The 69,964-nt window shown below is 30.9% G+C and overlaps 5 protein-coding genes across 32 annotated transcripts; 2 read left to right on the top strand and 3 right to left on the bottom strand.

The window, feature by feature from the left end:
• The first annotated feature begins 3,290 nt into the window (after positions 1-3,290).
• LOC129308838 (aspartic proteinase CDR1-like) lies at positions 3,291-4,643 on the top strand. The gene has a single exon (XM_054950224.1). The coding sequence runs from the start codon at positions 3,291-3,293 to the stop codon at positions 4,641-4,643; it is 1,353 nt and encodes a 450-aa protein (XP_054806199.1).
• Positions 4,644-9,800: 5,157 nt separating this feature from the next.
• On the bottom strand, positions 9,801-19,665 carry LOC129307764 (pentatricopeptide repeat-containing protein At5g57250, mitochondrial). Of its 25 annotated transcripts, none has more exons than XM_054948651.1 (9): positions 16,511-19,665; positions 16,224-16,304; positions 15,385-15,955; positions 14,969-15,127; positions 13,994-14,284; positions 13,728-13,841; positions 12,187-12,644; positions 11,786-11,896; positions 9,801-10,306 (listed from the first exon to the last, which is right to left on the bottom strand). In XM_054948651.1, exon 1 carries the CDS (start codon positions 19,629-19,631, stop codon positions 16,605-16,607), a length of 3,027 nt encoding a protein of 1,008 aa, XP_054804626.1. In that variant the 5' UTR covers positions 19,632-19,665; the 3' UTR covers positions 9,801-10,306; positions 11,786-11,896; positions 12,187-12,644; positions 13,728-13,841; positions 13,994-14,284; positions 14,969-15,127; positions 15,385-15,955; positions 16,224-16,304; positions 16,511-16,604. The 25 variants fall into 25 exon arrangements, with proteins under 25 accessions (XP_054804626.1, XP_054804622.1, XP_054804628.1 ...); XM_054948647.1 differs by lacking the exon at positions 15,385-15,955 and having other exon boundaries at positions 13,994-14,102; positions 14,196-14,284; XM_054948653.1 differs by lacking the exon at positions 15,385-15,955 and having other exon boundaries at positions 13,994-14,138; positions 14,266-14,284.
• A 6,973-nt stretch (positions 19,666-26,638) lies between these two features.
• LOC129307820 (uncharacterized) lies at positions 26,639-27,601 on the top strand. Its single transcript, XM_054948734.1, has 2 exons — positions 26,639-26,715; positions 26,838-27,601. Exon 2 carries the CDS (start codon positions 26,851-26,853, stop codon positions 27,391-27,393), a length of 543 nt encoding a protein of 180 aa, XP_054804709.1. The 5' UTR covers positions 26,639-26,715; positions 26,838-26,850; the 3' UTR covers positions 27,394-27,601.
• A 1,259-nt stretch (positions 27,602-28,860) lies between these two features.
• On the bottom strand, positions 28,861-34,434 carry LOC129309761 (oxysterol-binding protein-related protein 4C-like). Its single transcript, XM_054951466.1, has 7 exons — positions 34,241-34,434; positions 32,533-32,685; positions 30,861-31,103; positions 30,465-30,561; positions 29,716-30,007; positions 29,465-29,567; positions 28,861-29,220 (listed from the first exon to the last, which is right to left on the bottom strand). Exons 1-7 carry the CDS (start codon positions 34,241-34,243, stop codon positions 28,969-28,971), a joined length of 1,143 nt encoding a protein of 380 aa, XP_054807441.1. The 5' UTR covers positions 34,244-34,434; the 3' UTR covers positions 28,861-28,968.
• Positions 34,435-42,769: 8,335 nt separating this feature from the next.
• Positions 42,770-50,735, bottom strand: LOC129309923 (subtilisin-like protease SBT2.5). Of its 4 annotated transcripts, none has more exons than XM_054951684.1 (11): positions 50,546-50,735; positions 49,379-49,593; positions 48,394-48,538; positions 47,889-48,283; positions 46,949-47,044; positions 46,783-46,855; positions 46,112-46,397; positions 45,253-45,578; positions 44,763-45,030; positions 43,976-44,257; positions 42,770-43,459 (listed from the first exon to the last, which is right to left on the bottom strand). In XM_054951684.1, the coding sequence occupies exons 2-11, from the start codon at positions 49,558-49,560 to the stop codon at positions 43,053-43,055; spliced, it is 2,460 nt and encodes an 819-aa protein (XP_054807659.1). In that variant the 5' UTR covers positions 49,561-49,593; positions 50,546-50,735; the 3' UTR covers positions 42,770-43,052. The 4 variants fall into 4 exon arrangements, with proteins under 4 accessions (XP_054807659.1, XP_054807657.1, XP_054807660.1 ...); XM_054951682.1 differs by lacking the exon at positions 50,546-50,735 and adding an exon at positions 50,265-50,315; XM_054951685.1 differs by lacking the exon at positions 50,546-50,735 and adding an exon at positions 50,163-50,282.
• Between the last annotated feature and the right edge of the window lie 19,229 nt (positions 50,736-69,964).

Below are 69,964 nucleotides of genomic sequence, written 5' to 3'. Positions count from 1 at the left end.
GTTTTCAAAAGCTATGTTTTATTTTTTAAAAACAAAAAAATTAAAAAATCATTTGGATAAATGTTTTGGATTTAGTTATTTTTAAAACTGTTCTCACTTTCTGTTTTTAAAAACAAAAGAATGAAAGCACCTTAAAATTATTTTCATTTTATTTTTCTTATTTTTAAAACACCAAGTTCTATCATAAATCACTACCATTAACCACTGCAATCATCATTATCATCCAATTTTTAATTTTAAAACTGTTTTTACATTAACATAACCAAAAAGTTTTTTATTTTGTTTTGTTTTGAAAAATAATTTTAAAAATTGTACTACAAAAAATTTTTAAAAATAAAAAATGGAAATAAAAACCAAACAAGCTCTTAGTTACTCCATTATTTAAAAATAAAAAATGGAAATAAAAACCAAACAGACTCTTATTTACTCCATTATGTGTCCTTTTCTTTTTTCTTGTTTTGAAAAATGTTTATATTTTGTTTATCTTTACAAGTTTGAGACAATATTAATTACTATTTTAGTAAATTTTAAAGTCTAAAACAACATTAATTACTAAAATAAATTAAGACCATATATTATAAATATAAATAAATTATGAACATTATAATATTTCTATCCATCTTTCTATCATCAATCAATATATAAATTAAACATGTAACTACAAGTCATATCATTCACAAATCATCAATAATATATCACTATCTAGCTTGACGTCATCAAGTAATATCAAATTTTAGGTAATAGTAATACCTACTAAGCTACTACCCTTGGTACACATCAAGTTATGTGACGTAATTATTTAATAATATTATATATGTAAATTTTTGTCAAATGAGCTATATCTAGCGATTAATCTGCATCCTACCTAAACTCAAGTAGAATCATAACCTAGAAGCTCAATGGAATTGCATCATCTTCTCCTACTGGTAGCCTTCTCAAGCTGTTGTTTCTCAAACATTGACACTACTTCTGCTACCACCAATTCCATTCCTAAAGCTCAGAGAATAATCTTTAAGCTCAGCCACCACAAGTTTGTTCTTAATCAACTCAACAATCAGACTGTAAAAGCCTCTCTTGCACGTTTAGCCTACCTAGAGAGAAAGGCCAGAGGTGTTTCTCACTATTATTACACCAATGACTTGAGAGCAGGAATCAAAGCTGAGATACTTGGGGTACAGTTTATGGCCAATTTCTCCATTGGTGACCCACCAGTACCTCAGCTTCTAACCATGGACACAGGAAGCAACCTGTTTTGGATTCAGTGTCTTCCTTGCATTAAGTGCTTCCAACAAACAAGCCCACTATTTGATCCCTCCAAGTCATTCACATACACCAAAATATCCTGTAAATGTCCCTCTTGCTCAGTTTTTAGTGGAGACAAGTGTGATGCCAATGATAACTGCAAGTTCTCACACAGATACCTTGATGGGACTACTGTGGCAGGACTACTTGGTACTGAAGCCCTCACTTTTGGGACATCTGATGAAGGTGTGATCACTGTCTCTGAACTGGTTTTTGGCTGTGCTCATGACAATAATGCTTTTGGTGGTGAGCCTAGTGGCATTATAGGTCTTGGCCCTTCAAACATATCTCTGGTGACCCAACTGGGTTCTAAGTTTTCTTATTGCCTTGGCAGTATAATGGACCCAAAGTATACCCATAACGTGTTGATTCTAGGAGGAGGGGCTCATTTAGAGGGTGACTCAACACCAGTAGAAGTTTTCAACGATCTTTACCATCTAACCTTAGAGAGTATAAGTTTGGGAGAGACACAGCTAGAGATTGATCCCTATGTATTCAAAAGGACCACAGAAGGCAAGGGTGGGGTTGTCATTGATTCTGGGACAACTCTAACTTTTCTGATGCCAGAAGGGTATGAACCAGTTGCTTCTGAAGTGAAGAGATTGTTAGATGGCAAGCTTGAGCGTTCATATGATCCATATATTCCAAATCTGTGTTACAAAGGGGTTATTAATAGAGACCTTACAGGGTTTCCTGTTGTGACATTTCACTTTGCAGGAGGAGCTGAATTGGCTTTAGACGTAAATAGTCTCTTTCAAGGGAATGGTAAGGAGGAGTTTTGCCTAGCCTTGCAAGAGTCTCAAGAAATGAATATCATTGGGATAATGGCTCAGCAGAATTACAATGTAGGTTTTGACATTGCTGGAAAGAATGTTTTCTTCCAAAGGATAGATTGTCAGCTTCTTCATTGAGTTAATCATAATGCATCTTAGGTAAATTTAGGGTAAGTGAATTGCATCAAAAGAGAATGAAAGGTTTTAAAGTGTGTTGGAGGACATTGACCAGAGTACATAAGCCAGAGACTCGATCCAAATTTCATCAAAGGGGAGAAGGTAGATAGAAAAGGATAATTTCTCGCAGTTAAAATTTTGTTTCTTTGAACTTTCTTGTGTTCTAATTAGTAAAATAGAGTGGTGATACATTCTAGTATCTACTGCATATAGTATTTCAGCTTCTTGAATGAATTTCATACACTGTCAACAAAATAATTTCCAGGTAATCCATCTTTCAATTCTAGTTCATTACCTATGTAAATGTGAGAAACCTATTAATTACGTCAATCTACAGCAAGTGAGAGAGCCAACGGATAATCTACACCGCCTATTTGTCTGCTACTGCAACCTCATGTTTGCAGATTGTTTCTTTCTTCCATTGTGCTGTATAAAATATGAGACTGGTTTTGTATGGTCATGGACAATATTTTGGCAATGCATAAATTAATTACTAAAGTGCAGTTTCACATTTTCTGTATGTAGCTACTTCTGGGTCACAACAAAGTCACCGAACCTTAAGAAATTCCCGACATACTCTTTTAACTTCATCTAAAACAATTCTAAAGCTAACATTTCACTTAGCAGATTAGAATTTTAATACTAGCTAATTTCTACACCCATGAAAGAAAGAAAAGATTACTTGGTTTATCATACGATTTAAGTGACTAGTTTTACTAAAATCCAAAAACTATTACCAAATAGTTTCACCTTTCTAGCACATTTTCTTCTGGTCCAGATGCAGAATAAAAAGGATACAAATTATGGGAGGAGAAGAAAATCCTCCATTTCTAATTCATTCATAGGCTAAACTACAGCACCATTTGCTTATTATCCTTTCCTCCTCTCAAATTTTCAAGTGTTTGCAGCCTTTCAACAGGCATTTGTTTAAACCACACGTACAACTCCTTAAGCTATTCTGCACAGTAGGCATATTTGCAGCCTCACTAAAGTACAGATAGCAAATCCAGTAGCATAGAAGTTTGAAGACCAAAGTCGATGGCATTGGATTTGTTTTTAGCCTTCTCAATGTGCTGTTTATCCACGTTTGTTATGATTAATACAAACGCCAATCCCCAGGTTAGCTCACTATCTGTATCAACTGCTAAACCTCACAGATTTGTCTCTAAATTGATTCACCCTCACTCTGTTCACCATCCATTTTATGACCCGAATGAAACAAAAGAAGACCGGATAGAACATGACATCAAGCGTTCACTTGCACGTGTTGCCTCCTTGCAATCAAGGATTGGGGGTTCTTTAGCTTCACATGATCAACAAGCTAGTCTCTATGCCTCAGCATCACATTCAACCATGCTGGCCAATATCTCAATTGGCCATCCCCCTGTCCCACAACTTCTAGTTATGGACACTGGCAGTCCATTATTGTGGATTATGTGTGTCCCTTGCTCGAATTGTGCCCAATATCCCGGTCAAATTTTTAATCCTTCACTGTCTTCTACCTATTCCCCACTATGCAACTCAGCCCCTTGTCATTATAACAGCTCAAATCAATTTCAATTCAATATCACTTATGCAGACAGGACCTTCACATCAGGAACACTTGCCCTTGAACAGCTAGTATTTGAGACACCTAATGAAGGGATTGAAGTATTCAAAGTAGTGTTTGGGTGTGGCCACAACTTTTGGTCAAACAGAGAGCCAGGATATAATGGAATACTAGGACTGAACAATTATAATCTGGCTCTGGCTTCTCAAACTGGCAAAAAATTCTCTTACTGCATAGACAGTATCACTGGCAGTAATTTTGATCACAGCCACTTGATATTTGGTGAAGGAGCCTATCTTGAAGGCTACTCAACACCTTTTGAAGTGTTCGATGACATGTATTATATCACCATGGAAGGCATAAGTGTGGGAGAAAAGAGCATTAACGTAGCCCCAAAAACTTTTGAGAGAAAACCAGATGGCACAGGTGGAGTCATCATAGACTCGGGTTCTACATTTTCCTTCCTAGTTTATGAAGGGTACAAAGTACTACTCAGAGAAATTAGAAGTCTCTTAGATGGGTCCTTTGGAGGAGTTCGCTATGCAGGAGAGCCATGGCTATTGTGCTATTTGGGGACTGTGAGCAGAGATTTGGTTGGATTTCCAGTGGTCACATTCCATTTTGCTGAAGGTGCAGATTTGGTCTTGGACACAGAAAGCCTCTTTATACAGAGGAAGAATGACACCTTTTGCATGGCTGTGGCTCCTATCAACGTCGTTGATCTCAGGTCTAAGCCTTCTATTATAGGCTTATTAGCTCAGCAGAGTTACAATATCGGATATGACCTCAATGATAAGGATATTTACTTCCAAAGAATTGATTGTGAACTTCTTAGTGGCTGATGGGTAAGTTCCTGGCTCTTTAGAAGTACCCAAAAAAAAATATATATATATATATATCTACAGTGCGCTGGTGTTCTTTACTTGTGGATGAATCTGCAGGTTTGATCATATGATCTAAGTGCTGGCCAAAAAAAAAAAAATCATATGATCTATGTGACAGATTGTACTTAAAAGCATTGCTGCATATTACAATGAACCTCAAAAATGCGATTGGTTGACTTTTACTTCTTTCATGAAAAGGGGCATCATTTCAGTACATGAAACTAGACCAACGAGCCTCAGTCACATTAACAGTCATTTTCAGGAAGAATATAATAGAAAATGAGGGATGCAGTTCTGTAAATGGACAGGATTGATTGCGATAGAAGAAAAGTAATTGAAATATTTCCGGTGTAAACCCCAAGGGAAGTTATAATTATAAATGATTCTAAAATTCCTGAATCTAAAGAGAATGAAACAAAAGATAGGAATTGAAATACATTTTCATGAGATGTGAATCTTTCATAAAAATCTCCATTAACTTCACATCAATTCACGTCCTTCTAAGAGTTACTTCTCAGAATTTTTAGCCTACTAGAGGGTCACTTTCTCAGTTACAGTTGGAGCTGCTTTTCAGAGAGAATCTTCTCCGCAAATGCAACTATCCTTGCCTCCACACCTATGGGGCAGCTGAAATCGCACTAAGGAACCAGTTGAGCTCAAAAACCTTCACATTTTTTCCCACATCAAATGGATCCTGTAAAGCAACAAAGACTTCAAACTATGTAAAATCACTCCAATAAAATCCAAGTTCATCATAATTTAACCCAATTCTAGGCATAAAAGTTGATATTTTACATGTAAAAAATAGGCACATTACGTAGCAAGTGCATTGAGGTAGACAAAGGAAGGGGAAAAAGTTAAATATCATTACTAATTTGCACAAAAAAAAAAAATAATAAAATAAAAATGCGACTTGGAGGGTAAGACAAGGAAGCTTCCAAACAAGAGGAGTGGCTTAGTGTGGTGAAACTGAAAACAAGGAGAGGGTGTGGTGAAGGGGAGAAGGGTCTCTATTTTTTTTTTAATCATCATTTTTCCTCTACTTTCCAACTATGACCATTCATCATATCTATGACTAAAACAAATTCATTTAATGCAATAATATCAATGGTCATGATTGGAAAGTGGAGAGAAAATGATGATAAAAAAAAGAAAAAATTACATTCAGGTCCTACAAAAGGAAGTTTATCACCGAGAAGTCCTATAATACTCTCAAGTTTCAAATCCTGAGCATTGACAATTAGGCAATGGCCATTTATAACTTGTAAAAGATTTGCGATTATGATCTTTTTTTGTAAATGGCTATTGTCCAGTTGTCAATGCCCTTAGTCAAGTTGTCAATATGCAAGATTTAGGATTTAAAATTATTCTGTGAAATTTATGAGACCTCTCGATAATAAGCTTCCTTTTATAGGACCTGAATGTAATCTTTTTTAAAGAATATGAAGAGACCCTCTCTCGTGGTGAAGAGAGAAGGTGGCATGACGCAGAGTGAAAGAGAGCAAGGAGAAAGAGAAAGAAAGAGAGTGGCATGTCAAGGGGGAAGAAAGAGGAGGGAAAAAGTTTATAGTTTAGTGTACTTTGTAGTTTAAGTTTGCAATAAAATTTTATCTTTCATTCAAATTTCTCTTCTCATTTCTTCAAGTATCTATGGTCTTTTTTGCTCATAGATCTTGTAAAAAATAAAGAAAATTTCAATTAAGGATCATGAATGGGAATTACTAGTGGATTCTAAAATAATTGAAATTTTAGTTCAGTTTAGGAAAATCAAAACAAAAATAATTTCAATGGTAAAAAAATCAAATTACCCTTCACTTGTTGTATAAAATCATATTAGTTGTTAATTTTTTTACTTTACTTATTAATTTATCAATATGAGTTGTAAATTATATCCATTTATCAGACAAGCAATAACATCAATTATTAGATTGCTAACTTTATTTATTAATTTACTAACATCAGTTGTAAATTATAATATCTGATAGTAATTTACAATTAATATTAGTAAATTAAGGAGTAAAATTAGTAATTTAATAACTAATATTATTATTTGTGATTGAATAATTGATGTCATGCCTTATATAATTATTGACATGTAAATTCATATAATTTACAATTCATATTAGTAATTAACAAGTGAAGTAAATAAAATTAACAACTAATGATTTTGTATAACAAGTGAAAGGGTAGTTTGATCTTTTCACTATTAAAATTATTTTTACTTTACTTCCCCTGGATTGCATGAAAGTTTCAAATTTTTTTTTTTTGAGATCCACTAATAATTAAGTCTTATCCATAATCCTTAATTGAAATTCTCCTGAAAAATAGTTTTTTTTTATCAACGACGGGGCAAAAACCCATCTCTTATTTATTACATGAAACTAAATTTGGATCATTTAAACCCCTTACATCTCAAAATAACAACTACTTGAGGTCTCTAGAAAGAGCCTTGATGATCCTGCAATCAAGGTTTTGACTAAGACCAGATTTTGCAATCCAATCAGCACACATGTTATTCTCTTTATGGATATGTCTGATCACAATTTGCCAATCCTCATTAAGTTGAGGGCATGCCGAATCTGCGACTGGCTAAAAAAAAAAAAAAAGTTTATTACTTGATGCAAGTTTGTTGCAGAGTGTGGAAATTTGTGGCTGTAGGAGTTTTGAATTGGATACCAAATTATCAAGTAGCTCTCATGCTCTAGTATTGGAGTGATCCAATTATTTCGTTTTTGTCTGGATCCTCTGGAAAGGAAAAATAAGAAGAAATGAAAAGAGAAGCACAATTTTGCAATCTGAATGCCGATAATATGACTCACAGACCACAACAATAATAAAGGAGTGACCATGAAGGACAATAAAAACCAAAATTTTTGTGCTAGTCAGAGGACAAAGCAAGTTACAAGAAAAAAAGACAGTTTTATTATATCCAGAAGATGTAATTCACCATAATCATTGTTGTAGCTTGCTGAAGCCCTTGGTTTGAAAAGTTACGTTGAAATTGAGCCACACTCCAGCATAAACCATGACCTCATTTTACAAATCTTATGACGAATAAATTTCATGGGACCACTAAAGGCTAGCTCAAGTGGCAAGGGTTGAGCAGGGTCGTTAAAGGTTCAAACCCTCCTAATGCAACCCCCCCCCCCCCCAAAAAAAAAAAACAAAACAAAACAGAACAAAGGAATACTTACAGACTGCTGAGTCCATCTGACAATCTGATAGACACATTTCACAAGTAACTGCAGCTAAGATAGAGCATTGTTTAGGCATGATGATTACATATTGGAACCAGAATGAAAAATTAGAGTTTGTTCTGCAAACCAAAAAAAAAAAAATCCCTGTTTTGAATAGTTTTCACATCAGACTTCTACGTTGAAAAGATTATCTGCATCAGTTACTCAACCATGCTATAAGCTAGTGCACCACCGGGGCTCATTGTGATGGGGTGATAACAATCCTGCCAAAAGCACATTCATTTTCCATCCCCAAGACTCCATGTTTCACCCTTCATTGTCTCTTCTCAGATTTAATTTCCTTCCAAGTTCTTGATCCCCCTCGTTGTGTTTCAAAAGTAAGCTAAATATCCTCACCATACTTATACTTTTTCATACATGAACTACACCTGCAAAACATCCCTACATTTAATCAAACTCCAACCGAGTCTCATTATATAAAAGTAAGTCCCTTGCAACATAGTGAACCAAGTTTTATTATAATTGCACCCACAAAGTAGGCCAATTTCTCGCATCGTGACCAAAGTTTGAATCCTCACTGAAAAATATACCCACATTTAGTGCACAATTGTGTTTCAAACAAAATTATCTTTAATAGAAGGATACATATGAACAATAAACAAAATTTCATATTCTTTCCATATTTATTTTCATTGAATAGGTTGTCTCAACTAAAAAAAAAAAAAAACCTTATTAATCATACCCCTAACTAAAGACATTTGTAGAAAACCCCTATATTGATTGCACCTTCGATAACCCAAAATGTTCTACATTTTTAAAAATGCTTCAAAAAAATTATATTATAATATTAAATGGATTGAGTATGAATTAACTTTAAATGTTTTAAAATTTTTTAAAATATTATACAGTTCTAAATTATTTTTATCTTATGACTTTTATATTATAAAAAGTATTTAATAAAATTTTTATTTGAAATATTAAAAAATTACAAAATAATTTATCAAAGTTTAAATTTGGCCCCCAACTCTTCCACTCTTTAGATGATAAAACCATAAATATATATTAAAACTATAAAACTATTACTTGTTGTTATAAGCCTCCAATGGAAATTAAAAAAGCTTACGGTACAATTGATAAAACATTGTGCTTGTTTTCGGTTTCCTTGGACCCAGTTTTATCGTTTTATTATTAAAAAAAAAATTGCATGTAATTTAAATTTCAAGTACGCATGAGATCAAAATTCTAATTAACTCATCCATTAAAAAATATAAGACATTTATAATTAAATCTCACCCTTCAATAACATTATCTTTTCATATTTTACCCTTATTTAATAAAATATGTTTCATTTTAAAATAAATATAAAATAATTTATTTATTATAGATACTTTTGAAAAAATACATAATTGTACATTGAAATACTCAATGCTTTACGTATTTAAAACGGGGGAATAAGTATTTCTTATTAAGTACTCTTAATTCAGACACATCAAATTAAAATACAATAAAATTAGAAATGTGGCTCATGTCTTCTACACATCACAAAAGCACAAAATCTTCAAACTTCATAGCAGCTCCTCTTTAAAACCATCCCAAATTACTTCTGCAGCACAAGAGGTGCCTGCTCCAAAATCCTTCTGCATAATTCCCATCCAACATCACAGAATACAAGCCCTCCTTATAATCTCAAGATTCAACATGCTCTCATTGACCAAGCGTTACCAAAATTTGAGGCCCAAACAGCCCTTGCCGCAAAAGCAAAGTGCGTTAAACAAGACACCTCTGTTCATATTCAACAACACAACTTGGTCTCTCTTCATGAGGGAATATTGAACCTATTAAGATCATGTTCATATCTGAGAACACACGATTCTATTTCTCTTGCATAATGAAGGAAGCGTTTCATAAGCCAAAATCATAAAGGGAAGGACCAACTTGCTATAAATATTGTCAATAAGACTGAAGTTCTTCACTCTACAAAGTAAGAAATAAACTTAAAAAAATGAGACGAATATTGAGAAGCTTGGTAAAGTTAATAATTAGGAATAAAATAACCTTAGAAAACTCATGCTTTCAAAGAAGAAACATAGGATAAATTACAAAGCTCCAGATTTGAACAGAATTTTTCAAATAAAATGACATGGACTTCTCGAGGGAATCAATAAGGCAGGGGCTGACTCTTTATTTAAGAACCTGAAAGTAAACGTATCATTTTCCAAGTCCTATCCAGAATGCTATCTCCAAACAATGATTGCAATACCAGCGTTTCTGAAAACTTCTCTTGGTCAATGATCAAGCAGGAAACTCCCATCCTTAAGACCTCTCGCTGGCTAGGATCATCATCTCCAAGACTCCCAGGCTTTTCTCATTTTTAGCAAAGGCTCCAGTAGCAAGCCAGGCGTTACCTCCTCAAGAAATTTCCTCCTAAAAAAAGACAGCAGACGTAGTGAGCCAATTACAAACGTGGAAAGTCTAATTCTCATTTTATTGAATCAATAGAAGCCATTTCTTCTTGGGTAAAAATCATTCTCTAATTCATTTATGCTGAACCTTTATAGAAGACCATCTTATAATGACCTAAGTTAATGCCAAGTACGTTATTAAGGGAAGTTCTTCGGCTTGTTCTTTAAAATTTTCATATAGCAGCAGATTAAGAACATAGCAAAAACAAAATCGTGAAAGAAACATGACTAAGGAAAATCCACCAACAGAACACAAATTTGAATTAAAGATCATGGTTAAATACTTATAACCAGAAAATAGAAACACCTAAACAAAAAGTTTCTCACATTTTAACAAACACCCATGAGGCAAGGATATAATAAAACATATCGAGCACACAAATCATAAAACATACTATATCTCACAATCATAGGATCTCTCTCTTTTAACTCATCTGCTCTTCACTTCTAGAGGAAAACTTACATGGCTAACGAACATATTAAGTCAATGATTAATTATTGAACAAAATTTATCGTACTAAGTCACAAAAAAAAAATATTGTCTGCAGGTCCCTTCACTTCACTTCTTTACCCGCAGATCCCCAATTATTTGTCTCTCGCCAATTTATCATACTAAGTCACGACAGAAAATTCATCTTACAAAGTTACTTATAGATTTCAGAAATGCAAGTACCCCATGCGTAGCATAAGTAGCATATATACAATACCTATTATAACAAGATTAATGATAGAAGTCCATTATTAGTATATAAAAGACGGAAGAAGGATTTAACTCAAAATACAGCAATGAAATTAGTTGATAAGAGAGTTATTCATGCTGAATAACTACTTCTTATGTGCTGTCAGTATTTTAATATTGCAGTTTATGTATCTTATCTTAAGAATGCTGAGTTGTCAAGTTTTAGGATGTCAGTTTGTGTGTGCTGTCAAGTTACGGTTGTAACTGCCACTTCATGGTGTTATCTAATTGTAAGTTAATTGAGGAATGGATATGGATGATTTCTGACTCTTTATTTGGAGATTCTCCCTCTTGGCTTCATCTAATTTGAACGAGATCCTTGTCCAGATTTAGATAAAGATTAACTTCCCTATTTTGTTATTAAGACTTGACAATTAACAAGTATCTTTTAACTGATGGAGACGAGAAATTCTTAGGTAGACCGGATGCGCCATGTCATTTGTAATTATCCAATTAAAATACTCCAAGTAATTTAAATAAAATCTCACGTGACATTTTTTTTTAATTGATTTTATTTTTATAATAGAATACACATTTGATTTCTTACCTTTTCTCTCTCTAGTATCATTAATATCATAATCAATTTATATTTAATGTCATCTAAATATCATGTTATTATTGGAGAGACCACAAATGATGTGGTACACCCGGTCTACCTAAATACTTCTCTAGAGACAGCCATAAGTGGCATACATACAATACCTATAGTTCCAAGCTTGTTCACTTCTAGGTGCATATAAGAGCACAAGTGCCGAAAGGTAAAGTTCATCCATAAACATTGGGAATTGATTCTTCTTGGCAAGCACATACTTTCTGTAACAAGTGTAGGAAAAAATTGAGAGGTTTGCCACAAAAGTGAAACTGATGACATCTCATATTATTTTACCTTAGTTCTGATCTCAATGTACAATTAAGTTCTAAAATCTATGAAAGGAAAAAAAGTGAAAAGATAACTCAACTGGAAGTTCACATGATAAGATTACCACAAGGGATTTCAAAAAAGCAACAGAAAACAATTCATGTTCTCTTCAAACTTATGGTGTTGACTTACAAATATCAATAAGAAACATGTAACTAAAGCAAACAAATGATTAGAAGAGAACCTGCAATTTCAAGCAGTTATAAAGTCACAGGCTCACAGCTCAGCAGCAGAAGAGACCTGCTGCGTCTAGTAAGTATACTTTCAATATAGTCACAGGATAAAAAGGCATATGAAGAATTGCCAACTTTGTCGGATTGGCTGCTAGATGCCTCGTATGGTTTAAATGCAGACATAAATGCATGTTTAGCAGATCATATAATTGTAGAAGAATTTGGGTTGAAATTCCCAGTTTATGATCCCTTTCCCAAAAATACAAGTTCTCTTTGTTGGAAGTATTAATAAGTGATTCCACCGAGCCTGCTATCCTTTCTGTTGATGGATGCAAAACTTCTTCAGATGAATCATAGGAAATGCCTAATTCATCATTAAGCAAGGAGAATTGGTACGGATGAATATAGCCCAGTTCATCACTAGATCCAGAAGCCAAAGATAAAACTCATTGAAGAGAGGCAACAAATCCTAACAGCATGTTATTTAAGTCAAAGTTGTATCTTCAGATATCATTCTATCATCCAGAGACTTTGTATGGCTAGAGTTCAGTATGTCTAAAATGGTTCCCATTAACCAGTCATGAGGCAAATGTAAAGATAGAACAGAAGACAGATGACTAGGCAACAAAGAGACAGTTAGAAGACACATAAACATTGAGCACAAGCATGTCCACAAATTTGTGCAAAAGGTGACACCAATAAGATTTAAAAATAAAAAGGAATGAACAACAAAAAAAGTGCCTAATGGTGATACCAAGAAGATTTAAAAATGAAAACGATAAAAGCCAAAATAAAAAATGTTATTTGGAAAAATTGAGGCATCATTTTGGCTTTTTAATAATTTTGAATAAGACCAACCATGATAAGCCAACATAGCAGCTTAACCCTTCCTCAACACAACTTCCATAAGTTTAGAGACAGTTCAAGGTCCTCATGGATAAATATACTTTTCCCCCAAAATATCCAGAAGAAAAAGGCAAAAAGAAAAAACCATTTAGAAATGAGTCAAATAATTAAATGTAAGTCATTCCAACGATCTGCAGGTGCAACAACAAAGCATGAATAGCAAGATAAATAAAGCGCAGAATAATTGCCAGCATTTAATTCTAGACAAAACAAACAAGCAGAAAGAAATAGTTTCCCTTTCCTTGTTTCATTTAAACCATAAAGAAGGAATCTTTCAGTTATATAACTATAATAGATAAGAAAAGAATTGAGAATGAGTTAGGATTTAGATAGGATCTAATATTTAATTATATTATTATTATATAAGTAGGATTTGGATAGACTATGTTAAATAAGTGGCAGCAGAGTACCTAATTCCTGACTTCAATTTCCAACCAGAATTGCATATTCATATTTGCGCTCTCCCCCCCCCCCCTCCTTTTCTCTTTCTTTCCAATCTAAATTCTATAACACCTTCCGACTTACTGATTTAGTATTAATGTAGTCATGTCCCATGAAATATCAAAAAATATCTCAAATTTCTAAACCAACTACTAAGTCAACCATCATCTCAATCACATTAGGCAAGTGTTATCGTTAAGCTTACGTTAAGTGGGTCATTTTCAAGTATGTTTTCCAACTGGTGCAAGGGATTCAAGCCTTTTTCTTCAGAACATGATTCTTCACTCGTGTTTGCTGTCCTAGTTGCCAAAGACAGCAACTTTAAACGCCAAAAAAAAAAAAGGGAACCAATTACCAGATCAATTTCATAAATTCAGACATGAAAACGTAAGTCAATGAATATAGCATCTCTTCTCAAGTAAGATAAAAGAGAAAATACCAAACTATCTATAGCCATAAATGCTCACTAACCTTAACATCAATCAAAATGTCCAGGACAGGGCTCTATGAGTATGCTTTAAAGTCCTCTCCCATCTTGACAACACTTCCTAGCTGATAAGTCGACACTTATCCCTCTTTTCTGTGATCCTTGACAGTCTAAGTTAAATACATATACCTAGAAACAGAAATCAATGTAATGTGAGATGTCAAAAGCTTTCAGGAGACAACCGACCCATCCATGAAGGAACTTAGTGCCTCATCTCCCACTTTTGCTATTTTATCTAGCAAAAACTTGGCAGTACCTTTGTCATCAACATTATCCTTTCAGAAAGAAAAAATATTGTGATTAAATATGACAAAGTAAAATAAATAAAGAAGACTTATTATCGAGGAATGTAACCATTCTGTATTTACATCTTTCTACTACCAAATGCAATATAGAAGTTTGACCCATTATTCTTTATTTATTTTCTGCAGGACGGAAGGACAAAAGGCATTCCTTTAAAAGTCTCATCTTTATCCTCTTGATCTAAGGATCGGACCTGAAAATTTTATTGATTAATATTGATTTAAATGACCTCAACTAATAAAAAATACAACTTCAGATATATTTTGTATGATACCTCATGAAAAGGAACTACTTTTAAATTGTGTTTAGGATTTATTAAGCCATAAGCCTACCGTGGTGGAAATTGAGAAGACAATAACTTGCAGGTAAAGATGAGTATTAGAATATTGGGTTTTCTTTATCATAGCACTTGCTGCTAAAAAAGTATTGCTGTCAATAACCAACTTTTCAAAATAAAGAGCTGATGTAATGCAAAGGCAAGAGCTCAAACAGGAAACAACATGGAATCCATGCCATGATTCCTAAAAGTTTCAATAAAGTAAAATGATACTGCATCAAATCAAATTGTATATGACTATCGTGACATAACAAACACAGCCTCAAACTTTGCAACCACATGTAAGAAAACTAACGTTGAAGATAAATGAAATCATTACCATTATCAATTGGAGACTTGTATGGGCTTCTTCCTAAGCTTGCCATTACCAACATGGCACTTGCATTTGCCAACCTTGAATTTCCTCTTAGATTTCTTCCCAACTCCACCAGCAGGCTTAAGGGCAGCCATGCTTTGATTGCCACCAGCCATTCCAGATCTGGAGAATTTATTAGAAAATCCAGATATCAGAATGCGCCACCAGGAAAATAAAAAGTGACACACATTGAACCACCAACTTGAGCTTAAAAGATGCAACAGGAAAGGAAGCCTGGATTTTCCTTTTGCGTTCATGAAATAATCGAACAGATCAAATACAATAGTGACACACAGCCAGTGATGCCAGCCTGTGATCAAAACAAGGGTTGAGGCTTAAAGAAAACTTGGGCTAGGAGTTAAAAGAGATAGAAAGAAGACCTGGTGCGGGTAGAATTGGAATAGGGTGAGCAGCTTTGATCCCTTCAGCTTCTGCAGCTGTGACAGTGACCTACAGGGGACGGAAATATCTCCTCCTGTATGACAGGGAGTGCAACAAGCTTGGAGGCATCAATTTCACCAATGATGATTCAAGAGGTGTGGGAAAAAATGATTTTCATCTTACGAGGGACATATAACCCAGCAAATGAACAGAAATAAATCGTAGCCAAGGACTTAAATTAGATGGGAGAGGATACAATGCAAGGAAGAAGTCCTGAGGGGCAAGAAAAAAATGGCAGGCAGACAAAGGAAAATGGGGGGCAAAATTTGAACCAGCACTTGAAATATGGCCCAAGAAATCTACAGTCCCATGGCATGGGGAGAAGGGAACAGGCACCCGGATGAAAGCAATCCAAAAAGCACGCCACCATCAGGGATCAAATCGGAGGGAATTTATGGTAATTCACTGTGCAAGCCATGTACAAGATGTTCTGACAGGGAAGGAAGCAGGAGGACATTTTGGGGCCAGAAAAATATTGTTCATCAGCACTATTCATCCACTGTAGCTGGTCTACAATGGATAGAAATTGAACTTTTAGATATAAGATTGATGATGATTATTATAAAAATAGGTACATCAAAGACAAAGACAGGCATGACACCTCAAGGAGGTAATATTGGTTAATAAATCTGCCATCTGATTTATCATTGACTATATTCTGACTGAACTGTCAATGTTTCACATTCGGAATAGGAGGATTAGGCATCATTTTTGTGCCCTGTTAATATTTGTTAGTCTACAAGTGTTTAATAGTCTAATCCAAGTTAGATGCCCCTACCTATATCGTGCTGAGCAGTAGATACAGCAGAGCCTCCCCAGGATATTCAAATGAAAGAATGGTGAAATATAGCACCAAAACCTGCAGACATAACATAAACAGTCACAAGTAGGTTTAGCAATGTATCTCATCTCTAATACATTTTAAAATTGTAAAGAACATAGGCCTGTATGGTGCGCCACAGTTGTCTAACAAATAAGTGATATTGGTCTGCTAGGTAACAACTTAAAGCTTCACATTAATTTGACTAGATGTATAGCACAAGTAAGCATAAGGTAAATGATTACCTGCAGGTTTCAACCGCATGAATTCTTTGTTTACAGACCATTGTGGGGATTCCTCGCATCAAAGGAAAATTTACTTCCAACTTCCCCCTTTAATTTAGCTTGTAGACCCTGTCAAGTCAGAAAGCAATTCTTTCGCTAATTGACTAGCTTCCTGCAGCTCCCCATTGGAACAGAGTGCAGCAATCCGAGAATAGTAGAAATCAAAGTCATGCAACTGAGATCTTGTCATACGACTAACTTCAGTTGTAAATGCATTGCTCCCATTTACAGTATCACAAGATCCAACATCCAAATCAATTTTGTGAGACGATGGTACAGACCCTTTAAGATCTGAACCAAAACCCTTCCCTTCATAAACTTTCAGCTGTTTATGGGATAATTGATTAGATGTTGACAACCTCTTAGCAGGAAAAAGTATAGATGCAATTTCATTAAGAACTCTAACAGCTTCTTGAATTCTTCCTTGTTCACACAAGAAAACAAGACAATCCCTTATAGACTCCGTCTCAACCTTGCTTTCTATAATGTTAATCAGCTCAGCTATAGGTTTGATCTGGAACATTTCTCTCAAGATACTCCTGGCTTCTTCCATCCTCCCCTTGGCACACAGACCTCTTATCAAATACAAGAAGCCCAAAAAATCAGGTAATATATCCTTGCTCTTGAATTTATCAAAGAATGCAAGGGCCCCTTCAAGGTCACCCTTCTGGCAATAGCAATTTATTACAGCACTAACAGTAAAATAGTTGGGCTGAATAAGTTTTGTCTCCATATCATCTAAAATATTCAAGGCTTCCTCTAGTCGACCAACCTTAGAAATACCATCAAGCAATGAATTGTAAACTTGTAATTTTGGTTGAAATCCCTTCAGGGCCATTTTCCTGAAAACATAATTGGCATCTAGCAAATATCCTTCTCTACATAGAGCATAAATTAATGTAGCATAAGTTATTTCAGAGGGTGTCAAACCAATTTGCTCTAATGAATCAAATAGACGAAATGCTTCAAGAAGACGTCCATCAATGCACAACCCATTAATAATTGAATTATATGAGACTATGTTCAAAGTAATCCCCTTTTTTTCAGCAAAGATACAAAGATCCAACGCTTTACTTACAAATCCTCCTTTGCATAACCCATCAATCACAGTAGTAAAATCAATAACATCCATGGTTGGTAAATAATCTTGACCCTCCATGATCAGCCTATATGCATCTAAAGCTCTACCCTCCTTTAGAAAAAGCTTTGGTAAGGAAACAGGAAAAGAGGCAGCTGAAGAGTTATCTATTGTTTTTGCGAGAAACCGAAAGGCACAATCAACATCCCTCAGACAAAGATACTGTGCAACAATCTTATGTACCCTTGGTTCACTTAGGCCATATAGTTTTATAAAACTATTCAAGAGAGGCAAACTTTCCTCTGATTTTCCATCACTAATAAGCCTTCTCAATATTGAAAAAAAAGTCTTGCTTCTGATGGAAGAGCCTTTCATCCTCATCATCATGCAAAATTGATATGCATCCTCAATCAACCCTCTTTTGCATAATAAGAAGATAGAATCATTACATATGGTATTATGCATGTCTGGCCCTAAAGCTTCCATTCTGTGAACAAGTTCTAAAGCCTCTTTAGCACCTTTTTCTTTAAAAATAGCTTGCATTAACATCCTATATATACCTGCATCCAACACCAGTCCTTTATCATTAAGCTCAATAAATGTCTCAGTTGCCATTTCCACAATACCCTCCTTGCAGAGGCCACTGATAATACTATTGTAGCATGCATGTGAAGAAATTGAAGTCTTTCTGAATTCATCAAATATCTCTAGTGCCTCATCAATTCTACCCACCTTGCAATAGCAATCAATCATTGTACAAAAAGTAACAGAATTTGCAACCAAACCCATTTCTGGCATCCACTTATAAACTGCGTAAGCATCTTCAAATGCCCCCAACACAAATAGTGCTTTTATAAGCACATTACACATCACAACGTCCATAGAGATTTGAGCTTCTTCTAGTCGCCTCTTCGTTTGCAAAATCCCTGGGATGTTCTCTTCCTCAGCATACCCATGAAGCAGGGTACTATATGTAATGATGTCTGCAGGTACAATTTTTGAGAACTCATCAGCTTCGGACATCCTCCCAAACTTGCATAATCCATTGATTACACAATTATACGTAACGATACTAGCTCTAATCTCCCTCTTCTCCATTTCATCCAACAGACAGAATACATGATCGAAATCCCCTCTCTCGCTGAACCCATTAATTAAAGTTGCAAACATAAACTCATCTGCGTCAATTCCCAAAGCATTGACGTTCTTGAAAACAGTCAAGGCTTCCTCTAATTTTCCCTTCACACAATACGCCGTCATAATTGCGGTATATGTGACCTTATCGGGTTCTCGTCCATCTTTTAACATCTTCGCCAAGAAGCTTGTCGCCTTTTTTACATCTCCTAACTTACCAAGAGCACTTACAAGCGCGGTGTAAGTCACAACGTTGGGTTGCAAAACTCCAGAACTTATGGTGTTCTCAAAAAATCCAAGAGCAAGTTCCGGTTTCCCAATCTTACAAAACCCCGAAATCACTGAACTGCAAATAAAATTATCAAACGGGTACTTGACTTCGGCATCGGCCATCAATTCCAGAACATCAATTACCCTTCCCATGTTACCCTGAGAGCTCAATCTATGAATTATTAAGCCAAAAGTGAAAGAAGAAGGCAAGACATTACGGTTCCTCAAACAATCCTCTAATATAAAAAATGCTCTATCAGGATCTTCTCGTGTGGTAGAAATAATGCCTTGAATAAGAGCGTCCCACATTCGAGTCGACCCTACAATGCGGTTCTTCATTAGCTGCTCTGCTTCATCGAATTTGTGAGATTTAAGAAGAGCCCAAGTAAAGATCGATTGAGTTCGATAGTTGCCTTCAATTCCATTCGAGTTTATTTGGGAAATGAAATGCGCGATTAAGTCGAACTTCTGGAGTCGGAGAAGAAAGAGCAAGAATCGGTTGATTGATTTGAGAGTGGGCGAGAAGCCGCTTTTTAGCAATGCCTGCAAAGAAGAAGTACAAGAGAAGAAAGAGCAACAGCGTCTTCTGTCGAGGAACATGGGATTGCTTGTGAGTTTCAGCACCCCCAAAGGACCAAAAAAACACAACTTTTATCATCCCCACCACCTTCCCACACTCGCGCAACATTTTTGCAGGCTGGGACCAAAAAACCGGGCTGAAAAAAACCAGCCCAACCTATACATATGCGGGCTGGCCAGTTTCCGTTTAATGTTTCTTGGACTTTAATTTAACGATCATCCTCCGGGGCAAGCATCTGGATCTGGTTTAGAGGCGGTATAATTTGAATCTTTTAAAGCTGAACTTACGAGGTTAAAAAATTTCTCTACTCTAAGTTTATTCGAACCATTCAAAAAAAATTGGATCAAGCCTGAATCAAAATGAGCTTGGCCTGAGTAGAACCGGCGATCCGAATTGGTCGAACTTATTTAAATTCAACTCAATTCAAGTTGGGCTTATTCAAATTGAATTTAAAATATCATATTCCTTCTAAAATGTTCATATAGTCAAGTCCAATCCCAACACTTTCGAATTTATTCGGGTTTGCCCAAATACCCTAAACTTTTAAAAAATATTTTTTATTTTTTTAAATTAATTTTAATTTTTAAATAATTTTCTCAAGCATAAAATATTATTTTAAATTTAAAATAATAAAATAAAAAATAATAACTTATTAACTTTGTGCTTAAATATTTCTATTACTATTTTATTATATTATATGTAATTTATTCATAAATGTTTCATTTATTTATAAATTAATGTCTTAACTATTTAAATATTACTCTTATCATAGTCATATATAAATATTTTATATATTTTAATTAAATTTTATTTTTTAATTATGATCAAGTTGATCTCAATTTAACTATAGTTAGACTATTAATTTAAAATTATTATCCCAACTAATTTAAAATTTTTAATAACTTTTAGATAAACTGTACTTTTTATTTTTAAGAACATAAAAAATAATCATCATTATATTATATAAAACAAAATTATTTTTACTTTATTTTTGAATTTTTTTTAAACTTTTATATTATTTAACCTTTATATAAGGAATTTTTACTCTATTTTATTCTTAATTTTTAACCAAATCTAATGTAGAGGATAAATAAATAATTTTTCAAGAATATTCTATTTATTATGTTATTTAGTAATATAGAGTCAGAAATTCGTACATGCTCGAATTTTATTTTTACTTAAAAATTATTTATATTATTTTATAAAAATATAAAATATATTTTTTGGATATGCAAATGATATATAGGAGTCAAAAAATTTAAAAAAAATTAGGTCTTAAAAATATGAAAATTAATATTAAAATATATTTTAAATATTATTTTAAGATATTTTGCTTATTAAAAATAATAAAAATATGAAAATATAAATATTTTTTATTTTTTAAAAAAATAACTATAGTAATGTACTTAAATATATAGTATGTTAATATAAAATGATATAAAACTTAAAAAATTAATTAATATTTATTATATTTTATATATTTTTCAAAAAAATTATTTTTTTATTCAAGCATTCGGGCCAAATCCAAACCCAACCAGGCTTAGTTCAAATTTTTTCAGGCCTATTGAAGCTGCCCAAATAAGCCTGAATATTAAAAAAATAATATTTTATTCAGGCTCAGTCGTAAATTTTTTGAGTGAGTTTGGGCTGGCCTATGGGATTTGGCCTAAATTATCGACTTTAGGCCTTAGTGGTTGAATTTATTTTTTATTATTAATAAAATAATATAAACAAAAAATATTAATTTTTTAAATAAAAATTGAAATTAGATAAAAATTAAAAATAAAATAATATTTAATAATTTAAGTATTTGGGCCCACCCAAATAAACCCGAAAGCTCAAGGGATTAGGTTCAGGCTTGACTATATGAACTTTTTTTATATGATAGAATATTTTATGTCTAATTCAAATAAGTCTAACCCGAATTGAACACAACCTAAATAAGCTCGATTTATTCAAATTATCAGCTTTAATTAGGTTTTACATGCAAGTTTAATAAATAAAAGGGAAAATCACGATCAATAACCTATGAAACACCTTATGCACATAAAAGGATAAAAGATTCTAAAATTGTTCTGCATAACCAAGTAATTAAAATGTAATTAAAAGTTAGTGTGAAAAAATAAAGCTACACCTCCTTTATTTAAAAAAAAAAAAATTCTACCATTGTCACTAGTTGCATGGACTAGTCGCCGGAGTTTCAGCGTGCAGCAAAAATGACAAATTTTTTTTAAAGGTGGTCAAAACAAATTTAAATTTACAACTTTTGACCACTTAAAAAATTGTTAGTTACTAAACTAGCAATGCTTCTAAATTATATAATGTAAATTTTTATATATATTATAAAAGGGTTCATTTTTCTAATGTTGGAAGGTTAGCCTGTCGAATTGAGCTTATTTTCCCGACTTTAATTAGACTTACATTTCTGGGTTACCTTTTATTTAATAATTTCATTCACAAAATTATTTTTTACTATTTCCATTTTAATAAGCAGAACAAATGAATCCTTGCAAATATAGAAATTTGAAACAGTATGATTCGTTTTTTCTTTCGCCAGCAATACAATTTTTCTGCATGTAGACAAGAATATAAGCATTTCTAAACTTTAAAAACGCATTGTGCAAATACAATTTATAATGTTTAATTTTTTTTCCCATAGCTTGAGAAATATGCAATAATAATGGTATGATATAGGCTTATTTTACTCTCTAATTCTTTTTCCCTGGCGAGGCGACTAGGAAGATTACAGATTTGAAGAGAAATGAATTTAAGTTATTTTTCAATAGAATTGCTAAAGAGCTAAGGTACATGGGCATTTAATTCAACTAATTAAAAAAGTTGAATTAGCTTATCTTGCCAAGGAAAATAAAAATATTATTCAAAGAACAACACACGTCCGAGAACAAAAACAAACCTCAAAGACTAGGGAAAGAAAAAACACTAAAGAAAAAGGCATAGGCAAGAGAAAGCATAAAACTAGAAGTAAAATTCTAAATGCATCATGATCCTGCTCCAAGAAAGAATGAAAGGGAATGGAGGCTTGGTAGCCCAGTCCAAAGAACACATCCCTATAACTGCTTGAAAAATCCATACTACAACCCAGTAGAAACTTCTTAAAATCCACTAAAAATCACAACAGTTTAGTGATTGCTAAAGATGTACAAAGAGATCCACAATGGTTGAGTAAAGGCAAGCAACTCCACTTAAAACAGCATCCACAAGAGGGAAGGAAACATGCATCATCAGAAAGGTAACCATAATAAACCATACCAAAAGAAGAAGCCTACTCCGCCAAAATTTTGCCAAAAAAACAGAGACAACAAATCAAGCACCTAGTAGAACCCAACTCTTATCCTCAACAACCATTCAAGCAATGCCTTTAAAGAAGGAAGAGAGTCAACCAATCCAAACAAACTCTCAACAAGTAAATTCAGTGGCAAGCACAGACAAACACCCAAGAACAAGCAATATGTTACCTAAATCACCCCATGTTTCCACCATTCCTATCTCAAAGCCAAAAGGTGAAACCAAACCAGAAGCATCTAAATATGCCAAAAAGTTATACCAAATTAGGGCATTCAAATTAAGGGTGTAATTAGGTATAGAAAGATGGCACTAAATCTAGTCGAGAGGATTTTGAACAAGAATAGTCAGCTCTGACCATTTCTAAAGCTTCTCCCTTCACTTTGCACATCTTAAATTTGAGATCTAAATCATAGGCTCTAATAAAAAATTTAGGGAGCCAGAATGCACCAAGAACAACATAATCAATTCTTCCTTTGGTTCTCAAGTTGCGATGCAAATCCAAGCCTCTCCACCCTAAAATCTCTCATCAACATAACAAGATTAGGAGGTATCCATATCAAATCATTTGCCCAATTGATGAAATTAAAAAATGAGATTCATAAGTAAAATGCCTTCATTGAACACTAAGAAATTAGGCTCATCATTTTATTAATCTACTCTGCTACAATCGTCTACCTCACCACTATCAAGTCATCGTTTCATCTCCTAAGAGTCATTGCAGATCTAGGTCTAAAATCATCAAATGTCACTGTAGAGTCACTTACAATCTTCATCGCCTTTGCTATAGGAGACATAGCCCCAAACCTCACCCCCAATTCCTTTACACATTGACCCCCTTTCTCCTTCAACATAAGCACCCAACAACACAAACCTCCAAGGCAAACACCAAAGAGGAGAGCCTTAAGGCTTACCATCACCAAGGGCAAGGAAACTCTCCCTAATGGAGAGACTCTAGTGATGCAAAGGAAAAACCTAAAGGTTTCAAAGGGTGGCATTTGTTCCTAGAATGTGAAGTTAATATTCAAGTTTTTCAAGATACAAAGATTTGGAATTAAAAAAAACAATGGCTAAAATAATATTATGTTAACGATGTAAATTGCTACTTAAAGTAATTGATGATTTGAATCTCAACTCTTACATATGTAATAATTTAATTGAGAGATATCTGCTGATTACTCTTAATATTTCAAGAAAAATATTATTCACTATTGATAGAGTTTATTTCTTGCACTTATTTAAAAAAATAGAGAAAAACTATGGAGTGATAAAGAGAAGAGACAAGAATGGAGATTGATGATTTTATCCACGTCAATTCATATTCTCACGTTTATATCATTTCATAACTTTTCTCTTCCATTCATTCTCACCTTGCAATCATTTCATAATTTTATTTTAGTTAATTTTATTTTTTCATTATTCTCTTTCATCTCAATTCATTTCATTCCTTTTCCAGCAATTAGACAAGTAGTAAAGGTGAATTTATTTGAGATGCCAAATGCTTATTGCTAAAAATTTCTAATTGACTGCGTCAAAAGTGTCTCCACAAAATAGCATCAATGTCTTCATTATTAATTTATATATGATGTAAGGAAAATTGATAACCAAACCTACTATTCTATTAATAAACTATAAAAAAAAGTCTCATAATTAAAAACCAATCCTCATTGTCATCAATAAAAAGTAAACAGTGTACAATTATGCAGTGGCGCAGATTTTTTTAAAAAATAATGCAGTGGTCGAGGAAAGAGACAAAGTAGCAATTAAAATCTATAGTCTATGCAAGATTAAAGGAGGGAATCTATTCAAGACGTGACAGTTCTGTATTGTTTACTAATAAAGTCTTGGTCTGCTCTTTCTCTATTGAGGAAGCCGCCAGCCCCCAGGAATACGGCAAAGACTAATTGAAAACGAAAAGAAAGCAAATCCATGGAATGGAATTCAGGAAAAAGGTCTCAGTCTCATGGATGGGCACGGGGCTGGTCTAGTACTTCTACTACAGTGACCTTGCTTGACCCGACTCGGTCAGATTATATTTTCTTTTTTTTTTAACGGACAGTAAAAATTTCCATTCAAAAAAATTATAGAAATTTCAATAACAATTATTTTTCCTTGATTATAATTAAAAAAATTCTCTTGTACCAAAGATGCCCTTGTCGAAAACTCGACGAAGGTGACCAGATGATCAATTCTAGTGGTGGGTCGCTGTAAAACCTATAGGCCGAAAGCTATTTTTTTTAGGCGATTTTTTTAAATGCTTTTTTAAAATAATTTGGTTGTGACTACTGAAAATGTCTAAAATGGAAATGAAATTTCTTAACTTTGCAATTGAAAAGCCTTAAGCTCACTTGGAAAATGGCCTATTCGAGACTTGGAGTAAATTGTTGGTAACTAAAAATATGATTACTAAAAATACCTAATGTGGGTACAAAATTTGCTTAATTTCCTTATTGAAAAGCTCTAACCTCACTTGAAAAATTAACTTATTACAAACATGGATTAAATTGTTGGTAACTAAAAATAAGATCATTAACCTTTTTCTAAGTGATGCTAAATCTTCTCAATAGTAAATCCGATTTGAGAAATTTTGCACTCGTCTTGAGTATTTTCATCAATTGTATTTTCAATTACCAACAATTTAGTCCAAGTCTAAAATAGGTTAATATTTGATATTTATTTGTCAAAATCACAACGCATATTTGTCAATATCTGAACACCTAATTGTAAAATATAAAATAACACTTATAAGGTGAGAACATGATATATGAAACGTTTTACATGTTAATGTCACAAATTCATGTCGTTAAAAACATGAATTTGTACTTGCCAATGTAATTGATCATGTTTGTACGTGAAGTTATTTTCTTCTTTCCTATTCTACATTTTTCTTGTTCCTCCTCCTCCTTCCTTCTCTTATACTTTTGATTTATTTCCTTCCGATGACACTGGCAAGGTGAAGGGGTAGTCCCCTTCAATTGCTTCTAAGTGATGGAAGTTCTCTCTCTCTCTCTCTCTCTCTATCTCTGTATGTCTGGTGTGTGGTGGGGGGGAGCTCAAATTTTTTTTTTTAGATGAGGGATATTTTTGTCATTTGTGGTCAAAGCCAAGTTCTCGCTTTAATCCTTTGGGCCTTAGCTTAGCTAGCATTATATTACTTCAGAATGTCCTGGTTGATATTCTTCCAAATATTTTTCCACGTATCCAACGTTGTTTTAGAAGATAAGCGTAGATTTATAATCATAGAAATTTCTTGTGATTGAATAAATTTCTGCAATTTGGTATATGATCTGCAATATTGAAATATATTGTATTGTTACGGTAACACCCATACATTTTACAACCTGCACTTAAATTTCATGCCAAGAATCTCTCGATTGGAAAAGAGTTGATAGGGAATCTTATGACGTTATGATCACTGGTCAGTTCTCAGCAACCCATTTCATACGGTCCAACTGGAAATTTCGGTGCCCGAAGTGGATATACGAAGACTCGTTGAAGTTGAACCACGCCGCTGAAAACTTCTCATCTCAAAATATCAGTATGCCATTCAATATTAATATATAAATATTAAATTAACTCCATTCAAGTTATCATAACTCATCTTAAGACACTCTGCAGCAAGGTGGTGCCATGTCACACGTAGGGTGTGGGGTCCACACCCCATATATGGGTTTAAACCCTCTCAGGCTTCCCGCAAAACCCAAAAACCCTTCAAAGAAGATGTCACTGGTGCAGACAACGCACCAGGAAAATATGCACATGGAATGGGTCAAAGCTTAAAACGATCAAAAGGCTTATTAGGTAAGCATCATTTTCCATTCACGTATCCATCAAAGTCAACCCAATTTGTTCACTTCTTTATTCTTTTCCAATATATAAACACAGCATCTCTTCTCCTCTCTTTCATTCTGCAACATCACCAGCAAACACGCAGAAATGGGAGGTTGTTTCTCTTGCAGAGCATCCCCTACCTTCAACAGTGTCCGTGTGGTTCATCTCAATGGCTTTGTGGAGTACTTTGAAGGACCCATTTCAGTAAGCCAAGTCACTGGTGGAGGTGGTAATCCCTCAAAGCACTTTGTCTGTACTGCTCTTCAACTTCTTTCTCCTTCCTCAAAGCCATTGAACAAAGACACACTCCTCCAACCTGGTCAAGTCTACTTCATGCTTCCATTCTCAATTCTGCAATCTGACGCTTATTCTCCTGTGGACATGGCTTCTCTTGCAAAGAGGCTCACAGCAAAGGCCAAAATCAAGCCATGTAGAGATAAGTCCCTAAAGGGTAGTACTAGTGATTCATCAATTGGTTGGAGTTCACCTTCCAGGTGTCCTGGTAGGGTTGGTGTTGCAGATCAGATTGGTGTGGGCTATGGAGGAGGACGAGGCCCTTGTAGAGTGAGGCCATGGAAACCTATCTTGGACACTATCAGAGAGAAGTCCTTCAATAGGAGAGAGTCTGATTTACAGGAAAATAACTGATGTTTTCAAGAGCTTGGGTATGAGAGCTTTACAGAGTCGTTTTCATCATGATGATTTTAGGCTAATGTCATGTTAGAACTTAGAATCAAGTGAAGTGAAATTTGTGAGAGCTAGGCTACGTTGGAGTGATATTTTGTGTAACTTGTAGAAATTTATGGGGCAGAATGTCACTAATAGTGTCCTGTTTCTGAGGTCTGTAAATTCTGTTCTACTTGAAACAACTAGTTAGTGAAGTTTTCACATGCGTTTGTGTTTATTTAGAGGATCGCTTCGTCTAAAACAATGAACCCAATTTAGTTATTTTCTTTCTTTTTCTCTGAACATTGGTGGCGGTAGGTACTTTTCCAACAAATAACAGAACTGATATTGGATTATTGGGTAGAATTTAGATGTTCTCTGGTCTAAGGGGTGGCTGTAGAATTCACTTCCCATTAGATAAGGCTTTTGCATTCTTCTTACATTAAAAAATTTTGTGAAAACTTATTTGTTTTTAAAATTTAAAATCCAAACCTTTAGAAGAATTACCTTTAATTAGACCAAATAATGTTTAAATCTAACTCAATTAGATGTCATATAAAAAAATTAATGCACACATTTTCAACCAAAAGTATTAAGAAAATTACATATAAACATAAAAGAGCAAGTGCCGCAAAATCAATTTTACATAATTTCTAGCTCCTAACAAATATTATGTGAAGGTAATATTTATTACAAACAAGAAAAGATACTCCAAATTTTACTCTTCATCAATTTTTTTTTTTTTTGGTTGTCAATTTTGTGAATAAAAAGGAAAGGAAGAGAGAGAGACACCGGGTCAGGATTGAACCCATTCATATATCAAGCTGAAGATATGTAGAATTAGGGAAATTAAACACAAAATACCGATGCTATCATTGAAATAAATTTGCCCTGCATGCATGGAAAGGGTGAAAGTAATATTCAGCTTCACCAGCTTCACAAATATCCAATTCCAGAGCATCAGAACTATTTCTTTTCTCCTCTCTAGTCCTTTTGGAGAAAATTGTTGAGACGAAATTAAGAGGATTTGGATCCCATGCCTTTAGCAACTATTGATATTGGGTGTCTATACCCACGTGGCAAAGTCCATGTTGTCAGTTAAATTGAAAGTTTAGAGAATCTCGTTGCAATCAAAATCATGAATTACTGAATCCAATTTTCTTAGATAGCGTAACTGAATGTAATTGTTCACTCTATTTCTCATCCAAAATTTAGAACTATCTTAAATGGAGGAAGATTTTATACCAACAATAGGCAAGAAATTTGACAGTTTAGGAGAAGAATAAAAATTTTGGACTGACTAAGAAAATTCTGAAGTTTACATGAGAAATGGGGTAGACATTCACTGTGTGATGTTATTTAGGAGATTTTGATGGATTTAGATTTAGTGTTTCTTCATTTTGGTTGTAACAGGATTTTTCAGACCGTTGATTTAATGTGCAACATAAATTTTGTCACGTGAATATAAGCACCGAGTGCCTATAGTTACCACGGGCGTGGGATCCAAATACAAATTAAGAGTATCTTTTCACATTAAAGATTCAAAGGTATAATAAATTACAGAGCTGCGATGGGTGCAGATGGGACCCACTTCTCAATGGGGGAGCATTCCCAGCCACCTTCTTTGCTCTGAAACACAACAAAATGTTTAGGAATCCAATTTTCTCCTCTTGACTCTCTTTCTCTCGCCAGTTTCCTCTGTCTTTCCTCCACAACTTTCTTTGCTTCACTTGCTTTCTCCCATTCTTTGCTCAATATGGCTTCGCTCAGCTCACTCCAAACCAGGGCAGACTCTGTTGGCATCACACTCTGATCCACAAGAGAATTTCACGTCACATTCAAACATAGTGCCAAAAAAAGGAACCGTTTTATTTTATTTGTATGTAATTCCTTTTCGTACATCTAAATTCTAATGTAACTTTGAAATGGAAACAAAAGAGAAAAGAAAAGAAAAGCCTTATGCAGGCCACCCTAGTAGATCTTGGTTCACAAAAGAGAAGACATATAGGTAAAAAGATCGACAGAAATGGAGATGAAGATATGAATATGAAACCTTTGGATCGCGGACAGTTGGACTTTGGAGCCCTGAAATGACTTCATTTGCATCATATATCACTTTAACCTTCCCATTACTTGTGTCCTTTATTGTCACAGTTCTGCATTATGAAAGTGGATACGAAATACAGCATTATCCAATTATTACAATCAAGCATTTCGCAGTCATGACCACTACCACTGGTTTCGCACACAAAAGAGAAAGGCATTAACTTTCAGAATGCAGAGAGATGCTCTGAAGGAAAATACCTGTCCCAATGACCATCCACTTCATAAAGAACTTTTGATGATGATGAATTGAGGATCTTCCCTTTGATCAATCTACGATTTCCCCCAAGCCCTAGATAAGAATTACTTTTGAAGCTTAACTCTGCCGCCAGACCAGTCTCTAGACACCGAATATTGACATTTCCAACCCAATTGATATCAGGGACTGGAAAAATTCTGATTAGGAGGTGAGGACAATTCATTTCATACGTTTCTCCATGATTGAGGAGCTTCAGCTGTCGTTTACCAAGAACTTGAGTCTCCACTGAAGTGCCTGTATATTTGGTTTGCATAAAACACAATGATAGACAGGTCAAATTATTGCTAACATGTGGTAGGTAAGAGGCCAGTAATAGGTGAACAAAGAATAGGCAAGACCGGGCTAGCAATCAACCCGCTTTGTGGACCGAGACCAAGACCGGGCCAACCCAATATAAAAAAAACTTAGTCTGGTTTTGTGCTGAAAAAATATTAAACAAATTTAAAAATAAAATAACAAATAAATTTTATATATAAAATTATGTCCATCGAAAATATCCCTTAAAAAATTGTAATGACTAAAGCATTTCCTATAATGAAACTGACACTGAATACGATAAGATTTGATTTCCTATACTGACCTAGTTATCGTATTCAGGCTTGTTACTGAAGCATATTATAACTAGGTCTATTAGGAGTTGAAGAAGAATATTTATGATTCTAAAAAAATAAAAATAAAACGGTCAAGATACCACAAAACTTTGGACTAGGTTGTTGGCACCATATCATCTCTATGTTCTGCTCCTCATCTGTTGCATGTAGGGCAGACACGGGAGGATGGTGTGAGACCTGCAAACATGGAAGCCGACGATTCATTAATCTTCTGGAGAGCTCAATCAAGAGATTGGCCTAGGGGATTATTAATTATAAAGAAAAGCTCCTCAAGAGGGTCATTCTCATATCAGATTAGACCCTGTAACAAATTTCTGATAAATCAAACAAGATGGAGACATATCCTCGGTTATAACGCTAAATGAATACAAAACGAAGAAATGCCAATAGAAATTTCAAAACTAAGGATACCAAAAAAAAAAAAAAACATATATTTAAGCATTGAAAGGAAAAATGAAAGAGGGAAAAGCAATTACCTGTTCGAGCAGGACGTTGAGATTTCCCCTAGAAGCATGATGGGTCTCTCCAAGAATAGGGTTATAAGGAGCAAGTAACATTGTAGGGCGAGTCGTAGAGATACACCATGCAACCACAGATGTGAACCTGTCCACTGGATTCTGCTCTCTATTGCATTTGCTTAGCAAGTCTGAAGCTGTGCAGTATACAGACTCACCATAGCACTGAAGTTGTGACTTTGGAAAATTAAACAGAGGCGGCAGCTGGACGCAGCAACTATCAGCATCAGTTACAGAAATCGTTGGAAATGTCTTACTTCATTTTATATCACAGAAAAGAATTCTTCGGAAATGCGACAGGCATTAAAACTTTTAATGCCTGTTAAATCGGGTTTAATGTTGCCAAACTAAAATGGGAATACTGAATGAAAAGTGCATATCGCATTAATGAGAGAAGAATTTACAAGTGTTTATATACAGGATTAAACACCCTGTGCAAGGCTAACAGATTTATTTACAACTAATTAACTAATTAACAACAGAAATTAGGTTGAGACTGACGGTTAAGGGAGGAAGAAAACTATCATAATAATACTATAATGATTCAATATTTTTATTGCAATATTTATTTATGATAATGAATTATGTTTTGCTAACAGCCTAGCAACACGTTTATTAATTTTCTCAATAGCTATTCTTTTGGAAAAATAAGGAAATATTTGAAAGGATAAAAAATCTTTTATTTTTTACTCACCTGATCTTAGATCTTATATAAGTCGCTTCTAAGTTTTAACTATCTCACTAAAACTAAAAAAATAATAATTAAATTATTAATATTCTCTGAAAAATAACAAAAATATCAATTTATTCTAATTAAAAGCATCATCCTTAAATATAATGCTAAAATATATAAAACTTCCTTAAACTATAGAACCCTAAGAGGAGTTTTATATATTTTAGTTTAAAAACAATTGATCTCTCATGTGTCATATTTTATTCTATTCACAGAAATTCATGAAAGGATAAAATTAAAAGAAAACAATTAATGATATTTTTATCGAAAGTGACTTATAAAAAAACTATTAACTCTTTCTAAAATTTGAATTATATATAAGACCAGGGAGAATTAAAAAAACTAGTAATACAATATCAATTATATTATTATTAGTATCATTAGTGCATGTCTTTCCAAATTTTTAGACACTTTTTTCTCTTACACTTATACTCAAAATAAAATTTATTTTTCTTTCACTCCATTTTTATTTCATTTGGCATTAACGTGTGAAGACCCGTTAAAGGAAAAGATGAAAGCGAGAAAATAAAGCTCTTTACATAGTACATTTTTGGTTATTTAATTTTATAAAATTTTCAGTTTAATCCCAATAATTATGAAAAGGAAAAATGCTGCATTCTTTTTTTTTTGGGCAGTCGAAACTATCATTGAAAAACCAAACACGCACCAGGTACAGGAACAAGCAAAAAAAGACAACACTAAAATTAAAAAACAAAACAATTGGTGCAATTTTATCATTCTATCATGTATTTTACCCAAAATTTAATGTCAAAATTTGTAGCTCGTGGACCTAGATATTATTCTACTGTTTTTAGACATCACTAATTCACATATTATTATTATTATTTTAAAATGTCTCCATTGAAGAAAAGAATTAAGAGAGAGGAGGCAAGAACTTACTTGGAAGTGAGTGAGATCAGATCCAGGCCGTATACTCTTAAACAAGCTTAATACACGTTGCAACAAATTAGGGGCTCTATAAGCCGCATCCGTGTCTCCTAAGGAGAATGGCTTCGTCAGGATCACTTTTATTTCCTCCTTGCTTTTGCTTACCTGCTCCACACCCAAAAGTGCACTGTGCTTTACTTTGGCCAATCCAAAATAGAAATATTTACATATACAATAATAAAACAATTAGCAATACTCTCATGTTTCTCATATATCAGATGATAGAATTTAAAAAATAATTAGCAAGCGCTTTTCTTGTATTTTTAAAGATAAATTATATTACAGCCCGCTATTTTCCACTTTATATTGACATTAATTTGATGGAGAATCATATTTCATTAACGCATTATTATTCAAATGGGACAAGAACGTTCAAGAATATAGAATTTCATTTGGACTGATCTTTTGACTCGGGGAGTGAATAAAATTAGATATGCACACTTTTAAATGCAATGACATATACTATTATTTACTTTCCTTGTCCTATCGTGCATGTTTCATAAAAATAATCGCCACCCCAGCTTATTATATTGAAACCGAGGCTGGTACCGATTTTTATTCTCCACAAGTGGCCCATATCATAAAATATGTAAGGAAGCAGTTCAGATTCAATTTACAATAGAGACATAACTAATAATATAACAAAATAACAAGTTCGGTACCAACAAGCATTGGTTTTAATGATAGTGGAAGAAACTATGATTTGGAGTAAGAAATCTCAAATTTAAATTTGAATTTGAATTCATGTAAAAATAATATATATATATATATATATATATGAGAGGTTCTCTGTTATATGGGACAGTACTCAAATCGAGCTGAATCAAGTAATGATATTAAAATACAAAGTTAGGTCATGATTTGTGGCTACAAAATAATAAAAGTAATTAAATAGGGAATGACAAAATAATAGCCAATATAATAAAAGCAAATAACTTTACGTAAAAATATATATTTATAGTACAGAAAAACTTAATGCTTTGCGATTCCCGATTCCCCGTCTGTAATTGCCTTTTTAAGTTTTGGTTTTTCTCTGCAGCCAGCGATAACTACAATCTTTTTCTGGCCTGCAATAGCCAGAAGCACCCATTGGACGAAGAATTTGCGCGTAAACGAGAACCAATTGAACTGAGATAAATCCAGACACCGTCTGGCATTTCAATCAATGTTTGTAAACAAACTACTTTAGGGCGGAAAAGGCTGGAAGGTCAAACAGAGGAGTGGGAACTGAGAAGTGAGAACACTACTTTTGACTCTAAAAGAAGAAAAGAAAAATTAGTTTTACATCTCCGGCTGAAGGCTTTTGCAAATGAGTTTCTGGAAAAGCAAGAGGCAGAGGCAGATATTATTCTGAAAGGATGCTTCCTTGCATGAAATGATCTCACTTATCGTTAGGCAAACGGAAACACAAAACAAAAATTAGGATTAATTAAGAGCCAGCCAATCAGAACAATTTAAGTATGCGGCAAGCCTCTGGCCATTTTCGTCGCATCGCTTTCACATTTCCAAAGAAACAAAACTTTTCCAGAAAACAGAGAAGGTTTTTGAGAGACGATCAAAGAAGCGAAGGAATCGAATGGAAGAATGGAAATTAATAAAAACAAATTATCAACCCAAAATAAAAAACAAAAGAATAAAACAGGAGAAACAGAGAACGTACCATTTGAGAAGATGGAGGGGGGAGGGAGGGAGAGAGAGAGAGAGAAATCGCTGCAAATTAAGAGGCGATAGCGATTGCGATTGCGATTGCGAGGACGACGAAGTGTGTTTTTGCTTAGAGCTTGGAATTCTGAATTGAAAAGGGAATGGCGTTTCGGAATAATATGATTTGTCTGAGGGCCCTTGTGGTGTCACCATGAGGGCCAACGAGACTGCCTGCCAAGCGCGCGGTGGGTCCATCTGTCATATACTCTATATAAGCATAGATAAGATGCTCGGAGTTGCACGCGGTTTGGGTTAGTTCGCATCATCGTTTTAGCCTTTTAAGCTCTCTTCATGAAATGACGTTCTTGTCCTTGAGAAATGAATGACATGAACTTATGTGTCATCGTTTGTCTTCGGACAGATTCCATTCAAATTTTTAATTGGCTAAAGCAAACTACCTCCTGTCGCGCGTATTTTAGAAAGATTTTGAGGAAATTTACGTATACGACCTGTAAAAGCAACTTATTGAAAAATAAATTTTTGTAAAATTTAAAAATTACTTTTTTGAAACTTAAAAGTAATTTAAAGTTGGAGTAAAAAATTTTACTACCCTCACTTATTATGCTACAATAATAAAGACGCCCCTCTATATAAATTAAATTCTAAACTCATTCTCTTCATCAATCCATCACATGATCGCTCACTTGATATCACTCTGCCATGTGCATTCTTCTCCTTCATCAATCCACATATTGCTCGCTCTACTCATATCACTGGCTCTCTTCTCAAAATTGTATGTTAAGGCAAAATCCATGATCCTTCATCATAGTCAATTGTGATCAATGCTATTTCTCTTTGTTCTTACACTTGCTTTACATGCGAAAGGTTTTATTTAAATCAATTGGTAAGATTTCATTATTCAATTTAAATTTTCATTACTTTAAGTTTCAATTTTCATTGTATAGAATTCAAATTTTTCATAAAAGTTGTTAGGTACGGGGCAGTGAAAAAGAGATATAACAGTTTGCAAAAAGATTTGAATATTTGTAAGTGAATTAATAAGTTCAGTTGATTATAAATATAAAATAGGACTTGAAAATTAAGAAGTTCCACTTATAGATTATGAAGTTATAATTATAAATGAATGATAAATATAATTTTAATCTATTGTTTATAAAACATGAAATAGAATTTATGAATCAAAAAGTTTTATTTATTAATTTTGAAGTTATAGTTATAAATAAATGGTAAATATAATTGTAGTATGCTATTTATAAAATACAAAAGTAACACTTCTAAATCAAGAAGTTTTATTCATAAATTTTGAAATTATAACTGTAAATGAATTATAAATGCAATTTCAGTCTATTGTTTATAAAACACGAAATATGACCTGTGAATTAATAAATTCTACTTGCAAACTATGAAACTACAGTTATAAGTGGATAGTAAATACAATTTTAGTTTGCTATTTATAAAACATGAAATAAGACTGATGAATTGAGAAGTTTTACTTATAAATTATGAAGTTATAATTCTAAATGAATGTTAAATATAATTTCATAATACTATTTATAAAACACGAAATAGGACATGTAAATTAAAAAGTTATACTCGTAAATTGTGAAGCTAAAGTTATAAGTAAATGGTAAATACAATTTTAAACTAGTATTTATAACACATGAAATAAAACTTGCAAATTAAGAAGTTTTGCCTATAAATTGTGAAATTACAATTGTGAGTGAATGGTAAATATATTTTAGTCTATTGTTTATATTTAAGGAGTAGTAGTGTCTTTTTAACTTAACTTCAAATTACACTCAGATCCCAGTGGACCCATACATAATTTTTTCAAGTTTTTTGGTCTTTTTATATAAATCATTTTTTCTTTTTTTTTATAACATTTAATATATAAATTCAAAAATGCCCTCCAACAAACTCTTAAAAGAAATGCAATATTCAAATTCATAAAAAAACTCTTCTCACATATCAAATCACTTTTTTTAAAAAAAGTTAGAAGCAAAATTGAAAAGCGAAATATTTTTAAAATAATTTTATTATTTTAACTAACTCGCTTTAGTTTTGGTGAGCTAGTTAAAAATGAGTTATAAAAATGACAAGAGGGAGCACTCCCATGTGTTAAAAATGTAAAATGTTTTTAATGTTTAAATACATAACTAATGTGTTTTTTTAAAAAAGCGTCCAAAATAAATAAATTATTTTATATTTATTTTAAAATAAAATATCCTGCTAAATAAGAGTAAATATGAAAAATAATGTTAACTTATAGATAAATAGTTATTTTATTAGAAGATAAGATTCAATTAAAAATGTATTACATGTTTTAATGGAAGAAATATAATTAATCATTTAACTTTATACAAGATTTTATTTTAGTCCCTTAAGTTTATAAAGTATATTTTTAGTCTTTTAATCCTAATACCATGAATTCCATCACACATAAAATTTACATTAAACTTTTAAATATTGATAAAATATTTTTAAATATTGACATATTAAGTTTAATTTATTAAAATAATAATCATTAATATAAAAAAAATCATTTAAAACTAATGGTGTTAGGATTAAAAATTTAAAAAAAAATATGTTATAAATCAAGGAACTAACCTCAAATCTTATACTTTATCTGTTCAAAAATATAAGGCATTTTTAACTAAATCTCACCTTCAATAAAGTTACCTACTTTCAAACTAACCTCATCTTTCTATACTTATCTCTATTAAATACCCTACAATAAATATAAAGTTCTTATCAATATAGGCATTTAAAAAAAAAGTCAATGATTACACCTTGTAAGATTAAAAATACCTTATATTTTTTTAATATCTAACTATTCAAAAAATATCTTATATTTTTGAACGGAAGGAGTATATAGTAAGAGAACTAAAAGTATACTTTAGCATTACTAATTTATAATTATAATTATAATCATGGATAATTATTTTTAAATTTTGTATAAAATACGTTAACGTCCCTTCATTTTATTAAAATTACATGGGCATTCCCTTTGTTTCTTAAAAAATACGTTTTAGTTCATGAATAATATGTTGTTAAAAATTCTAAAATACGTATTTTTATTTATAATTATGTTAAAAATTTAAAATTAGTAATTGTTTTCTTGATAATCTAAGTTTCTTTTTCTCTCCCACTACCCAATTAAAAAATTTTAAATAATTAAATATGAAAATATTAAAATAAAATAATTTAAAAATATTATATTGAATTTATATTTTTAAAAATAAATATAAATTATATTGATTAATTTATCTATTATTATATTAAATTCTTATTGCATTATCTTTTATACACGTGAAATATAATTTATCTAATATATGTATTTTAAAATTCTTAATCAAATAAGTTTGAATAAATAAAAATTTAAAATATGAATAAAAAGGGTGAAAAAAATATATCCATTAAATTTTTTGGATAAGTTGAATGATTTTTTCATACCATTTATATTTAAATAGAGATATTTAGTATTTGGTCTAATATGCATGACTTAATAGTCTTATTGGTCAACTAATAGTTAGATGGATGTAATAAAATCTTAAAAAATAGAAAAAAAAAATTTCTTTTATAAAGATTAATTTTATAAAATGTCTATATAAATTTTAAAAATAGAAGAGAGATATCGATAACTAAAATAAAATTTAATAGAGACCCCTAAATTTTGTTTCGAGATTACGACCTAAGATATTTCTTATTTCTTGAGTTCTTGTTAAGCAGTTAGTTTATTTATCTTAATAACAAAAGGTGATATGTAACACATCATTATTTTTGTATTACATAATTTTTTAAAAAAATTATATAAGTAACTTTAAACAAAATCCTTTCCATTTCGGTAGTAAACCAGGTTTTTTCCCACACGGTGCATAGCTCTTAAAGTACTTTAAAGGGGAAATAAAAGGACAAAATTCCAAAGAGGCAAAATAATTAGGAGATTATTTCATCAAAAATCAATAATTAAGAGATTAAAAGTAAATTTAATAATTCAAATGTTTTTGTGCAGTGATCTAGGTATTAAAGTTCTCAAAAAGTAATTAAATTATGTTTTTTTAATAAAGAAAATATTTTGTTAACAATAAAAAAATACAAAATACAACTTTTAATTACTCTAGATGTTGCATTTGAAACATTTTTTTATATTTCATGTCCTGTCCGTTAGTTTTTTGTTCTAAAAATCCATTTGATTGTATTTTCTTTTATATTATATATATATATATATATATATACCTATATGAAATTGTCTGGTTATCCAAATATATATATTATACACACTCCATGTCCTTACAATGGCCCAAATTTTAAACGTATTTTTCATGATTAATTATTCTATTTGGATGGCTCGCTGGCATGATGGGGAATATTGAAATTAACATAATTTATTTGTTTTTTATTTTTTTATTTTTTGAAATAATAATATGAAAATCATTTTGACTTATAAAATTACCCTTCTCATTGTATTTTGTTTATCATTGATATGCATAGCAAAATGAAATGGAATAAAACTGATAAAAATAAAAAATTAATTTTTTATAATTAAAATTTTCTTTCTACCATTAGATAAAAATTAAAAAGTAAGTATTATAATATCAAATATACTAAATATCATATAATTTCTATTTTGAAATAATGTTAATTTTTAGCCCTTGAGTTTGTCTCAACTAAAGAAGTAAAGCACATTTTTGCTTTCATCTATTCAACTGTGATGTCTAGTATTTTGAATTATAATTTTCTCAAAGAAGTAAAGCACATTTTTGCTTTTCATCTATTCAACTGTGAATGTCTAGTATTTTGAATTATAAATTTTCTCATTTAAAATTTAAAAATGGTGTACTAGGCAACTTGGTATTAAAATATTAACTGTGACTGTTATTAACTTAAAAAATTACAGAAAAAACCTCAAAATAAAAAAAATGACCTACAAAATTATAAATAAGTATTTATAAAAAATTAATATTAATTAGATCCCTAGAATGAGGTCATTTAATTTTCTATAATTTTTAATCTGATTAATGATTAAAGTTCACTTTTTTAATATCAAAGTCCCAATGTACTACTTCCAAAAGTTAAAGACTGAGTGCAACACATGTAAATTTTGATACCAAATGCTCTTGAGATAATAAGTGAAAGGTAAAAATATCTCTTAATCTCGATCATTCAAGTTTAATTTTCATTAATTTTCAAGTTTACATTAATAAGTACACTAGCTATCGATTTGGGCCCTTATTATTATTTAAATTTGAGGTAACATTGTTACAATTTGCTAAATGGGTAACAAAATATTGATGTTAGTAATGCAAATTGAAAGAAAGAAATGTAATTATTTAGCTAGGAAAATATAAACTCTGAAATTTAAAAAAAAAACAAAAAAACACACATGATAATTTAAAAAAAATATAAGAAATTAAATGAATAAAAAATAAATTTGAGTGCCCAAATCAATAATCAAGACAAACTTAAAAGACTAAATTATTATTTAAATTTGAGGTAACATTGTTACAATTTGCCAAATGGGTAACAAATATTGATGTTAGTAATGCAAATTGAAAGAAAGAAATGTAATTATTTAGCTAGGGAAAATATAAACTCTGAAATTTAAAAAAAATAAAAGGACTCACATGATAATTTAAAAAAATATAAAAAATTAAATGAATAAAAAATAAATTTAAAAGACTAAATCAATAATCAAGAAAAACTTAAAAGACTAAAAATTTCCATATTAAAGTTTTTATATGCAAGGAAATGAGTTTCTCATTCATTCATAATTCATTGGATACTCTGTAGTCTGTATGCAACTGATAGAATTTCATTTTTATCCTCCAAAGTAATTCATCACTGACGAGATGAAATTGTCCAAACCAAACGTAATATAGTTTCTGTTGTTTTAAATTTTATGAAATAAATTTTTTTTGTAAAATTTTTAAACTATCTAAAAATTATTTATTTTTAAATTTTAAACTAACGGCAGTACGGCACTAATATCATTATTAAATATAAGTTTTATAATAAGTCACGTGAACTTATTAAATTGAAATAGTGCAACCAATCTCTTATCATACTTTATCACACAATGAATGAGAATGAGAGATGAAAGGCCCGCCTAACTATAATTGTTAAAGGAAAGCTAGTCAAATCTAAATCGAGTTTCTTTATTATTATTATTATTATTATTATGGGAAAGTTAGGTTGAGAAGGCTATTTGGTGCAATAAATCATAAACAAAATAAAGTAAATATAAATAGTTTAGTGCATTTGCTTATCTGTAAAAGATAATTTTAATTAAGCTAAAAAAATTTATAACTAATTTATGACTATCTGAATCAATATTTATAACTGATTTTTTTAAAAAAATTATCATAAATTTATTATTTTGAGACTTTAATGTCATTATCCCAAAAACTTTGCATTATATATGCTTCTTCTACCTGGGCAGTTCTCATATTTAAATCCTGATTTTGCCCTTAGTTTTCAACTTAATGACTTATTTTAACAAGTTATTTGGATTACTTTTTAAAGTGCTTTTTAATTGTTTAAAAATTATATGAGTTAAGCTGAACAAAAATCACTCTTCTAAATAATTTGAAATTTATTTTTTAAAATCCATGTGTGATATAAGAGAGAGAGAGAGTCCCCACCCAATTCTACCAATAAAAAAACATTCAATTTCTCAGTTTATTTGATTACTTTTTTGCCGATTAATAGTAAGTCCTTATCATAAAAAGAAAGAGAATGATACATAACATTTATATTATACATTTTAGTCTTTTTCTTATGTTATTCAAACTATTTGGAAGAAATAATATAAATTATAAAAAAATGAGTAATTAGACTGCAGATATTATAAATATTATATAATTATATGAGCCGATATCCATAACTTTTAATGCTTAAGATTTCTTTATCTCTCATAAATTTTCAATGAATGATTTAGAAAAAAAAAATTCATGATTAGCGTCCTATAACTACCAAAGGTTAAATGCTATACTATTATGTCCTTCTTTATTCTTTTATAACATTAAAGTTAAACTTCAACAATTAAAGGCTCTATAAATAGAGACAATGTATAAAGCATTATGCATCTAAGTGAATAATATATACTCCCCTGTTTCCTCCCGCAAGTCCTCTTGTCTTGCCATTCTCTCTTCCTACTCTCTCTCTCTTTATTTTCATAACAACAGATTTATTTTAGCATGTAATATTAATTAAGATCTATTTATATATCACATCAATTTGTATTTATTTTTAATTATTAAATTGACAATAAATACAGATACAGACATTACTTTTAAAAAAACATGACCCCTCTAGCTTTCTTGGGACCATTGTTCTAAGGCCTCTTCGTCCTCGTATCTTTTTAGCCGTAGTAGACAAATTGTCATGTTCCACCATTATTATTGATGATCGTATTTTGTTCCTGGCCATTGAAGCTGTCTCATTCTAAGAATCCTGCCTTGGACTGGAAATATCGACTTCGCTAATCTTTGTCTTGTCTGTTTTTTAAGATGCTTCCAATATGAATGGATGGAGTTTAACACTATGAGGGATCCAATATTGTCCAAGATTTTGTGCGCATCACTTACTTGATCAATTTTTTGTTTTTGGGTAATACTCGATCAAGTATTTATTATAAGAGTAACCCGTTTAATTAATTTTGTGTTTCTTGATTGTGATTTCTTCTTTTTTTTTCCTTCTTTTAATTAATTCCATGATATACTTGTTATCTTCCATCGTCGTTTAAATTAGATGTCAATTATCTTTAAATGATCTAGTGTCAAGAAGAAAAGGGTTTATTTTATATGGATGTTGCTCTCATAATTTTTTAATCGATTAATCATGTCAATTGTCTAATAACTGTGAAACGCAAAGTTCATAGTTAAGATCTTCCTTTCAGCCAAAAAATGTTCATAGTTAAGATTTAGAGAGATGTGAATAAAAAACCATACCTATATTTGATCAGAATAACACTCATAATTAATGTGTGTTTTTTCAGTGAAGCTCCTCTCCTTTCAATCTTTACACTGTATTTGGCTGACAAAAGAGCCGAGAAAACGATGGGAATAAAATATAAAGAAAGTCAAAAGATGCGAGGAGGCAGAATTAACTGACAATTCTTTGCACATTCTTTTTCTTTTCTTTTTTCTTTTGATATTTATCTGGCATTTTATACATTTATTTGTTAATTTAATACTACGAAGTTAAATGCAAGCACATTCGTTCATAGATTCAATTGAGAGTATCTCTTCTATGCTTCTAATGCATAGTTTCTTATAATGTTTAATTCTTTGCTGACTGAGAATTTAGTAACAGTTGCAACATATTTGGAACTTGTCCAATCCATTTTGAAATTTAAACATTTTTATATATATAAAAAAATAATTAGTGTGAGCATGTCACATGTAATAGTTCATCTTGAGAAGTATTGAAATCTCCAATGAATTACCAAATTTATAACCAAACCGCCCCAAATTAAAAGAAAATGTAGAAGAGAGGAAAGAAATAAAAGTAGAGAAGATTCAAATTTATTAAACCTCCTGAAGTAACATTTCATGTGGAAAGATGCAGGAACTGATTACTTATGCCTAAGACTTTAATTAAGAAGCACTTCAACAAATCACCAGCATTAGCAAAAATTTATGAGTTGAAGAAACTATGAGTCTCCCCCCTTACACAATCTTACCTTTACACCTATTGAATATATATATATATATATATATTAGACCAATAAATCTAGCTTCAGCATTATTTCCCAAGAGTTTAAAAGAATATTACAAGCATTACTTCTCTTTCCCTTCCTAACCAAGCTATCTGGAGTATCCATTGGCCAGAACAGGGATCCTCACCTTGTGCCTTCTGCTTCCTTTCAATAAAACCTCTCCAAAACTATACAGTCCTGTCACTCTACGAACCGTAAGAGTCACGGAAAACTTACGTGATGCGCCTGCTTTGACAGTCATCGCCGGAGGGTTCACTTCGATGGCAACAGCCGGCTCCATTCTGGCAGTGATTACATAGGTTTCTTCCTCGGCAACATTGGTGACAGTCCTGGTGACAGTTTGAGTTCCCACGAGGTGGGCAATTGTAATTGATGGGGTGTTTAAATTGGATGGGTGCCCCATGGTACCGTTACATGGTGAGTGTGTGTATTTCCTTATTTCATTAACATTAATCCCAGGAGTTGAGCACAAGAACCCCAAGTAATCCTTGTATCCTGCAAGATGATGATTAGAAAAATTAGTACAACAGTTCTTTTTTGGATTTACTCTCAAGTTTTTTGGTGTATTAATAAATTTTGTTACATGCCCACTGTTTTTAAAAAATTAGAAAATGGAAAATGAGATAAAGAAGATCCAGATCTTTGCTTAAATATATTGAACTAAATTTATTCTCCCTATGCATCTATTTGACAAAGGTTTTTACGGGTCTATTCCATTTGTCGGTCATGAACTTTTCTGCTATATTTTATCCACTTTCAATTTCATTGCCAAGCATCTTAAAAGATGGGGAGTGGCAAGGGTAAAGCAAACCAGTAGTTTCATGAAACTGTGCCTCAGACATGATGTTCTTAAGTTCTTTCATGTTGACTCTTATGACTACAGTAACCCTCTGGAAACTAGGTTAAAAGAATCCACAGATGTTACCTTATTCTTCATTTCAAGCTAATTAGCCATTTATAAAAGAATTAGACAAATCAAGCAGTTATATTAGGGGGATGAAGAAAGCAAACCTGCATCAAAGATGAGCCCAGGGTCCAGGGCAGCTCTTGGATTTACATGTCCACTCCCATAATCAAATGGAATAGCTTTGACAAACTTCATGGCTTCTGTTTCAGAATACTGCTGTGCTAGGAGAGGCCTTCCTGCTCTGTCCAGAGTATTTGCGGTTGTCATCAACGATGACTTGATGGCTGCTGGGCTCCAATGTGGATGCCTTTGCTTAATAAGGGCAGCTATCCCAGCTATATGTGGTGCAGCCATGCTAGTTCCAGACATCATGGCAAATCCCTCTCCTGCTCAAACCATTTATGGTTTTAGACAAGTCCAATCTATGATATCATCTTTCTTCTGGCTATAGTTCTACCATCCCCCACCATTTGATTATAAGTCTTCCAAAATTGACTAAGAATAAAAGGTAAAATAGGGAACCAAATGATAATTTTAAGGAGTCCAAAACATTTCCATTTATTTTTGTTAGAGCATAAACTACCTGAAATCTTATTTGTTCAAAGAAACTTACATTAAAGCTCAGAACAAAAAAGAACCTCAAACATCACTCTATAAATATTCTCATGGCATATTACTTTTTTCTAGCCAAAAAAGAAAAACTCTCCAACCCATTAGTGCAATGGTTCTTTTGCCTATGCTCTTCTCTTTTACCCCCACCAAGAGGATGCCTTGGACTGATCTATCAACTCAGACAAAATAGAAAAATGAATTCTGTTTCAAGTGGCACATCATCCAGGCAAGCCACAATATTCACGAATAAAAAAGTTAGTGTAATCATTACTGACTTACCAACATAATTAGGCTCATCAGTTCCATTTAAAGACCAAGCAGCCCAAATCAATGAACCAGGAGCTAAAATATCAGGTTTGAGAAGATCTGCATCTCTGAAGCTGAAGTCCCTAATATTTGGCCCTCGAGCTGAGAATAATGCCACCTGTGGCGCAGATTTGTGGAGAATAGGCATTAAACCATCCCCAATGCTACCTGTACCTTTGAAACTCTTCACACGCCCAGTCCAATCTCTTGGTGTAGAGATATTATAATAATCTATAAGTTCCTGAATAATGATTTGCAACCACCAAATCACAAGATAAGTATGATATTTTTGTGATCATAACAGATGCTATTAAGGACTGGAAGAAGACAGAAAAATAAGCACATCGTACTAGGTTATTGGTAAGAGAAAACACAGATGGCAACTGATAGAAGTTGTCATAAATCATTATGGATCAACCTTTAGACACTAACACAAATATGACAGCAAAGTTGACTCAAGTACCTTTGAATTCCCGACGTCTGTGATAAGAATTCCAGGAGTGCTAACAGGAATTGGATCAAATTTTGTTCCAGGAGAAACATTTTCCACGCAAAGAACAAATCCAACTGCACCAAGAGCCTTGGCTGTTTCCGCAACTTTCTTCATCGATGCCGTACCAACAACAAAGTTAAAAGAATAGCCACAAAGAAGAATATTCCCTTCTACCAATTTCTTATTTAAAACTTCTGGTCTCTGGCAATCTGTGGGGCTGTATTTCATAGCTGAAGAATCTAACAGCACATCATTAGCAGCAACCAATGTATATGATCGATTTGCATGGGTTGAAGCTGCACAAAGCCATCAGATATCCTTTAGCAATACAATGACCAAATATCTACGGACAAATACAGACAGCTACTATCTGCCGGCAGCCAAAAAGTGCTTATGCACATAAACATAAATTTTACAGAAGACTAAGACTACCTTAATTCTCCTAACAGTCGATGTATTTACCCTGACAACAAAGCTTTTAAAGTCAAGTGTTAATTTCTTAAAACAATCTATTCAATATATGTTTTACAATTTTGATATCCAGATATTTCATCTATTCTTTTTTACTTCTCTTCGCCACCCCGCCCCCCCTATGGAGGGGGTGATAGTTTAATAATTTCAGTCACTGCAAAGAAAAGATATTTGACATGAATAATTGTTTCTTTCTTTGACATAAATCATTTCGATCTTTCTTTGTAGGGTATAATGACAAGAAACAATTTTCTTGAACATGAAATCAACCACAATCTTCAATGCTGTATTTCATATTACCATTTCCATATTGAGTATAAATTATCGGCAAAAATATGTGGCAAGTTGGTTTACTCACGTGACAACCCAAGTCCAGCCAATATTTTTCCATTTCCAAGGGTCAGATGGTTTTTATATCTACGGTCATCAATTGCTGCTGCTACAGATACTATCCATGGACTGTATGAAACCAAGGTCTTAGGGAAAGGACCACCGTTTCCAGCAGCCTGGGCAACAAATACACCTGCTTTGACAGCTCCAAGAAGCGTAGCATCAAAAGGGTTCAAATATGTGGTTTTGGTGGTTGCTGGAGGACTGTTTGGTCCAACTGAAAGACTGAGTATATCCACCCCATCATGAACGGCCTGTTGACCTCAAACTTAGATAATGAGACATTGAGATTGTGGATCAAACAGATAAGACAAACTGTTAGGCTTTATGTTGACTGCTAAGAATCTATTCGTAAGCAATTCAATGGAATGTTATTCTAGTCTAGAGATCCGGCAAAGCAACTCATAAGACCCCAAAGCCAACAAGTTAACAGCAAATTATAAACAGGAAAGTTGTGTTCTGCACACAACTTCAAAGAATCTCTTTCTTCTATACCCCTACTTCTTACACAAGTTATATGAAGGAACAGGAAAAGTGAATGATCAAGCATGACTCAGATAACTCCTGGCCAAATCCATGACAAATGCTAGGTAAGAAAGCAAGGAAACAAGGAGAAAGAAGATAAGCACATATACATACCTGGTCAATAGCAGCAACTACATCTGCAACAAACCCTCCAAAAAGCCTATAAAGAGCCTTGTATACAGCAATCCTATACACAAATATGCCAAGTGTTTGATGCAGCAAAAGGCTGTATTTCCCAGTTTTAATTCAACCAATAACTTGCCAGATTATCATTCCTCACCTGGCACGGGGAGCCATTCCACTTGCTTTCCCAAATTCATGACCATACATCCTTACAGGAATTCCGTTATTCCCAGCTGCAATAGCCGCAGTGTGACTGCCAGATGTGATGCAAAAAAAGGGAAATGTTATAATAAATAAAAGTGACCGTATTTCAAGATATGGCAATAATAGTTAATCCTATCCACTTCAAAAACCTAAAATGCATGAAATGAAGCAGACTACATATATTTTCATCCCATGAGATAACTCTAACAATCATGATTTGTGCCTTAACATATAATGCTTTTGTTTCATTTGTTCTTATATGTAAAAATAATATCTACAACGGTTAAAAATAGATGATTCACAGCATCTTGTGTGAGGGAAAAAGTTCTTCACTATTCCAAATAATATGATAGTTCATTGAAATGAAATCAGCAAGGATGTTTCTAAGCTCAGAAATTTTCATATTATCATCCAGTGCTTTAAATAGGCAATAAACTTCAAACTAGAGCAACAAAGTGAGTTATTCAAACATAAAGTTAACCTTCATTCACCTAATTCAGGACCAGACAGGAGAATATCCCCAGGCCAGGCATTACACACAATGGCATCTTTACAAATCAAGATAGAAGGAAAAGAATTTTGGAAAAGCCACTGGTATCGAAGTATAGAAGAGTATTTTATCATTAAATTCCTCAAGAAACAAGATGTATTAAGAGTATACCTTCTAAAATCTTCTACTTAAGCAGAAATACAAATTGTTTAAAGATTTTGACAAACTAAGAACACAAATGGCAGGACAGCTTGCCGGCACCAGACTAAGTTTTGACCCATACCAAATGATGGATCCTATACATTTAAAAGAATGGGTTTACCTAAAGATGTCTATTATCATGGCTGTCAACAGCTCATTCCTCAGCAAACAAGTTAATTGACTGGGGGGGGGGGAGCCTAACCTTCCATGACCATCCCCATCCAGAGGAGAAGCAAAATCAATTATAGGGTTAAAAGCCCCTGCAGCTATTGCAGCATGAGCAAAATGCTGTGCTCCAATAATCTTCCCATTACAAAAACTCCTCTTGGTATCTGGATCAACCTCACATTTTCCTCGATATTTTGGAACTGGCCCATATGGGTCGGTATGGTGTGTTGCAAAGCTAGGGTGGTGTGGATAGATACCAGAGTCCACAAATCCTATCACAATATCTTCTCCAGCCCGATCAAAGCCACCGCCTGTAGGCCAAACCCCAGTTGGAAGTCCTAAAAATTCTGGCGTATGTGTTGTAAGTCTCCTTACTTTCCAGTCCCTTTCAACACATTTCACTCCAGGAGCACGTCTTAGAATTTCTGCCTAGTAACATAAGAAGATAGCATGAGAAAAACAAAATGTAGAAATTTATTTCAAGCAAGTGAAAATACTGTTATAACTAGAATAGCAATATAAATAAAGCAAGACTTCACCTGTTCTGGGGAAAGATGAACAGCAAACCCATTTATAAGATGTTGATAGCTATAGAGCTTCTTGTAGGTCCCACGCTCAAACAGCATCCCAAGAAGCATATCATGTTTGTTCTCAAGGTGACGGGCATAAGATGTAACTGATTCACTGGAAAAAGCGTTTAGAAAAAGTGAACAACCGCAACTAATCAATTTCTACTTCATGGTTCAGTGCACACGATAGTAAAGGCGATGTTAAAGAAATCTCATGTAACTGGAGGGGGGAGGTAAAACATACTGCGTTGGTTGGTGTTTTAGCTTTACCCGTACTTTCCTTATCCAGATAAAAGGAAAAAGAAAAGGCAATGGCTTAGGGGACTTGTACCCTATGCAAGACATATAAATGTATCTACATATATGTACTGAGGAGAATAATATATATCAAATCTTCATTGCCGTAAAGGATGCGGAACAGGGGAATTTAGAACAAAATGACTCTAAGAGATCAACCACTTTTTTTTCTTTGGCACAAAACTATATTACGAAAGACAGAAGCAAAATTTAGATTTGTCAATTCACCAGCTTTTCTTTCTCAACAATTAATTCATACGAACTATAGGTTGTGAAAATATATTTGATATGTTCATCTGACCAAGCAATAAACCCAAGCCTCAAAACTCAAAAGGATGTCCCACGGGCCACAGGTCAAGATATATATCAGGAAAAGTAAGACATAGACCACTCCAAAATCTTATATATTAAAAAAAAAACGGAGAAAAAAATAAAGTATTCCTAGTTTTCTGGAAGATGGTCCGTTAAAATCACTATGATCAGAACTTACAGCCTTCTTTTCTTTTTTTGTGCTTGAATTTGGCGGAAAATTAATGAATGTGATTAAATTTTGGCAAATGCCTCAACCCAAAACAAGAAAGGGTGGCTAAAGGTCGAACAAATGCTATTCCTTTATTTCTTAAGAAGTACGAAGAAAGCAGCTGAGAGTAGCCAATACCTAGTGGTATCAATCTTCTCATCGGATTCCACAGCAGTGGCTTCAAAGCCATCGAGATCTCCTTTATAACTTATGACAGGCTCCCCTTCAACAGTTGCTATGTAAATCTCCGCCTTCCCAGAAATCAGAAGTGCTGATAAAATTATACATATGCACCTGAAGTCCGAGAACCTCATGTTCATTGATTGACTGCCAATTTCAACAGTTTTTGAGATCTGTTCCATAATCCAATCATTACCAGTCAAGTATATATCATGGTAATTCGAATCGTAAAATGACAATATGATAATAGTAGTGAGGATATCCGAGTTAAGATTTAAATGTCATAAGTAACAATGGACAAAATATCCGAGAAAACTGCACGCTCTTTTATGAGACTGAGAAGAATGCAACTAGCAATAATTTTTTTTTTTTTTTTACAATATCTCTTGTATGAGACTATGGCAGGAATTATACAGGATAAAATAATGGATTTAATTTGAACCCGAGAAAAGACCATTAAGAGTAGTAAGAGGCTACTAGTTGAGCAGTAGCATTGAAGACACACACAACCAACCAAATACAACTGATCTTCAAACGATCAGACTAGAGAAGAACGGAAAACACCACAATGATCAGTAAATCATAGTTCCGAAGGGAAGCAAATAGCTGGAGAATGCAACCTCTTCAGCAAAGTAAACAGAGGCGTAGAGTGGAGAAAGCGGAAGAAGAGTAAGATTCAAGCCAACAATAGTAGCTCAATTCGCCAAAAAAAGAAAAAGGAAACCGAAATTTTTATATTTACATTTTTAAATGACACCAAAGGCTTTTCTCAAAAACAGCTGGCTTAAAAACTTGAAAACCCATTTGCAGAATTCAGCTCAACTGCTCAAGCAATATCAATCACCAGTTTCAATCTGATCCGGGTAGCTAATACTCGCATCTACTCCGAAAAAAGCACGTGAAGATGAAAATGAACACTACATTATCATTCCAACCATGAGAGAGAAAGAGAGGGGAGGAGAGAGAGACAGAGAGAATAAAGCACTTTTTCGAAGGACCAAGTAAAGAATAGTCGGCAGCAACAAAAGCAGAAGATCGTATCAAAAGGAAAAGGCAAATGCAACCAGACATAGAAGCTTAAACAAATCGAATCAGAGACTTTGACCCGAAGCTTAATTCACATACACGCCAGTAATGATGATCAGAGAAGGGGTCATATAGAGAAACTACACTCGCATTGCCCTGATCGAAGATCTAACGATAACCATTCAATGCCAGAGAACTCCAGGAGCTCAGGTTCCTAGTAAGAGAGCGCAAGAGTGAGTGAGAGTGAAAGATTCTTAGGGTTTTCTTTCAAGTCAAGGAAGTATGGACAAGAAGACGAAGATGGTGGAGGAGGGTGACATATAATAATAATAATAAAGGGAAATAGTAATTAATGAATATCAGTTCTTGAAAGATAAGATGGAATTAATTAAGCAGTGGGAAATTCTTTATTTATTTATTTATTTTTTTTAGGCAATGTGTTAACGACATTTTAATTTAGGCATTTATGATTAGTTATGGTAATTTTCTGAGGCTGGCTTGATTGTAGTGACACGGAGGAAAATACACACAAGGGGTGGAAGATGGGGGACATTCGCGCGCTAGCTGTCGGGCGGTTGATATGGAAAGACGAAAATGCCCTTACTCTTTCATGGATAATCCAATCGGAGACAGATCTGCTCGTTTCTGCCCCAAATCAAACGGAGAGAGCAACGGCCGAAATGGCAAAATATATGGAATAATTTATTTACCCAAGAACATTATAATTGTTTAAATAATTAATATAAAGGTTTATAAAATCGAAATCGATGTTATTATATATAAGTGTGTGAATTGATATATTGATATTATATGATCAAAAAAATTAAATACAGGGGCAGAAACAGCCCTAAAAATGTGGAAGGCCAATTTTTTTTAAAAAAGTGTATATTTAATTTTTAAAAAATAATTTTATTGGTTAAAATATATTATTATATTTCAACAAAAAAGAATAATTACATAAATATTTTAAGAAAATTAAAAAATACAAGACACCATATATCTAATATAATAATTTCAAGAAAAATTTAAATATAATATTTAAAATGCTTATATTATAAATATGTTTTAATTTGTTATTAACAAATAACTAAATATAATATATATTGTTTTTATTGAAATATGCTCCCTCTAGTCATATTCATAAGTTACTCTCTATATGTTTATCAAAATTAAGAAAAATTTTAAATCTCGTTAATTCTATTCAAAAATTCAATAAGCTTTTAATTTTATACCTATTAACTATACATATTTTGAAAATAATAAGACAAAGGGATAAAATAAATACAATAATTATTAAGATGCCCTATATAAATAGGACTAAAATAAATATTTTCTTCCTATCTTATAAATAAGATCAAAGAATTACAAATAAAAGAATAGATGTATGCATATTTTATTATATATATATAATAGCCGTATGTATATTTGTATAACTAGGATGAAGTGTGACTTTGTTTTAACCGAAAAAAAAAATTAAAATATAGACCATATGTTTGCAGTGTTTGAGGGATTGGGGTGGGGCCCCCAAGGACAAATGTGGGTCCACCTTGATTAAATACATACCATGTGCTTCAAAAATATAAAACATTTTTAATTAAATCATATCTTTTAATAAATTAATTAATTATCTATAAATCAATAGTATTTTTTTATATTTATTCTTATTTAATAGGATATCTCTTTTGTTTAAAAATATAGTCGTGAATAAGGATCAAACTTGAAGGTCATATTTAAATAAGAATTTGGGCTTTAGAAATTAATTTTTTTAAAGTATCCGAGCTTAAGGGCCTAGCCCTTATAAGTCATGTAAAAAAAATTAGGCCTAGACAGCCCTTCAAATCTTGATAAGTTAGGTTATTTTATATATATACACATACATATATTTGACTAATAATGATATAATTTGATTAATATTTATTGTAAGTGATGGAGAAGAAGTTACAGAGGTAATTGATATTAAATTTTTACCTCCATCTTCAACAAGTGAACCTACATTTAAAGGATTTAATATTTTATTTTTAGATAATGATAAGGAGGATTTAGATTTACATTGATAAAGATTTTAATCTTCATCTTAAATTTAATATTTGAAATCTTTGTCAATTTTTATATTAAATTTTATGTAAGATTTTAATTTTTTTATCTTAAATTTTAAAATATTTTATTTAAATTAAATGTTGGATTTTTTTAAAAAAGAGGACTTAAGAGTCAAGCCCTGAGCCCTTCTTTAAATAAAAGTTGTGCCTAAATTAAATTATTTGTTTCAGTACATGGATATTAATATAAAAATATTAATGATTCTGTGTATTAGAAATAATTTTTTAAAAGCAATAATTTATCATATCAAAAAAGTAATAATTTATTGAAATTCAAGAAAATACTTTAAGTCTAGGATGTAAAATTATTTTAAAAAAATTAACCGTCAAGCCTAATAAATTAAGGGTGTAAAATATGTGTAAGAAGTGGATGTGAGAAATTAAAGAAAATTCAAAATATCAATCATTTGCAGTTTGGTAAAAAAAAAAAAAAACATTTGCAGTTAGCTAAGATGGTAAAAGTAAGGTGGAGTCAGGCCAAAAAGAAGGGGGAAAAAAACAAGGTGGAGTGTAAATAAAGGTGAATAACTAAAATCCTCCTAATACAATAAAATTAAAAATATTAGTCTTTTAAATTTAACTATTATATTTCTCTAAAATCTTAAATATATTACACACACATGTAAGTGTTGAATTTTAAACATTTGGAATAAGTCAACTCATTGACTTTCATCCATTTAATTCACTAATCCGCTGGACAATAGCGTGTTATGGTGGGTTTGAAAGATGTCATGTGCAATTCTGTTTATAATTTGTACAAATAATGTGACCTCTGAAGTCCATATATTACTTAGAAAAATATTAAATAGAATTCACACTTCAGGGGTCAAAAGGAGAGTTAATTAGACTAATTGATATGAATAATTGTATGTTTAATACATAAAAAATATAACTAGAAAAATTAAAATATATCTAAAAAGAAAATTAGATAAATGCATTTCTCATCTCATTTTTATAAAATCCTTTTTTACTTATTAAACATTGCATAAATGAATTTACATTCCTTCCATTGCAGAATCGCTGCTGTTTTTTTTTTTTGGCCAAAAAAACAGAGAGAGAATAGCTGGTGTTGAATCATTAAATTATTCCCATGATAAATTTTTTTAATTTTATTTATTTATTTATTTGCATACATCAATATATGGCTTCATAGCCCAAAAACATCATAAAGCTATGTCACCCTTTTTTTTTTGACAAAAAGTGGCATACACTTTTTTTATCTGCTCGCACACTAGTATTTAAGGCTTGGTCAAATTAATCTGACTCGACATCTGTTCAAACTATCTTGAGGAGTGAGGTACCTCCCATTGAAAAATTACACAGATGCATATTCTGAGAATCAAATACAAGACCTCAAGTTAAGTTGACTTACTCCTTTTCAAGTGAGCCAAGCACCCCGGTAGTTAAGAAGTGACATACATTAATACATATATAAAGAAACTTTTGCTAAGAGGTTCTAATGGTACAGTGGTTCTTAATTCAAACCTTAATTAAATACCACCATATTTAGGTGAATGTATGGTTTGAATATTCCAAACAAGGATTCTCTCGAAATTATGATCCAGGGTAACAATTGTATTAAAGTATAACAGAAAATATTTATTTTGAATGAAGGCAGTATATTTAAAAAATGAGAACTTTCATGTAACTTCTGAGAAAAGGAAAATTAATATAATTTATTCTTGGATTTATTTTAATTTTACATACTGAAATTGATTGATGTTACTTATTTACAAAAGTAATTGAGTTTGAAAACAAATATAATTTTTTGTTCCTAAAATTACGGTCAATTTAGGTTAAGGTTTCTATAATTTTTATTATGAAATTAATTGATGAACTTGTCGTCTCCAAGAAATATTGACCAAAGTTGATCATAATTTTAAGAATTAGTTCTTTATTTAAAGAACTACGAGAACCTTAATACAAATTGACCATAATTCTTAGGACCAAAAATATATTTTTCATTTACATTTTGTTAGGAATAAATAATAATGTTAGGTTATCCAAATTGGGCCATTGAGGTTGAAGTTTTAGGCACATGTGAGTAAAGTACATTCACAATTTGTTTTGCTATTTTTATGAAACTTTACATAGTACTGAAGTCCTGTTCAAGTTGTGAAATAATTATGAAACAGTTCCACCACCTAATTAATGAAGGAGAATTTGGTTGCCAGTAGGGGCTCACTAATTTTATATTAATAATTTAAAACATTGTATTAATTAATGTACAATTTAGGGGGCACTCTCATTAATATATTCTTCTGTTTTTTTTTTACGAAGATATAAAAAATTTGTGGGCGCTCTTATTATTATTTTTAGGGCAGTAGGCACTGTTCTTATTATCTTATATAAAAAAAAGAATATAAAAGGTTGCAGAATTACTACATTAATGTAGTAATTAAATATTTGGCCAAGGAAAGCTACTAACCAAAGAATTGAAATTTTTACTTTAATTGTCTGAGCTTGTATATTTTAAAATTTTCACTGAAATTTAAGCTTTAGAATATTTAATAGAAACATACTATTTATTTTTTAAATTATTCATAGGTATTTTTTATTGAAAATAATTCTATTTAAGATACAATCAGTGTACTAAAAGTTAGCACCTCTCCCAATGAATATTCGACTATTGATTCATCATATTGTGAGAAGTTAAGCTCTTTTGCAATATCAAACCCCGTTAGGTGAAAAACACATACTTACATAAGTATGAGCCTATAGAACATATAAGTTCAAGTAATGTCTTTTTTTCCTTTAGGAAAATAGCAAGGATCGCTAGAAGAAATTTGTATCAATTACAAATTAGTTATTATGAAAACTTAAATGAAAAATAATATATTAGTCAAGAACTAGTTATTGTCAAAATTTAAATGAAAAACAAGGTTGAATGAACTGTTATTAATTTAAAATGAGTTGTTATTAAAACTCAAATAAATATTTATTGATAAAAAATTAAATTAAATTAATAAATATTTATTTGAGTTTTGACAACAAGTTATCCTTAATTGAAATAAATTTCTTCCAACAATCCTTAATTGATATTTTTTCTTTTTCTTTGGTACCGAGGTTGGTCTTAATGAAAAGCATGAACTAACATTCAGATTAGATTTAGATAATTTATTTTAAAAAATACAATAAAAATAGTAAAATTAAACTTCTTAATTTAATCCAAACCATTTAAATGAAAAAAAGGTCTATTCCACTGCCCATGTACATGTGAGATAAGTGAAAGGTGTGGCCATTTACTCAATTAATTTGCAGCCAAAGTTTGTATACCTAAAAAAAAATGTTTTCCATTCGTTGTGTTATGTTAAAAAGATGAAAGCAACTTTTATTAATTTATTAAAATAAAAGATAAAAGCAACTGGGCCCAAAAAAGTTATGATGAAAACAGAAAAGAAAAAGAAGAAGAAACAAATAATATTGATGCAAACGAACATTGCCCTTTAAGATTAGATCGGATTAGGATAAATACACTGATTCAAAGTCATTGTCAATAAATTGCTATCAAGTGACATTTTTCACGAGACTTACCAATGCCTTGATTCAATTTAAATTAATTTGGGCATTTATAAAATTGAAATAAGAGTTGGTTCTCTGCATATCAAAATTAATTTATTGCTTTAGACTGCCAATTTGATTTTATCACGATTAAATTAATAAATAATTATGATTAAATAGTGTGTTAAACTAATAAGGAATTTTTATTTTCATTTTTTATCAGCTTGTTCTTCAAATAAATTTCTGAAACTCATTATCATGATATAAAAATTAAACTAAAACTTTAAAAGAGGAAGATAAAAACTAAAAGGAATTAAAAGAATCAATTAGCCATGTGAAACTAGAACAGATGTTTATGATGGGATATAATATGTAGGTAAAGGTTCAAGATTAAAATATTTTTAATATAATTGAAAAATAGAGAAAATCAAATCAATATAAAAGGTAACATAGCATACTGTTCATCAACTAAAACAAAGTTATGTTTGCCTCTTTATTTTTTTTTTTAATTGGGCTTGGTAATTTTTTTATAGTGTTCTCCTATGCCAATACAAGGCAAGCTTATTTAAAACATGATTAAATATTAAATATGAATATTTTTTTAATAAAAAGTTAGTATAAAAGATTAACTTATTCTATAAATTCAATTCATGTTAGTTATCTGGCTAATTAAATTGTCATAAATTCAATTAAAAATAATTTTTTAAAAAACATTTTTGACATTTACATGAACTCAAACTCAAACTCAAAAAATCAATGCTTGAAAAGCCATAGCCCTAGTCGGTTACTCTGTGTTACGGTGGTGAATTAAATGGACACTTGCAATGTAAGCTTGAGGTCACATGTGAGGGAGACCCACTGGTTTTTGTCTTAATGTTCGAACTTTGAACAGCACATGTGACGTCTGATGCATACATACATGTGCACACACACACACACATATATATATATTATCTCTCTTATTGGGGAGAGAAAATGAAACCACATACAAGATTCCCAATGTCATGACTGAAGTGTGAACAAATATTTGAAACGCAAAATAACTCCGCAAACGGCACAAAACGGTGAAACTTTCTGTCGCCGTTTCAATAGAAGGTATGATGGCTCTTGTGAGTTGCGCAAGACATGAGATATAAATCATATCATATTAATAGAAAATGCAACTTGTTAGAGTTTTTTTTTTATATATATGGAAGATTCAACTTCTATAAAATATAGTCATTCAAAAGCAATGGCAATATTTTAAGAGCACAGAATTTCTTTGGCATTTTTACAATGAATTTATTTTGGTCCCGACCAAGAAAAATAATAAAAGTGTCATTCGACAGGTTAATCAGTTTTGCTCATAAATGTTGATCTTGGCTCATAATCCAAAGGATTATAAGTTTAAATTCTATTGTTAAAAGATAATCTGTAAATGCCTATGTAATCATGCTTAGGCACAGAAACATATCATTGATCAATTCCCAAAACCAACCCATCTAAACTTTTTGAGAAAAAAAGGAGCGTAAATGAATTTTCTCAACATGTGACCATTTGGTGCCAAGAATAATAATGATAATATTGAAATATTAATAAAAACGTACACACTACAATCCACATACTGACAATATAACGTATTTTAGGTTTTGTGCAAATGCACATATCTATGAAAATTATTCAAACATTGCACATTATTTCTTTTATAACATTAGTGATATGCCTGAGATTTTATCTTATACTGACATTCTTCAAATTTACAACACTGATGATCAGTATTTTATTTTAGCACAAAAACCATGCTCGTCGTCTTTGTACGATAATAAACGTAGTAGATAGAATAAAGGGAAAATCTGACAATATTTAATATTAAAAAAAATAAAAAAGTTTTAAAATATTACTGGAAGATCAAGTAACTTATTTGAAAATAATTTTAGATAGAAAAAGATTATAATACTCTTACTTTTCTTTTGTAATTAACAAGTAATTATTTAATAAATAACAAGTAACTATTTACATTTAATAAGAAGTTATTAATTAATTAAAAAATACAAAAATCTAAAAGAGCTTGACTGTAGGAAGAGAGAAGTATAGATAATATTTCAACAAGTAGTTATTCAATAATTACAAATGCCCATTTAGATTTAATAAGAAGTTATTTGTTAATTTATTAGTTCAAGAATTTGAAAGATCTTGATTGTATGAAATGACAAGTATATATCAAGTTTTAACAAGTGGTCATTAATTAATTAATAAGTATGTATTTATATTTAACAATAATTAATTTATTAATTGACAAGTTCAAGAATATAAAAGAGCTTCGTTGTGGAAAAGAACAAGTTTAAATCATATCTTTGTAAGTAATTATTCATTAATTAACATGTATCTATTCACATTTAATAAAAAGTCATTCACTAATTAATAAACTAAAAAAAAAAAAACAATGATCTTACAATGATATTTCAATTTTTTTTAATTTTTTTAATATTAAATATTCTTAACAGTGTTCAAATGATATTTTTCTTAAACTAAAATGACATGAAAATAAATGTGAATAAAAAAATTATAAAATGAAAGTAACATCAAGAAGAAATTTGTGAATCAATCATCTACAAATTATGCGCCGAAAAAATACCTGCAAGCGTACAATTATGAAGTATAGAGATGAGGATTGCATTTAAAATAAAAATATTAATTTTTAATTTTTGATGTAGCAATAAAATGTGGTGAATAAATGGGGAAAAAAACAAGGGGTGAAAATGTTGATGGGTGTGAACATGATGAAAGGACACGCACTGAAATGTCAAATGATGAGTTCAGAGGAGAGATGAAGACAAAGTGGCTGTCAAGGTGACAAAAGAGGCTTGACTTTCAGGTCCCATTGAAGGACACTTAAATCAACCCTACGTAATATCTGGTTTCCCTCAGGGGAAAATTGGTAAACACCTTTTTTTTTTTTTTGAGTTAAATGATAAATTTTTCATTAAATTATACTTCTAGAATATTTATATTTTAAATTTATTTTTAGTGCAATACTCTCCTCAACATCTCAACATAATATAATATTTATTTATCATTAATTTATTAATTTTGATCAAATCAACAAATTACAGAAAAACATTTCAAAAATTTTTAAAAAAATTATAAAAAATGACCTTATAAAAAAATTAATATTCTCTTCGTTAAAAAATATAAATAATTTTTAATTTTTTAAGATATAATTATTATTTTTTAATGTTCTTATTAAATGAATCACTTTATATTTATTTTAAGATAAACACTTTATTAAATAGGAGTAAATATAAAAAATATGATTAATTTGAAGACAAGTAACTACTTTATTGGAGTAAAATTTAATTAAAAATGTCTTATATTTTTTAAATGGAGGGAGTATTTTTTATAATTTTGTTGATTATTTTCTGTAATTTTTGAGATTCTATTATGTAATTTTTTAGTTAACCTCAAAGTTAATATTTATTAATGATAAGATTAATATGGTACTGTTTTAAAATATTAAAAGCAAATATTGCAATAAAAGTAAATTTAGAGTTTTAGACCCTTCTTGATTTATAGTTTAAAATCAAATTTATTTTTTAATTTTTTTTCAAAATTTATCTATAATTAATATAATAGTTGGCATTTCTCCCCGTGAATCTCAAATATAACAAGGGGCATTTGGGTTTTTTTTTTTTTTAAAAAAAAAAACTGAAATACATTGCATTGCCGCTTAAACATTGTGGAGATTCTGGGCAAATACATTGTTTTGTCTTTCTTTGTGCCTGTTTAAATAGTAAATTTGTTAATATGACTTAAAAAAAGATACTGCAAAATATTTTTCATGTAAGATGTAAAATATTTCATGAAGACTTATTTGCCCCTTCTCTAGTTTAGTTTTCTTTTCTTTTCTTTTCTTTTCTTTTCTTTTGTTTTTTTTTGACCCAACCCTTTTCTAGTTCGATCTCCGCCATCACCTCACAACAAGACATAAATAGATTTATAAAAGAATTGAATTATGAATGCACGTGAAGATGAATTTTTGATTTGTAAAGATCAATTAATTGACAATCTACTTTTGACCAAAGACATTTTGAAAAGATGGCATTACCCTTTACCTTCATTTTATAAAGGCGCACTGAGATTTTCTTTTGGAGAGGAGATCTCTGGATCATTTAAATATATATTTGGGTTAAATTACACGTATCCGTCCAAGTTTGATTAATGCATTCATAATCTTATATTCACATTTAAACTCTAAACTTTTATATTTATACAAATAATTGTCATATTACTAATTTATTCATTATTTTTCTAAATTATTATAATGGACAATGAGTTTATCTTCACGTGAATTAAAGTTTAGAGAATTTATAATTATATGCATGTATATTACTTAAAATTTGAGAAAGTTATTTTAGTATTTGCACTAAAGAAATATAATTGGGTTAAATGATAAATTGACTTTTAAATTATAGGTTTAGGAATGTTTGGGATTCTATATTCATTATTGGTATAATATTTTCTTAAAATTTTTAAAAATGATGTAATATAGCTATTATTATTAACAAGAGTTAATTTTGACTGTTAGTTAATTAAAAAAATTACAAAAACTGACTTACAAAAATTTATTGATCATTTTTTATAATTTTTATGTCATTTTCTATAATTTTTTATTAATTAATAGTTAAAGTTAATGCTTATTAATGATATGAGTCATATTGTATCATTTTTAAAACATTGAATGGGAACATTATATTAAAAACAAGTATAAAGCTCTAAACACTCTCGGACCTATAGTTTAGAGATAAATTTATCATTTAACACATTATAATTTTAGGGGTATTTGGTTGGTGATATATTCCACTTTATTAATAAAATAATAGAATAATTGATGGCAAAGAATTATGGGAGAATGAGAGAGAGATCTCAAAATGATCAATTAATTTATGTTAGGTCCTAAATGTTAAATTTTAAGAATTTATAACTTAATTTTGCAATTCTACTATGATAAATTTGTAACTTAAATTTTAAATTTTAACAAGGAAAACAAATTTTATTATTCTTTAACTATATTAAAATTTTAAAAATAAATTATAAATTTATTACAACATAGTTTCAACATTGAGAAATAAACTTGTAAATTTTAGAGTTTAATATTTGATATCTAATTTAAATTAATTGATTCTTTTAATATTTTTTTATCATTCTCTCAAGAATTATATTCATATAAAATTAAAAGTTTATAAGAGATTTCTGGCTCCCCTAAATCATGTGAGTGAGGTGGGCTCTAAATTTTAGAATTTCATGTGATTGAAAGAATCACGGACCGGGTAAAAACAAAGTTTTCCCCATGACTTTTATTGAGTTTCCTCTTTTGGCGTCATTCTCATTTTCCCCTTCCCTCAAATATTGATTGCCTAGCAGTCAATTCGCAATCATGCTTGTTCTCCTATGTTTGATTAACTGAAAGAGTTAAACTAGTTTATTTTAAAATTTTAAATTTAAGTTATAAAATATATAATTATATTAAATAAATATATTAAAAGTATTTTCAAGATATTCATAAAACTATTATTAATAATAATGATCTCACATAATAAGAGTTTAAATTTGTTTAGATAAAAGGTGATAGTATCTTAAATTTTTAAGAATATCAAAAAACAGAGTTATTAACTTAAAATGATCTCAGTTTCATTCAATCGGCTTGTCTGAAACTCTTGACCAAACCAACCAAACACTGGTCTCGTCAGCCAATCTAAGTTGGATTTCACGATTGAAATTACCCCCTCCTCCCCTTTTTATAAGATGTTTCTATTTTTTTTAAAAAAATCGAAATCCAGAAGAGATTCCTCATTCATTAACTTGGTTAAAAATAAAATAAGTTGCAATTTTGCAATTTTACCTATATTAAAACCCATATTTTAACGAGAAAAATAGTAAAATAAGAAAGTAGTAAACATTTAATCAGGGGAATACTAGAAAATTCTAAGAAACACTTCTTTTGGTGCCTCATAACAGAGGGCAATATCTCATCATCACATTAATTTCCACTTTCTCTTTCTGCAAACCTTATAAATTAAGGTCATGCAAGGAAGAAAAATAATTCTTGCTCTAAAAATATGCAAGGACTTATATTTTAGATGAAGATCACCTTTTAAAAAGTTCCTGCGTTTAGTATTAGAAAATTGACCAAAAAAAGTATAGGAAGAATACTATATGAATTATTATTTCAATCCTTAAGTTACTTTTAATTACCTCACTAAAATTAAAAAAAAGTTGTGCCATCAAAATCTTGAAAATAATTTAATTTTGATCTTATTTCTGATAAATATCATAAATTTAAAAAACATAAGCCCTGTTAGTCTCTTTATTCACTTGTTTTAATTTGACTAGAAATGCATTTTTAAAATGAGGAAATTAGTATTTCACAAAATTTTGTAAAATTGACTTATATTTTGAATGAGTGGTCACTAGGCAGTATCATTACTACAACCAATTACCAAAAACCAAATAATTGCTAATTTTTTCCCACTTCGTTTCACATAAGAAGTTTTTTCTAAACAATTCTAATACAATACAACCTTACACCAAGTTCAGTTATTTAAAAATTTATTTTCAAAATGATTTTAGATTGGAATAATGGAATATAAATTAAGAAAAAATTATCTATAATGTTTACCAAAGAAATTATTTAAAATATTTTTTTTGAAATAAAACCAAACGAGAAAACCACATAACATGGGCAACTAAGTGATAAAATATCCTACTTACCTATTTTAAATTTGGGTTAAATGATAATTTTACCCTTGAATTATATATTTAGAAGTGTTTGAGATTTTAAACTCATTTGTAATATAATTTTTTCTTTCAATATTTAAAAATGATACAATATCATTGCCCCTATCATTAAAAAGTTAATTTTAATTGTTAGTTGACTAAAAATTATAAAAAAATTAAAAATTAAAAATAAGTGCCATATGAAAATTGTAGTTTTTTTTTGTCATTTCCTGTAAATTTTAGGAGCTTTTATGTAATTATTTGATTAAATAATAGTTAAAGTTAACATTCATTGATGGTAGGGCACTATTTTTAAAATATTGTATTAAAAACAAATTTAGGATTTCAGACATTTTTAAACTTATAATTTAATAGCAAAATTGTCATGTAACTCTTTAAATTTTAATAGTTGAACTAGCATGTTTCTAGTACATTGTTTTTTTTTTGGCACACAGCATGTTTCTAGTATTTATCAAGTTTCGCGATGGTTTATATTGGGGGTCCAATAGTAAAAAAAAATTTACAAAGACCGTTAACCATCCCCCCAACCAAAAAACAGAGAGAGAGACAGAGAGAGAGAGAGAGAGAGAAGTTTGGGCCCTTGGAGCAGGATCAGTGGATCGTAGAGAACATTTTGGATTACAGTCTTTTGAATCTCTCCTCAACACTTTGGGCATCCTCTTGATCTCCACAACATTGATATCTTAAGCAAACCACTACGAAGAACTTCTGTGAGTTACCATAGAAACTTTTAGCTCATATTGGTCATGTGTGGGTGTGTATGTTGTTGTAATTGTCCCTTATATATGCACACATATATACATAGTATTAAAAACCACGTTAATTCAATTGATTGAGATAATAAAATGTTAAACTAGTATCTTAACCCATGCAATAAAATATTTTGTTCATAACTAATCTGATCTCGAGTTGACAAAAGTTTGACACTAGACATTGAATCAGTCTCTTGATTAGTTCAACAACTAGTCTGATATTTAGTAGCATCTTTTATATATATGTAGAGAGAGAGAAAGAGAGAGAGAGAGAGATGAAAAAGGGGCCAAATCAAGACAGCAATTCAGCAAACCCATTGCCACCCGACTAATACAACATACTGAAAATGTTAATTAATAATGATATTGAGTCATGCGCTAATGTAACAGACCGCATGAAGAAAAATAGTAATCCAATTCTTCTAAAGGATTAGTGGGTCAACTTATGGGCTTTACCTGCAGGGCCCAAATAATATGTTCACTGCGGAAAATACCACTCGGCGCAAAATATTATCTATATTAATACAATAATCCTAATAAATTATATTTTTTATAAGTCATGCATAGTATAAAATACTTTATTTCTTAAATTTAGTGCACAAGACCCACAATAGAATTTTTTTAAAAAAATAATTTCATAATTACCATGCTGGCAGCGCAATCTTGTAATAAAAATTCTAATTTTCAACCAACAAGTGTTAGTTTAGTGGAAGAGACTATAATCACTTAGATATGAAGTCTTGAATTTGAATTCGCTTGAATGTAAAAAATATTTTCAGAAGATTTAACCCATTTAGGATTTAGGATTAACAATGTTGGAATATAATTCAATCAAATAATCACAAAAAAAAAAAAAATCAATCTTGAAAGCCACGGGAGTAATTTGTGCTGACAAAATCCAATGGAGGCCCATTAAGGTTCACCAAAAGCGTTCTTTTCTGGTTTTTTAAACATTTTGAAGGTTGAATTGAAACAAATAATGTACTGTAACAATAAAAACTAAACATTAATTGCGAGCGCCCCATTTTGTTAAGATATTGCGTTAAGGAAAGAGAGAGGCTATTGTCTTGTAGAATTTTGAAAAAAAAAAAAAATCAAAGCACTGACTTTCTCATCGAATGCATTGAAACTTATATATACTAAATGAGTTATTGACTGATACATTATTTTTATTGAAAATATATAATATATAATAGTACTAATAATACGTAATTAAGGATGAGCAAATCAAAGAGGGCCTTAAATTTTTTTTTTTCCGGCCAGAAAGAGGGCCTTAATTAAGCTTTATAGTCTCTGCTATTAAGTGGGTTTGTCCTACTAGGCCTTGTCTCTTTTACAGCATATCATGATGCATTAAGTAGGAGATTACTCTGAAAAAAAAAAAAAAGAAGTAGTAGATTCCTCTCACAACTATTATTGATGTTAAAAGTTATTATTAATGCCAATAACTCCAAGATTTGGCTCTTGATTGATTGTTATTGTGATGTCAGAAATGCATGCATTTGCTTGATTATTGACTTACTACTTTTATGGATTTGTCATTATCACAGTACAATTTATTTATAAATATAATTTAAGAAAAAATATTATTAAACTAATAGCTTATCTAACATAGTTTTGTAATTTAAACTTTTTTTTATTACGATTGGCTTCTTATTTTTTAAAAGGAATATCAAACATGACTGAACCTGTGAAATTTAACTCGATATATAATTAATATTCCAACATTCGTGTTATTTACATCGAAGAAAGAACAAGATAATTTTGTTTAATGCTGCATTTGGATTCATTATAATTTTTGGATTAGAATTAAATCTAAATCTAAATCTATATTTTATTATAAATTCTCGGTAATTTCAAATCTTACACATATTCTAGTTAGTGACACCAATTCTCTTGTTTCTTCATCTCTCATCTCTCTCATTTCACTTTTCTTTGATTTTGAAAATTTTTATGTTAATTAAATAAAAAATTTTAAATGCACAGATTTTAAATTAAATTTAAATTTATAAATTTTAATAAATTCAAATGGTGAATTTGCCCCGACTCCATCCTCGAATCCAAATCTAAATCAGCATACATCAAAATGAAGCAATAAATAAAATTTAATGGGATTCGGATATCCAAATCCAAATATCCCATAATCCAATCATTACGTAAAATAGTTTCTTCTCAGTTGAATCATAGAAGTAAACATCGTAATAGTGTACGTGTTGTGTTTATCAGCTTATGAGAAGAAAAGTCCTGTTTGGGTCAAAAACAAATGATGCTAGGAATTCAAAAAGGGGAGGGCAAGAAATAAACATGAAAGCTGGCAGTGGGTATTCTCTTTTTCTTGATCATCACAATTTGACTACTTCAAATTATTTTCAGTGTTTGATGTAATTGATGTTTGAATAAAAAATAGAATTTTTTTTTTTATAATAACCAGTAATTATGAAGCCAATAGCTCCAACTAACCTACATCGAGTCGGGTTGGATCCTCAAAGCCCGCTGCATTTTCGTGACTCAATCTTAAGGTCTTTTACAACTTCATTTGGTTAGAAATTTATACATATTCATCATCGTAATTTGGACTACCGTATATGTATAATATTACATGGGAGTTATATGTATTAGGAGTTGAATGAGTGGAATAATTTATGAAAAAGACATAATGAGTTTCTTAATGAAGGATCATCTGTGGTACGAGTATTGGCTAAAAGAAAAAAAAAAGAAAAGACAATATGATTAGATACGTAATATTTTAGTTCCTAGGACCAGTGAAATGTTGCTCTCAAGATGTTCTACGTAACGCTTTAATTAATTAAAAATTATTAATCGCATGCTTGTTATATAATACAATATAGCGTCAGGATTAGAAATGGTTACTTTATGTCGAAGCTAATAATTAAAGAATCTTATGACACGAGTAATCATGAACTAATGAGTGTGTTAGGAAGAATTAGAGCATAAATTCTTGTACAAAAATCATTGGATTTTTCTGTTCTCGTGTTCTTTTCTCACCCATATGGAAATTATCATGTTTTATTAATTACCTAGGTATATTCATTCAAAAGACAATCCACTGGAGAGTAGTCTGCTTAATGTTTAATTTAATCATTTATGTATGTTGTTACAAATTAATTACATGAATGTCCATGTTTAAAAAAAGGTAAAAGGGGAAACATATTTACTAAATGGTTGGTCAGAAAGATTCAGTAGTGTAAGGTAAGAAAAATAATAAAAATATTCATAACGCTATCAAAATTAATGTAAAAATGATCAAACCATTAACTTACCCTAATAACATCCATTATTTTCTCATGTTAAATGTTGATTGTGCTTGCAACCTATCAATGTTTGCTAATGTGGACTAAAAAGGGAAAAAAAAAAACTCACAAAGTCATCACTAAGAAAATCTAGTAACTTAAACTATTAATTAGCGATGGATTTGTGACAGATTTTCCTCACTAAATTTTATCACTAATTCACTATTTTTTCTTACTAGAAATTATAGCTGGTAATTCAAGCTAAGCTAATTTAAATTGAATTTAAAATATTCTATCCTCTTAAAAACACTCATATAGCTAAGCCCGAATCTAATTTTTTTTAGCTAGATTCAGGCTAGCTCGTCTGGCTTGACTAGAATTACCAATTTTATATACATAGAGAGCTGAAAATTTTAATTGTCAGGTTTATTTGGACATGGCTCAATTCAGATCGAGTTTATTCAGATTATACTTAAAGTATCCTATCCTCTTAAAAAATTAAGGGGCAAAAATGTTCACTAAATGGTTGGTTAGAAACATACAACAGCTTAAGGTGAGAAAAATGACAAAAATGCCCATGATTTTATTAAAATTGGTGCAAAAGTAATCAAACTATTAACTTACTCTAACAACATCTGTTATTTTCTCGTGTTAAACGTTGATTGTACTTGCAACCTACCAATATTTGCTAATATAGTCATCACCAAGAAAATCTAGTGGCTTAAACTATTAATTAGCGATGGATTTGTGACAGATTTTCCTCACTAAATTTTATCACTAATTCACTATTTTTTCTCACTAGAAACTAAAGCCGATAATTCAAGCGGGTCTGAATCAATTCGAGCCAAGCTAATTTGAATTGGATTTAAAGTATCTTACCCTCTTAAAAAAACTCATATAATTAAGATTGAATCTAACTTTTTTTAGCTAGGTTCAGGCTAGCTCGTCTGACTTGACTAGAATTATCAATTTTATATACATATAAAGTCAAAAATTTCAATTGTCAGGGCTTGGTTGGATATAGCTCAATTCGGGTCGGGCTTATTCGGATTATGTTTAAAGTATCCTATTCTCTTAAAAAAAACTCATATAGTCAAGCATAACTTTAACTTTTTTCAAGTGAGTTTGGGTTGATCTGAATTACCGGCTCTATTAGAAACTAACAAATGTTAGGGCAAATTAATAGTTTGATCACTTTCACATTAACTTTAATAACGTTATGAATATTTTTGCCTCTTTTATCACTTTAGGCTAATGAATGCTCTTGACCAATCACTTGATAAGTAGTTTTGCCCTCTTGCTCTTTGAAAAATGATTAGCTTATAAAAAAAATGATGCCTTGAATAATTTAAATTGTATGATAATATATATTAGTTTTTTGTTTATAATGTTTTAAACTCTTAGATCTTTTCTAGAACTAAAAATTCATAAATATAAATCTAATGCATTACGCATGCATCATTAAGTGAATGATATATTTTTTTCCTCACACCAAATAACTAATTTATCAAGATCCATTCTATTCCATTAATGATATTCAACAGTAATTGGACGCTCATAGAGGAATTTTTTGTTTTTTGCCAAAACTCAGAGAGGAATTAATTGCTGTATATTTTCTTGGGACAAAATCACAATAAAACCCCATATATAGATCATTGAATGAAAATATTGACGTTGAAGTCTTTGTAACGTCTTGCAGTGAGTCTACAGAAAAAAAAAAAAGTTAGGTACTTATCCCTTTTAATCTAGAACATCATAGAACATTATTCTATGTCATGCAATTAAAAAAATAATTGGATTGTTTATCACTTGCAATTAAGTAATATGATTTATTATGAATTTTTGTTGCATACTAATAATATATTGATACACTGACTGACATAAATGAAGATGAATTTTTTTTAGCTAGGAGAATTAGTTTTTGATTTAAAATTTTTTATTTGGAAAACAAGAATGACCTTCTATTAATTAATCAATGAAAGAGAACACGCCAAATAATTGATATATCAAGTTTCATTTCATTCAAAAGTATATGTTATTTCTTTTATTTTAAATTATAAAATATTTTTAGATAAAATTATACATACTAATAAAGTTCGTTAAATATATTTTACAATTTTACTTTTACAAGACAAAAATATGAACTTTTAAAAGTGTATTTCATTTAATATTTCTTTTGTAAAAGAATTATTAAAAAAAGAGAATATATGGGATAGTTGATATTGAAAATATATCATCAATGAAACATTATTTTTTAAAAAATATTTTATATTTTAAAATATTAAATTTTTTTTAAAAATATTTTATAATTTGAAATGCAGAGAGTATTATATATTTATAATAGGTTGATGAGAAATTAATTTACAAATGGATCTTATTTTCAAAAGAAATCTGATAAACTGCACAAATTATTATTATTTGTCTTTTAATAGTAACAAAACACTTATAATATTGTACTCTTCTAATCATATTTATAAGGTAAAAAATAAGAATTTTTGGGTCCTATTTACCAATTAATTTTTATCACAAGTGTCCCCTTTTATTTGTGTTAAATGTTGATAAAAATAATAAATTATTAAAATATGTATATTTAATTAAGACATGTTTAAAAGCTTACTACATCTTATTCTCAAGATTTTAACCAACTTTTTTTAGAAACATAGATTAAGAAAATTTTTTAAGTAAATCAAATGCATCACATCATTCATGATCCGTGCAATAAAATTATATCAATTCAATTAAATAAAATTTATAAATGACGTGATGTACCTAATAATTCATCTAAAAATTTCTTTGTAAATTAATTAACAATAATTATATTGTGATTGTGAATGAGCATGTTATTAAAGTATGTATTGTATTTAATAGAGATGAGTTTAAAAGCTTAATATTAAATTTTGATGGAGAGTTAATGAATTTTTAAAATTCCAAATATACATAATATATTAAAATATACTTACTTCATTTAAAAATATAAGATATTTTTACTAAATATCACCTCCAATAAAGTAGTTACCTACTTTTAAACTAACCCTACTTTTTTATATTTACTCCTATCAAACACTTTACAATAAATATAAAATTATTATTAATAAGAATATTTTTAAAAAAAGCAATGATTATATCTCAAAAGATTAAAAATAT

Source organism: Prosopis cineraria, unplaced genomic scaffold, assembly GCF_029017545.1.
Source record: "Prosopis cineraria cultivar Desert tree isolate PC_DT_omini unplaced genomic scaffold, ASM2901754v1 PC4, whole genome shotgun sequence".
NCBI classification, from domain to species: Eukaryota; Viridiplantae; Streptophyta; class Magnoliopsida; order Fabales; family Fabaceae; genus Prosopis; species Prosopis cineraria.
This window is presented reverse-complemented; position numbering and strand designations above follow the sequence as displayed.

Bases quoted from the DNA above. Each gene is read 5' to 3' on its own strand.
- LOC129308838 (XM_054950224.1), top strand. From the start codon at position 3,291: ATGGCATTGGATTTGTTTTTAGCCTTCTCAATGTGCTGTTTATCCACG.
- LOC129307764 (XM_054948651.1), bottom strand. From the start codon at position 19,631: ATGTTCCTCGACAGAAGACGCTGTTGCTCTTTCTTCTCTTGTACTTCT.
- LOC129307820 (XM_054948734.1), top strand. From the start codon at position 26,851: ATGGGAGGTTGTTTCTCTTGCAGAGCATCCCCTACCTTCAACAGTGTC.
- LOC129309761 (XM_054951466.1), bottom strand. The intron at 30,008-30,464 runs GTATCTTGACCG...CCAAATATACAG, and splicing joins ACCTAGTCCAAAGTTTTGTG to GCACTTCAGTGGAGACTCAA. The intron at 29,568-29,715 runs GTATTTTCCTTC...TTCATAATGCAG, and splicing joins GTGGATGGTCATTGGGACAG to AACTGTGACAATAAAGGACA.
- LOC129309923 (XM_054951682.1), bottom strand. From the start codon at position 50,300: ATGCGAGTATTAGCTACCCGGATCAGATTGAAACTG. The intron at 46,856-46,948 runs GTGAGGAATGAT...ATTTGTGTATAG, and splicing joins GGAATGGCTCCCCGTGCCAG to GATTGCTGTATACAAGGCTC. The intron at 44,258-44,762 runs GTAAGTCAGTAA...TGGTTTGAGCAG, and splicing joins TGATGAGCCTAATTATGTTG to GAGAGGGATTTGCCATGATG.